Source organism: Mercenaria mercenaria, chromosome 16 (assembly GCF_021730395.1).
Source record: "Mercenaria mercenaria strain notata chromosome 16, MADL_Memer_1, whole genome shotgun sequence".
Taxonomy (NCBI): Eukaryota; Metazoa; Mollusca; class Bivalvia; order Venerida; family Veneridae; genus Mercenaria; species Mercenaria mercenaria.
Genome location: NC_069376.1, coordinates 37,546,569 through 37,618,657, shown reverse-complemented (window position 1 = coordinate 37,618,657; position 72,089 = coordinate 37,546,569). Strand labels below are relative to the sequence as shown.

The following is a 72,089-nucleotide window of genomic DNA, read 5'->3' as shown; positions in this document are numbered from 1 at the left end:
AAATGAAATGTAATTGCCCCTCTCTGAACCCTTTCATTACGTAGACGTGCACTTAATATAAGTATTAACCAGGCTAGAATGAGTAAAATTAATAGCATATGATACCTATTTTCTTTTTATATGCGTAAAATAGAACGAACAGAATAATGACAATACTTAGTTCGAAGGCCAGTATCAAGATGTAAATACAATCGTATCATTTGTTGATGCAACATATGCTTTCAGAGACCGTATTTAAACTCAGTTAATATTAAAACTATGTCCTGTTGACATGTTTTTAGCTCACCTGAGCCAAAGGCTCAGGGTGAGCTATCGTGATCGCTCACCGTCCGGCGTCCCTCCGTCCGTCCACACTTTCCCTTAAACAACATCTCCTCCTAAACCACCAGTTCAATTTTGATGAAACTTCACAGGAATGATCCTTAGATGGCCCCCTTTCAAAATTGTTCAAAGAATTGAATTCCACACGGAACTCTGGTTGCCATGGCAACCGAAAAGAAAAACTTTACAAATCTTCTTGTCCAAAACCACAGGTCATAAGGCTTTGATATTTGGTATGTAACATCATCTAGTAGTCCTCTACCAAGGTTGTTCAAATTATCTTACTAGGGTCAAATTTGGCCCCGCCCCGGGGGTCACATGGTTTACATAGACTTATATAGGGAAAAGCTTAAAAATATCATTGTCCAAAACCACAGGTTCTGGGGCTTTGATATTTGGTATGTAGCATCATCTAGTGGTCTTCTATCAAGATTGTTCAAATTCTCCCTCTAAGGTCAAATATGGCCCCGCCCCGGGGGTCTCATGGTTTATATAGACTTATATAGGGAAACAAATTTGAAAATCTTCTTGTCCAAAACCAAAGGGCCTAGTGCTTTGATATTTGGTATGTAGCATCAGCTAGTGGTCTTCTACCAAGATTGTTCAAATTATCCCCCTGGGGTCAAATATGGCCCTGCCCCTGGGGTCACATGGTTTATATAGACTTACATAGGGAAAAACTTTGAAAATCTTCTTGTCCAAAACCACAGGACCTAGGGCTTTGAAATTTAGTATGTAGCATCATGTAATGGTCCTCTACCAAGTTTGTTCAAATTATCTCATAGGGTTAGATCTGGCCCGCCCTGGGGGTCACATAGTTTATATAGACAAAACTCTGAAAATCTTCTTGTCCAAAATCACAGGGCCTAGGGCTTTGATATTTTTTACATAGCATCATCTAGTGGTCCTCTACCAAGAATGTTCAAATTATCCCCCTGGGGTCAAATATGACCCCGCCCTGGGGGCACATGTTTTAAATAGAATTGTACAGGGAAAAACCTTTAAAAATTCGTGTATTAAACCATAAAGCCCAGAGCTTAGATATTTAGTATGTGTTATGCTTTAGTGGTTCTCTACCTACCAAGATTGTTCAAATCATGACTCGAGGGGGGTGGGGGGTCAGAATAGGCCACGCCCGGGTGGTCCCTTGTTTTACATAGTCTTTTTTGTTTTTGAAGCAGTGGCAAAGAAATTTGGATCACAAGCATAATGTTTGATACAGATTTCAATATTCATCTTGAATTGTCCTAGTCATGACCTACTGACCTACTTTCTTACTTTTGAAGGTACAGCATAAAAATTTGGACCACGTTTATAATTTTTGATACTAATTTCAACAATACTCATCTTTAATATTTTTGACCCTGAACTACTGACCTTCTTTCTTGTTTCTGAAGCTACGCAAAGAAATTTGGACCACCAGTTTAAGTTTTTAAACAGATTTCAGTAGTTATCTTGAATTCTTGAATAATCTTTACTATGACCTACTCACCTAGTTTTTGTTAGTGAAGCTTAAGCAAAGAAATTTGTTTAAGCAAGCAACTAAATTCAGATGAGCGATATAGGGCCATCATGGCCCTCTTGTTAAAGTTTTTAACCTGTGAAATTTCGCTACTGACAAATGGTTCCTTCACAAGAAGTCCCTGTATTATATGTACAGTCGAAATACAAAATGAGATAACTTGTATATTACACAAAGATCAATTCTCTGTTACGACACTAATAGTGTCTTTTAATATGCGATTTTCTTTTTTTATGTTCTTATTCATTACTATTCTGATTATTTCTGAGTTCCTTTTTTTCAAGATTTATTACTAGTTCCTTACAAAAATGTTTTTATTTCATTCTTAAACGATTTTGTAGAATATTTAAAAATTTAAAAGTACAACTAGATGTGCAACCTATTAAACAGGACAGTGTCGGTTCGAGGGTTCCAGAGGTCTGGGGGCTACGTTTATTATTCGTGGATTATTTGTATAATTCTCCATTTCCGTTATTTGTGTTGTAATAAGTTAAACACATATATCCCAAGTCATTCTAAAAGCATGTAAAATGGTGTTGTAACATAGAAATGTTGCTAATATATTAATTCAGGTAATCAAAACAGTAATAATTGACTTTTCAAAATTGTATTTCTGTTCAAACATCTGCTTCCTTCTATGGAACTATCCAAGTTTTACAGAATCCTGTTAAATCTATATACTAGACAGTACTATCAGCTGAGCAATGTATACATTCGATCTAGCAGAAAGCTGCTAACTGGACCATGCATATTGATGATTCCTAATCAGAATCATGTGTCTATTGCGCGCTCAACGTATTTGTACACCAGTTGTGATCGTACATCTTTGATCATTTCAGTGCGAAGTTATCTTAAAATTAATTATTTCTGACTTCTAAAGATTAAATTGCTCAAACAGTAAAGGCCATCTCTGTATTTCCAATAACATTAGATGCCTGAATGCAAATTATGTGGAATTCAGACTATTCTTTGCCCACGTGCCATTGCATTTAATTTATCACTGATTGTCTATTACTTTTTTACAGAATAATATAAACATTTATTCTTGAAAATGGCAAATTGCTTCTGTTTACTCAAAAACAGACGAATATTTAAAATATTTTAGTCTTTTAATTAATGCATGTTTTACTTCAATAATATTTACTGCAATAACACAAATAAAGGTACTCAGTATAATTATTAATTCTATGTTTACAAGAACTATTATGTAGTATTTATTCATGTTTTCAAATATGAAGTTTGGGTATAGTACCTTTAAAATGGTGTTCGATAAAAAAAATTTACTCCTAAGTTCCAACTTTGTCGCTAGTATGTGCCCCTGATCTCTTGCAGTACAAACACATTTTGAATGGGAAAATAACACTTGTCTGAAAGGTTATTTTGAGACAAGGAATACTATGAATAAACAATTCTCATCTGACTGGTCGTATGTTATAAATAAGCACTACTCACAAAACCGTAAAGGGCCCTTAAAAAATTCGCAGATTCCTTCAAGTAATTAGCATAATCGACAATTTAGTGGTAGTATAGGGAAAGATTTTGGTGAATACGTATTGTTATATTATTTCCCTATCACAATGTAACATCATTCAGTAAACTTAAGGTAAAAAATAAAAAGGCGTGAGTGAGTTTGTTGAATTTTACTGCGTCATATTTCACTGAGAAAAAAAGAAAAACGTACATGCTAAATATCATTCATGTAAAAGCCTTTTATAATTTTAAGATATCAGTTGTGCATTAAGCAATATCGCAATTATTGTATCATATTAGTAACAAGAGCTGTCACTATTGGTGACAAATGTCCCCGAAGCAGGCACAAGAATGCCACAGTTGTATGTGCAAAAAATCACATATCATTGTATGACCTTGACCTTGACTAAAAGGCCTGGGTCATAAGTGTGACGCATCAAAATGGTTAACATTTATGTCAAATTATTTTAAAATCCCTTGATAAATGGCAGAGTTATGGACCAGACAAGAAACACCGTTGACTTCTTAGTGTGACCTCGACCTTGGGGCTAGGGGTCTGGTTCTTGCGAATGACACCTCATCTTATTATAGGGAACATTTAGGCCAAGTAATTTCAAAATCCTTCATCAATGGTAGAGTTATGAACCGGACAAGAAACAGACCATGTTAACATTTGACCTGTAAGTGCAAGGGCGTAGCGCCCATTACGCAGTTTACGCAACTGCGTAATACTTTTTTGGCTGACTTGACTTTTTGAAATATGAAATATTGAAGAGCATGTTTTTTTTTTTTTTAAAAATCAAGTTCATATCCAATGTATTTCATTTACTACACGTATAATTTATAAACATGATATGGTGTAAACGGGTTTGAACTTAGTGCAAGAGTACTGGGTACCGAAAGTAACCTAAATCAATAATCTGGGTCAGTTTTGACACCTGCCAAAATGTCACATTTAACTCCGTCTATACCGATGACGTCACTCCTACGTAGCACTAACTTATCGTTTACATGTATGTGTAGCAATTCGGTTCTGGTCACTATTTAGAGTACAGCATTATATTAATATAATACACGTACGAGTACGCAAATATCTAACTGAATTTTTTTCATACTTTGTAATTTCTGTAAAAATTACAGATTATATATGTGATAAATATATATCTTTATACATGTATATATATTACAAAGGCATTTTTGAGCTCTATATAGATCTCTCTACATATATTTTTAATAGAGATGAGCTCCAGAAAACCTCCTCGACCTCTTCCTGGACAAAAGTCCATTTTTCAGTGTTTTAAAACCCCAAATTCTACTCCAGATGACAGTGAAAGTTCATCAACTGTTCCTGCTGATAATTCTCAGTCATTTTCGGATGACAACACAAAATCTTCTCCCAAAGAGTCCACATCTTCCCCAAAACAATTTCAGGCAGATCACTGCCATAATGATGGGTACTCAGCGGTTTGCTCCCTGGGTGCGCGGTTTCTAGACATTGGAACCATTGATGTCACAAGAAGACTCCGGATGTCTGATTCCATGAAAATGTCGACTTTAATATCAAGGTTTGAGCCTTCGCGGAGTTGGGTAAAGCCTAAAAGCACTCACAGCAAAAGCGGGGCAGCTATGCGTGTACCTGACCTAGTGTTTGATACTGAAAACTACCCGTATTTAAGGTATAGTCCTTCAGTCAATGGTGTTTTTTGTGCACATATTTTTCTTTGTTTTTTTGTTTTGTCTTTAATTCATCTGAAAACACTCTCGTTGCTAAGCCCCTTGTAGACTGGAGCAATGTGTCTAGGATTATAGGGATGCATAAAAAATCATCTGATCCGTGACAGTAATGCAATGACTAAAGCTGACAAATTCATGAAAATATGTCAAAATCAAGAAAAAAGTGTTGTTGAGTTTGGCTCGAACGCTTACAGTAACAAAGTCGATAAAAATAAGAAAGCCTTGACATCTATTGTTAAAACAGTAGTTTTGCTGGGAAAACAAAACATAGCCTTTCGTGGCAAAACAGAAGAAAAAAGTAACTTCAGAGCTTTGATAAATTATCGCGCTGAAGTAGACAGTGATTTGCACGACCATCTAGCAAATTCTCCCAAACATGCACAGTATTTAAGCCCCTCTATTCAAAACGAATTCATACATATATGCTAATCAGATTTCGGACTCTATCGTGCACCGTTGCCAAGATGCGAGGTACTTTTCTATTCTTGCAGATGAATCTGCTGATGTCAGCAATACAGAACAGTTAGCTTTTTGTCTGCGTTATATTGAACGTCAGAGTTCCGGGAAGCATGTGCTCCACGAGGATTTTCTTTCATTGTTCAGACAACAGAAACAACAGGTGAAACACTACACCAGTTGCTACTAGATGAAATACACAAACACAACCTGAACCCAAACTTTATCGTTGGACAAGGTTACGACGGTGCTGGGAACATGTCCGGTTGTCACCGTTGAGTGCAGGCAAGATTTTCTGCAGAATTTCCAAACGCAAAGTATATTCACTGTCGCAACCACCGTCTAAACTTAGCAATATGTCATGCTTGCAGGGTAGCGTTTGTGCAGTCGATGTTTACCGTTGTTGGGGATGTATTGTTTTTTATCACAAGTTCTCCGAAACGTCTCGGAGTTTATAGCTCTCATAACGATGACGGAGAAGCCTTAAAGAAGTTCTGCCCAACACGGTGGTCTCAGCACTCGGAAAGCATCACTGCTTTCTATACCCACTTCAAGTCAATTCTAGAAACACTTACTGACCTTCAAGTTGGCATGGACACCAAAACTATGTCCACAGCGTCAAGCCTTCAAAAGGCTGTCCTGTCTTTTGACTTTGTTGTCGCTTTGTGTTGCGTCAGCGGTCCCTTAGATACATTGAATCCTTTGACGGATTCAATGCAAGACCCTCAATGTGACTTGGTCAAAGCAGCACAGCATGCTTAAGTTCTTCATGGGCTGCTATATGCGTTTCTTAAAATGCACTAGAATGCGTCTTTTCATGTTCTTTATTTTTTTTTAATTTTCCAGGGGGAGGTCCCCCGGACCCCCACCGGTGGGAGGGGGAGACCCCCTCCCACACTCTCCCCCCTCGGCACTTCGTGCCTCGTACTGCGTACATTTTTCAAAATCCTGGCTACGCCCCTGAAGTGTGACCTTGGCCTTGGAGCTAGGGATCTGGTTCTTCCTCATAACACATCGTCTGATTAGAGGAACATTTGTGCCATGTAATTTCAAAATCCCTTAATGAATGGCAGAGTTATGGACCAGACACGAAACATACCCAATTAACCTTTAACTTCTAAGTGTGACCTTAACCTTTGAGCTAGGGCTCTGGGTCTTGCGCATGACACGTCGCCTCATTATGGTGAACATTTATGCCAAGTTATTTCAAAATACCTTCATGAATGGCAGAGTTATGCACCGGACACGAAACAGACCATGTTAACTTTTGACCTCTGTGACCTTGACCTTGGATCAAGGGGTCTGGGTTTTGCTCATGACACGTCGTCTGATTATGGTAACCTTTGACCTGTAAGTGTGACCTTGACCTTAGAGCTGGGGGTATTGGTCTTGCGCATGACACGTCGTCTTATTATGTTGAATATTTATGCCATGTTATTTCAAAATCCATTTATGAATGGAAGCCCGGACAAGAATTAACCGGACGCACACACACACACGCACGGACGGACGCACGCAAGGACGGACAGGTTTTAAAACGCCTACCTTCAGGGACATAAATTTTTTCCAGTTGAAATTTTATAATAGATTCCTGTGCCTTTCAAAGAAGATAAATACTGTTAACAAAAAATATGTTTCAGACTATTCTTTTAAAAATTGCGCTACATAATATGCACTATGTCGGGGAGGAAGTTCAGTCAAACTTTTTTAAATATGCATAACTGCAAGTGGTGCTTGGCACGATACACAAGGAAGTAATACATGCATCATACATACGTTTTAAAAAATAGGCAATGAGATGTTTTTTAGATTGTTTTGTTCGCATTCAATATCGTGTTTCACTCTATGAATAGATTACATGCATAACATATTGGACATAAAATGGTAAGATAAATTAATCAAAAGTAACATATTTAAGCTTAATTTAGTTTGTTTTTTTAGGATATTATTGATGGAAAGGAACTGTTTTCGTAAACGTAAGTACTTGTTTCATCAAAACAATATTGTATCATTGTATGTTTATTCATTTTTTCCAATGAGAAGCTTTTCTGTTAAAGAAAAGCAACATTCTTGCATAAAAACTACTTTTTTCACTGGATCCGTCTATGTATAAACTGGAGAAAAATCGTGTGCAAACAAGGCAGTTCACGTGCTGTTAATACATGATTTTTATTTCTGAAATGCTTTGCCAGGGACATATGTATGTATTTTTGTGCACACTGATATTTGGCATCTGCGTCTTGTTTCTTCCATAACAACCTCTTCTTGTAGTATTATAGATACAATGTAATCCACAGTATGTTTAGCTGATACAGTTGTATCAGTTTCCAACCCCAAACGTACTCCCCCCCCCCCCCCCCCCCCCCCCCACTCCATCAATGTACGCACTAGCTTCTCTTAGAGTTCACTCCCTTTACAAAGCGTCTGTTCAGTTATTGTAAATAACTGTGAATAAATAAGTATCGCGTGTAACTTGTGCTATTGTTCATTTTTAGGTAATATATTTATGATTTTTGTTAGTATCTTGAAAGCTAGTCACTACCCTCGTACTCATCCGTACTCTAAATATGTTCGTACTCAAAATAATTCGAATATAAATTTATTATTCTTAAAATTGTGTTCCTGTTAATCAAACTTTTAAGTTATATGCAAAATTATGGGTAAAATAACGTTTGTAATAACTAAAATAAAAATAAGATGCTCAAAAACCTTCAAATCACGCTTTTGGTAGTGTTGTTGATATGTTTGCCCTGGTTATGGATATCTAAAACATGTTTATCGTTTCCAAGAACAACCGAATGGTAACAAAAAATGTACCGGAATATTATCCCTACATTGACATTGATTCCTTTGTACATATGATTGTATGTTTATTCATTTTTTTCAAATGAGAAGTTTTTCTGTTGAAGAAATGCAACATTGAAATTAATTACTTTGTACATGTGATTGTATGTTTATTCCTTTTTTTCAAATGAGAAGTTTTTCTGTTGAAGAAATGCAACATTAATATTAATTACTTTCTGAATTTGACCACACATTATGCAGGTAAAGTAATTTTGTTTAATAATGTACATATATAGATTGTTACTAGAGAACAATATATGTTTCTTGTTTTCTAGATAAAACACAACATGCCAAACGACAGCGAAATGTTAAGCGATCAGTCTTTGACGTCACTGTCAGATCAAGACAAGCTGTTTCAAGAAGCCCATCGGAAGAAAATAATAGAAAACATTCCCCCTGATAGTTTTTTTCTTTGTTACAGCTGTGATTGGGATCATCGGAAATATTCTGACAATTGCATTTTATGGCTTCAGATTGAAAAGAACGCCAACCTTCTTCTTGATAACATTATTAGCCGTCGTTGACCTAATTGTCTGCTTTCTTTGTTTTACAACACTTGCAGACCTTTATGTAAACATCAAATTTACAAATGCAATTATTTGCAAACTGATGTATTTTCTGGATCATTGGTTAATGCAGTCGTCCATGGCGATTCTCTGGATAATATCGATTCACAGATACAGGAGAATATGTAGACTTTTTGAAAAGCAACTGACAATAAAAACTGCGAGAATTGTGGTAATAATCGCATCAGGATTTTCCATGATATATTGTGCAAACATTTTCGTAACTTACAATCCCGTGAAAGTAAACATTTCTACTACCGATGTGTCTCTACCTACAGTGGTTGGTCATTACTGCACGAGCACTGACGATGCTAGCCTCAAGGATGTTCTTCTTACCTTCTATGGCATTGACGCATTGATAGTAACGGCCAGCTTAATCACGTTTGTATATACGTACGGCAATATCTGGCGAACGGTTAGAAATCACAAGAGGAGACATGCAAACATTCAAACATTGTATCCCCTGAGGCAAATGACATTACCTTCCATTCATGATACGATGAAGAAACGTAGTGCAAGCTCCAAAGAAAAGTATTCCCTGGATCAATTTACATCTCAATTCGATTACACCACAGACAGTTTTTCAAATCAGAATACAGATTTCGATCGGTCTTTGGCTACAATTGAAAGGAAAACTGTTGCAAGAAGTGCTCGAAAAATCCAAAAGTCATCAAAATCCCCAATGACTAGTACGCGCCAACGTAATATTACGCGGATGATGTTTGCCGTTACCGTTGGACTTGTGATATGTTTCACCCCATATTTTGCTTCAGTCGGAATCAGAGCAATGTCTGCTAAATCAGAAGATGAACTAAACACTGGAATGGAGCTGGCTCTTAGGTTTCCATTCTTAAACAGTGTTATCAACCCGATCATCTTTTCCGTGTTCAATTCTGAATATAGAAGATTCGTGAAAGAGAAATTCATAAAATGTTCAAAGTAAATAGTCGCAAAAATATTTAAGACAAAACTGAATAAGAAAAAACAACAGAAATTTATGTGTATCCGGATTATGATTTTATTTCAATTAGATACGCGGAATATACACGAACGTTTGTATTGCTAGGCGATGTGCCGTTATTTCTCTTGTGTATTATGGCTGGTATTTGTTCGTATAAATTGTTCTTATCTAGTGACCTGACCTTGTATCCTCTCGTATCTCACGTATGATAAAGCGACTTGTTATGAATTGAAAAAAAATGTTACCTTAATACATACTATCAATACAAATTCCTTATACCCTTCGTGACCCAGTCAACTTTCAGAGAGACACAGAGAGTAAAAATGTTTCTCTGGTCCCAATCAGTAAAAAAGACTAAACAGTCAAAGCCGATTAATGAGATATGATAACAAAGATTTGAGTATATGTGCATATTTGTGGTCCATTCCTAATGCGAAGTGCAACAGTGGTATGTTTTTAAAGCAGGACAGAAACCAATGTATTGAGTTAGTAGATTCGATTTGGAATATGCACGCTCGTCTGTATTGCTAGGCTCTTTGTCCTTATATATTGATCTAGTATTTGCTCGTGTGATCTTGTGTATTGTTGCACTCATTTGTTCGTATAAATTCTCTATCTATATACATTTGTGTATCTTCAAGATTCAAACATAAAAATATGTGAAATATTTTAAATGCATTGCTAGTGGGTCTGCTCGGTGAATGCAGTAAACCCCGTTTGAAGACGTGTAATAATAACTTTTAGGTAATTACGATAGTAATACAAAGCAATGACGCTCCTTTGCTTATGTTTCGACTACAAAGTAAGAAACAATACCTTACTTACAGTCAAAACTAACATCATACAATTGTTCATATTTAAAAGGCATTTGTGCACAATTCCTTCTTAGATAGTTACAGGAAAAGGCGAATTGTTTATTTACTATGGAAAATTATCTGTCTATGCATTTAGGCAACAGTGTCGTGAAATGAAATGTTAGGTTTTAATATAATTATTAAACTGAATTCGATTTCGAATGACATAGGATCGGTCAATATCCTCAGAAATATGTTTGTCGGAAGGTACCAATAAAACACATTTACAACCGGAATTTATAGCATCTAAGCAGTGTACTATTATATTAGAACCGATATGGATTTATATCCGCCATTTTAAAAACCATTCGAAATAAAACTGGGCCTGGTTCTGCTATTTTACAACTGCTGATGTCAAAAGGAAGTTAAAAGATTGTCTCAACGCCATCTGGGTCAATAGTTTGTCTAATTTGAAATTACGTTTTTTGAAATCACGATTTCGTTACGCTGATAGTCTGGAAATGGTAGAAAGAAAGGTAAACAGACACATACATTTGGTACCAAGTATCTAGAAGGTATGTTAAATATGAATATTTATTGTTAAATTTTCAGAACTGAATAATTTATGCAATACACAACTGGTTTAACAATAAATAAACAAAGGTATCACTTTGAATACATACACAGAATTTTTGTATACATGTTATAGCTAAAAATAGGTCAATACCAGGAAACATTCTGTTTTGAAACAAAATATATGTCTATGTACGTGGGGTAATACCTTTCTTCTAATATCTTAATTTAGTGATTTACAGCTTTGAAAATTGAATATCTTTTATGTATTATCTATCTGCTGATTACCGTTGCTGTCCAACTGCTATACCTTTTTGATCGTTATAACAAAGCGGGGCAGGTACGAGTTTGAGAAATTGCAACGTCATAACAACATTGTCCTTGGTTTCTGATCCAAAACTATTTCAGATGTTTACATAACTTCAAAAAGTGCACATAAAAAGGTAAATATCATCAATTTTTTATATTTTAAAACTGAAATAATATGTTTCATTCATGAGTAATAATACAATTCTGGATCACCCCTTTCTATTAAGATGTGTTGTTAATTAAAATTAAACTGCATTTTTGGCAGTCTTACTACCCCCTCATACATGACCATCGATGAATTCTATATAATTGTTATTGTACAGTTGTTTAAATCATCAAGGTAGCTGTTTTAAAGGTTCTATTGGATTGGTATTGTAGAGTCTTAATGAAAGTATGTAAAAATAATTGTTTTAAAGAACATGATACGTTTCGTTAATCACTTTTCGCTCTTTTTTTATTCTGTGAAATACTAATGTCTATGTTTCATTGGTACCGTGCGTTAAACCCTTTTTAAGATATCACATTTTCACTTCCCGTCGCTTGCTTTTTCAACTGGTTTACCTATTTCATACAAGACTAAGAAGTGGAGGAAGAACGGTCAATAATATAAAGTGAAACAGAACGAGGAAGCGAAAAAAATCCACTTTAATTGCTAGATTCTACGTATCATATCTACTTAGTGATTTTGTATGTAAAGAGATTCACAAGGACAAAAATATGGCATGACATACAAACAACAAGGCCTCTATGTCAATATTTGCGCGTGACATATCCCTCTAGGCCATGCCAAATTAATTTAGTTCTTCGGAACGACATAAAAATCTATAGTTAAATAGTTGAGAAAAAATAAAATTTACCCGCAGACAAGTACTAGTCCACGGCCATTCGTAATCCCGCTCGAAAGTAGTTGAGAAATATAGCCACATATACCAAATTATTCCTTGGTCCAAGACAAAAATAATATGTATGTATCTCTTTTGGGGACCGCGACTGGATCCGGAAATGACGTCATCAGTATGGCGACCGTTTAAGAAAATAATAATGCTGAATAATGATTAAAAATATTAGTAAAATTGCTTATAATATCGGATATGATATTATTAAACAAGCCAATTGGACATATTAAATATATTATATTTGCACTTTCTCGGTAGAAAGTATATATAAGTTATTTTAATTGTTTTTTGTACCCCACCCACCTAATTTACAATGCATTTTTACATGTCGCTTCTACCTCTTGAAATAAAATATTTTCGACTAATCTTATGGCGTTGAATCTGAAATAAGATTATTTCCAAACGTTACAAGAAATAAAACATACAATAAGGGAAAATACGTTATTAATATCTGGTTTTAATCAGTACCAAGAAGGAAAGGATTTTGTCGAAAATGCAATACAAATAAATGTCGACACAAGTTGTCTATGCTGTTATTATTAGAACATGAACAGCATTAGAACATGTGCATATTACATGCATTGTTTGCAATTTTATTTAAACAAGATTTAAGTACGATCAAGACGACTATACCGGTGGAAATTTAACAGATATTTTCTTAAAGTTAGATTCATAATAGTCCACTCAATTACTCAGAATAACTGGTTAATCATATGCATTCAAACTTGTCATCAACACTGAAAGCGTTTTACTTAATTCGTCTTCAGCTCCGCGATAACAAAAGTATCTATAAACAATATTATTTATTCATTTAAACGTTTATTATGGGCTTTCCGTAATTATGTTTAGCTAATTGCAGGAGTGGGGGGGGGGGGGGCATCAGGGGCGGGGGATAATCATTTTATTTTCTTTCTTTCATCATTCTTTCTCTGAAACTGAAAATATTTCTCAAGAAATCCGATTTGTGATAAACTCTGATTCATGTTAATGCAACGCAAAACTCTGCAGCAATGCATGTATAGGTTAGAACATGATAAATACCTGAACGAAGTAAAGCCAATAGACAGAAAGCTTAAAACGTAAAATAAAGAAACAAAGTGCGGCAAAGCCTTGGAACGGTCTGTTGCGAAACAATGCTGGTGTGCTTAAACAGTAGTTTGACAATAATGCTTACACTCTATATCTCCACCATATTCCAATGTTATAGAACATTATACGTAAACTTAATCCCCCGACTGCTGAGTGTCTTATTCACGCAAGGGAAACTGAGGGCACGCTATTAATTGAAACACAAAAATGATCGAGTAAAATCTACATTAAATATTTAAATAGCATCTGGTCTTTTAGTATTATGAAGTTCGTTAAAAGAATTATAATATAATTCAGCTTAAGCTGGTGCTAAAGGGCATGAGATTTTTTTCACCTTCCTAAACCTCTCAAGAACAAATTAGTCAAACCAAGTCTTCTATTATCTTGATTATTTGCGTTCTATACTTTCAAGGGATCTTCTTAAAGCTTTTTACAAATCATTTGCGCATGCTCCCCATGCCGCTACAGAAAGCAGAACACCAGCAGAACATTATCAAGGATCCGACAAATCAGGAAAGTAGATATATATCAAAGCAGCTCAGTCCCAAATGGCCTTTAAGAACCACCAGTCATGGCGTGGTGGTCCACCTCTTTCGTTGGTCACGATCAAAAAGGAAAGTGTAGCATCCAGCTGACAAAAGAATGAACACCGAATATGCAGCATATCTCCAAATAAGAGGGTCAGAACCGCATATGATAAAACATTTCATCATTAGTGAAATGTTTCATTGAAATTGATAAATAACTACTGTTTTGATACACTTAGCAATAGAAGTGTTTTTAAATTGCTATTAAACTTTAAAAAAATAATAGCACACACAAGTCTGAATTACAATCGTAAAATTGAGTAGAATATTCCTGCACTTGATAACAGCAGTTTATCTGCAAAAGGACATATTGATAACGTTCACTGAATTCTTGAAAGTCGCTCTTGCAAGTATATGAAGATTATATAAAAGTTAAGGAAAGTGTATTTATTAAACGTCGCATATAACCGACAAACAACATGACCTACAGCTGATTGTGACAAACTACGTATCTAGTAACAGATAGTTATCTAAGCTGATATATTGCAGAAGATTGTATGGGGAAATCCCGTTCTGAATAGAGAAAAACTCCAGTAAATAAACTTGAAAGTGTAAATCAGTTTAAGATATGGAGATATATCAATCCCAAGCGATGCAGTATTGTAGTCTTTGAATTGTTAGTTTCATTTAATAACTACACCTTCCTGACAATAAAAAATGTCAGCTATTCGAGCAACAACTGATTGTTTGTATTTGAAAACTTCATCAAGAATGCGTAAATTGTTTTTCAAATTGTAGCCACACATAACTGTGTTCTAAATCATACGACAAGCTAGGCAGAAGTAGTTCTCATGGATTACTTATTATCTCTCGAAAAACTGCATTCCCTTACCGGACATCGTTTAATAAGGAGATGACAAACTGCCTCACAAGTTCTCATGGAAATTATTTTTAGCAATGTTACAGGCAGGAAAAGGCTTAACTGAAATTAAATACACAAGAAAAGGCGTTTAATTAAAGCAGATCCTTTGTAATTCATTGGATTATTTGGTAAATAGGTATAAAGAGTAAAAGAATCATATGAAACGACGGAACAGCACACCCTGTAATTGCTGTATTTTAATTTTTCTGGGAATGCTTTTTCTTTCAGAATCTGCATATACTTTGTCGCAATATATTTTTTTCACATGAGGTAAATATCAGTTCGACATGAGGTTAAACGATTTAATAAATTAGAAGTGGTACATGTATTAGAGGTTAAATTATTAATGAAACGAACATAATCTAATTGTATATCCAATCAAGGAATCGAAAATAGCCACACATAACTGTGTTCTAAATCATACGACAAGCTAGGCAGAAGTAGTTCTCATGGATTACTTATTATCTCTCGAAAAACTGCATTCCCTTACCGGACATCGTTTAATAAGGAGATGACAAACTGCCTCACAGGTTCTCATGGAAATTATTTTTAGCAATGTTACAGGCAGGAAAAGGCTTAACTGAAATTAAATACACAAGAAAAGGCGTTTAATTAAAGCAGATCCTTTGTAATTCATTGGATTATTTGGTAAATAGATATAAAGAGTAAAAGAATCATATGAAACGACGGAACAGCACACCCTGTAATGGCTGTATTTTAATTTTTCTGGGAATGCTTTTTCTTTCAGAATCTGCATATACTTTGTCGCAATATATTTTTTGAGGTAAATATCAGTTCGACATAAAGTTATACGATTTAATAAATTAGAAGTGGTACATGTATTAGAGGTTAAATTATTAATGAAACGAACATAATCTAATTGTATATCCAATCAAGGAATCGAAAATAGTATTGCTGATCATATATGCGAGCTTTGCTTGAAAATACAAATGAAGGGCTGTGATTAGTGACCAAATCTTATTCATTGAAAGGACTCAATGTGTAGTTTTTAGTATTATAAATTTTCTTCTGTAAAACGTATACTGTAGCGCTAAACGATGATGACATCACAGACCACTAGTATGCTGGACGAAAACATTCTTAGAGAAATCTTCTGATGATTCCTTTCATAGATGTCTTTAACTTAGTTTTAATTGATTGGATTTATCAATTTCAATAGAAGACTCTGCATTACAGAATAGTTTACAACAAGCTGTAAATGCATTAGAAAAAGCATTTTTAAAATTGTATCAGATATGTTTTCTATACATATAATTATGCTAATCGAATATTGTAGTGATAGATTATCAGACTATTTCTATTTTAAATCGAACAAACTGCGCCATTAAATAGACATTTGTTCACTTAATATCGTTATTCAGTCGTTTTCGTCATTTTTTGATATATATGGATATTTTTTTTCATTTTAAGCATAATGAATTCTATTCCTTTCCATAAAAGTGTTTTATCTGCTAGAGTAAACATTACCTTCACTAAATATATCAATTTTGCAATCATAACATAATTTTCAAAGACGTTGTCACCTGTATTTATTCAACAGCCTACGATTTTTTATTTTCTCTTAAAGCCGCCATATTTATGACGTCATAACTTTTTCCAGTCGCGTGTCTGGAAAGAGATACATAGGAAATTACAATAACTTACTTCAATCTACAATGTGGTATAGGTCTCTATATTTCTCAATATTTTTCTCACGGCGGCCCATATTCCCACAATTTGACATGCACTAAGACTTATAACTTAAAATTAACTAAACTGTTTAATATTCGGCTGTCTATTGAGGTTGGTGTTACTTCTAATCTCTCAAAAATAAAAATATCATATTTTGAAACCGTTCCATTGAAAAATCATAATATCCTCCTTTCACATTCTTTCAGAGCAAACTGTTCGGTAGATTTATCATAATTTTACAGAAATTATGTTGATAAGCATGTCACCCATGAAGTATAAAACCATATACAGTCTGAAGAAATGACTACACCCTTTGCCAATGGTTAGAGTGGCTGATTTGGAATCATATGCCCATCACATGTTGATCTGAAAAGAAATTTTCAAATTTTTGACTAACTACAATTCAGACCCTTTTTAACATATCAAAAAGTAACAAATATTTGTTGGGAAAGAATAGGTACACTATATATTCACTCTAAGATTCAATCAACGGACCTTGACATTGACCTAGGGCTGTTGGAACTCTGTGTTGTATGTATCCTAGAGACAGTATACAAATAAAGACTTGAGGCTAGAGTGCCACTGCAGATTTGACAATGGATTCTATCGGTAAGAACAGAAACATTGGTCTTGCATTTGACAAAGAAAATATTTTTTGTAATAAAATAGCTTCCATAATTTAACGGTAACAAAATACTGGAGTCTGTAAGTAAGACATGTGAGTTCTAGTCATTTGACTTTGATAAAACCTGCAAATTTAATAAATGCAAAAAAAAATCAGAGTAAACAAAATGGTTGAAACCTACCAATGATTTCAATTTATTAATTTTAACCTACGATTTTGATTTTAAGGACAAAATAATTTAAGCAGATTCCATAAATTCAGTCTTTAAATTTATACATCGAAAAATATGGATTATTAAGTTTTTACAGACTGTCTGAAAATACACCACTTTCATAGACCTGTTTCCTCTGCGTAGTGTTTTATTTAGAAACGTGTCATTAAAATAGTTAATAATAAACAAGAAATATCTTTAAAAAAGATGGTCGGAGTGATGTAATTGAAGCACAAGTTATATATCGGCAGAAACCTGTATTTTAAATTTTTTGGCAATGTTGAAAGGGGCCTATGTGAAGTTTTGTATAAATGAGGACAGTAGTTCTGAAGAAGACTGTGTTTAGAAATTGTGGAGGGACACACGACGGACACCAAACAATCACAAAAGCTCACTTTGAGCCTTTGGTGCTTAAAAGATGGTAACAGTAAGCAAACAATATTGAAATACGTTCTATACTTTATTTCTGGAATTGTTACAAGCAACATGAACCCTTACCCTACTTCAGCTTATTATCAAATTTGTCTATCATTCAGAATATGTACAGTACTGTTTTCACCGGAAAGGTTAATTTAAAATTTAGAGTCTAAAATTTAACAGTATCGGACATGTTGTTGCAGGTTAGTAATGATTTGCACTGGTTAGAAATTGTTGCTGTAATGCAGGGTAAGAGGTAATGACTGTATAAAACAAATAACCTTTTTGTAAAAACAAAACTTAAGGAAAGGAAACTTAACAAAACAGAAATAACTTAACAAGAAAACTTAACAAAACAGAAATATGTCCGGATGAGCAGATGAATATTTGGTTACGCACACCTGTTCAAGTGGTACGCATACAACCCGATGGTGCTGTACTTATAGAGGTTATAGATGACGAACGCGTTGTCATTTCACTCAGTGTCACACATGACTCAGAGTGAAGCATATTCAGCCTTTCCTCCAGTCAGCGCCACTCTTACTAAATCTCTCATTATGGCTGAAAATCCCGAGAATACCTTACCAAGCAATCCGATTGGTACTTTATTCAGGCGGCATACGGTCATACGAGGTCATAAAATTGTGCTTAATACGGCACGCCGAAAAAAAATATGAACAAAATATCCCGCTCGCTATATGTTAAATTTAAACACATCTGTAAAAATCAAAATTGAGAAAAAAATAAAATGAAAACTATTAACTAATCTACCATCTTCCCTCAAATTTTGACAAGCAACAAATTGGTAAATTATTAGCTGATAATGAGGCAAGTGAATGAAAGTATCTTTTTCTTGATCATTGGTGTCACTAGTTCTAACAGCTCATCAAAGTTATCTTTATCCATTCTTACAAAAAAATGGTATGACGTTGGGTCTTCCTGGCTCAGTTCCTGCATTAGTGCATGGTAAGCACCGTATTGTCCCCTACGTGCAATCCAAGGACGAACCCATTGTCTACCTCATAAATGATTTCTCCGTTGCAGGTTAATTGCAGACATAATCACAATTACACAAACAATTGCAATAATTCCATCTATATCCTGCATGGGATCCATTTTGGAGGAAATCTTTTTGGAGGTACACTGTAATTTATATGAGAGTAGAATACTGTCTGGATGTGAAAATTGTACAATTTTAGAATTGTACATCTTTGAGATAATTGGTGTTGTACAACTAGAACCTTCCGCCCGTTGATACCTTTACAGTGGTTGATAATATAACATAATTAGTTTATAGTATTTTTAATATTTTTCAATACGAAATATCAACGCAACTATAATATGTTACTTTAATTTAGATGATTCCTTTATCCCTCATGACAATAGGAAATAATATTTGAAGAACTTACTTTGGAAAGTCCGCTAAAACTGGTTTCGAATAAGGATAGCGATAATTTTTGTGTGTGTTTCCGAGCATATTTTTGGATGAAACTTTTTATTTGTATAAGCGAACGTTATAATACGGTACATTCATTTAGTACAGGAATAACAACCGTGCAAAGGAATTTAATCAAATATTTTATCACGTTTTCTCCCTTTAATCGTGCATTTACGTTACAGATTACAAGAACTTTCTATGAAAATGTTATAATATATATATATATATGAAAATTGTTTAGAAATTCCATTCGTTCATAGAATAAGTATTTTTGAAATGAAAAATCGGCACAGAAAATGAAGGTCATATACCACCGATAAGTATATATATGAGGGTGACTCAATAAATGTTGTCATTGGTCTTCGTATGCCTAAATTATTACTCCGATCAACACAATTGTCCCTGCGCATAAACACATGCATGGAGTTGAGTCTTGCTATCAATGAACTAAATGCTGCAAAATATTTTATATGTATATATATGGTATATTGACGAGACACAAAAATTGCAGTATCAAGGGCTGTACTTGTGGCACAGCGTTTACTTATTTAGCAAATGAAATAGGGAAAAGTCACAGGGATTAAGGTCAGGAGAGAAATTGTGTGCTCAACCTGAATAGCCTGTCCTTGTTCAAAGAAAAACTGTGAAAATATGACATTTGTTGGCGGATACATTATCATGAATAAGCTGTATGCCATTCAACCCTTAATTTGGGCGTTTCTTTTGATAGAATGTTTTGACAACTGTTAGTACTTTATTTCTGTAGAAGTTGCCTGTAGTGGTTTTACCATCATTGCTAGAACATTTGTACAACGGTCTCACTACAATCAAGAAAACGGCATATAATACCTTCTTGGCAGTTTTTGTCCTTTTGCAATGACCGACCTTGCCTGACTTTCATTCAGCCACTGTTTGTTATTTATACGTGGCTGGACCTCAAAATAATACAACAAAGTTTTATCCCCAGTGGTCAATTTCGAAATGTTCTTGAGGATTACAACAATGTTATGGTTTTCAGTAGGGATTTTTGGCGCAATTTAAACGCTTGGACTTATGGTTTGATGTCCAAATATGTTGGGAGTATCTAGCTAAAACCTTCTTTAATTTCAAACGACAGTCAGAATGTGATGGACGGTCTCTTCTGAAGAGCCTGTAGTGTGAGCTATTTAGGAAATAGTGTATCTACCGGCTTCTTCTACCATGTACCTAACGGCAGAAATGTTTTCTTTGTTACTGCAACAAAAAGCTTTTCTGGACGGTTACTGTCTTTTAGACTATTTTAAGCCCCTTCAAATGTTTAACCAACCGAAAAACTGCCCTTTGCGTCGTTACCATGCATACTACACAATGCAGGAAATATCTGGCATAAATATATGTTTTCTTCACGGTTTTTTTTTTTTTGTTGTTGTTGTTGTTGTTTTGTTGTTGTTTTTTGTTGTTGTTGTTTTGTTTTTTTTGTTGTTGTTTTTTTGACGCTTCATTATAGCATAGAAATATTGCTGTGTAGAATTCAACAATCATTATGGATAACTTGGTCAATTGTAACTAGTTTAAATCGATATGCAAAAGGCATGTTCAGTAAACATCTGCTAACAAGTACTTGGAAACCATGTGCTGAAATCTGCAATGGTTTCTATGGAGGACCATTAGTGACATAATTTATTTAATCACTCTCGGACAAGAGTTCATAACTATAAGAAGACATTTAATCAAATTTCATTTAGTTTTCTCCCTTTAAAGACATAAGACTGCGCATAGCATATACATTCATGTCGGGTTACAGATTATATACATGCACATCAAAAAAGTTCATGTGTGCATTTTTAGAACTTAAAGTGGTTTAGTTTAAGCTATTTGATAAGAAACTAACTTTTATATTCGGATACCTTGTGCATAGATACTCTTTCAAGAACATGGATTGTTATCTAGCAGAAACAGCATTGAACAGCATCTTCGCTATGGTTGCACTCAAGAAAATCTAAATGCTCGAGATCTTGACTGCATAAATATCTATCTTATGAAGAAGAAATGTATTTATAATATTTTTATCGTTAAATGCATTGCTGTTTCTGAAAATATTTGAGACAATATTACAAGACAATGACTCAGAAACAATTAAAACTTGATTATGTCGTTTACTATGAGTAAGCTCATGATGTTTGAAAATAACATATAAACAAAGATGTTAAAAAATATTTGTGCACTAATAGTATACAAGCTTCCAATAGTTATTGCATGAATAAACAATAACGAAAAACCTTATTACCTTCAACTACGCAGAATATTCCTTCAAAAAGTAGTGCGCAAACAACGATGAAGATTATTTCAAAACTGTATTCCCCATTGCTGAACGGTAAAGGCTATCCAAACAGACTTTAATATCTTTTACAGCAAATGTGTAAATAACAAGATCACAGCGATTTTATAGAAAATGTTTTACTTGCAATTAGCAATCATATGTAATGATCTAAGTTTATGATAGCCCTAAACAGCAATGTCCAAAAACATACCAGATTCACTGGGTTGTTCATCAATATCTTAAACAAATTTGAATAAATGAATAAATAAATACCAAGAAACACGAACAGTGTTGTGCTTTATATTCAAACAACGTCACCTGACAGTAGGGCTGTCATTGATTGGGTCTTTGGCATATCGACGATACCGATATATCGGAAGACAAATATCGACGATACATCGATATATCGATTATTAAGTTAGATTAACAACCTATTTGTTCATGGGCATGCTATATACCTTCTTGTTAATGTTATGTTTAGTTTCATTGCCTACTTTTTATATTACTGTTTCATTGTGTTGTATTTGTATCTATGAAATAAATAATGAAAATTAATGAAATCTTTTATAGATCTTCAATGTGCCTTCATTCCTCTTTTGCATTTATCCTACCTACTTTACAACCTAGTAAACTATAATACCAAGCACTGGAGTTGGGTTTCAAACAGCTAAAATTCTGCATTTCTCTTCCACAGATATCTATTCATTTATTAAATTAATTAATTTATTTATTTACAATGTTTTTATTTATTTTTAGCCTGTCTAATTTTCACCTTGCACTTACATTCGGTACTGGCACCGCGTGTTTTTTTTTTTTTTTTTGTTGTTTTTTTTTTCTTTTTTAACTTCTGCCCAAGTTTTCGATGGGCCTCAAATTTGTAGTGTTTGACTGTTTGTTTGTTGTACTGAAAGGCATGTTTAAGCAACACCCTGTGTTTCTACGAACCCAAACAAAGCTTTTCTTTCCGTCTTTTGACTCTTTTCCACTATTTAAGCCGGCGACGGCTTCCTTCTCGGCCATCTTTGATTGTTATTGTTACGGGCACTAGCTAAATTCTGTACCTTTTACTGAGTGATCAGTATACGCGAACAAGTAAAAAGCCGAGATTGACGTAGAAACAGTATATATACACTATGTTTTTACATGCACAAACAACGAAGCGACCTTTCAAGACAGGACAACGTAACTTTTTGCAAATAGATTCTTAAGTTGAGCCCTTTTTACTTCTACCCATATTGGTAGTGCCGGCTAGTGGGAAAAGACTGCTACGGTATAAGTTTAGACATGACCTTTTTTGACAACTTCCGTTACTTACGGCACATTTTTGCAGGCAGAAAAAGTTGTTTTAAAGGGGCTGAGTGTTTATCTAGACAGATGTTTTTTCTCTCTGTAAAATATCGATTTTTGAAAAAGGGAATCGATAATCGATCGACCAAAAAATATCGTTGATACATCGATATCGTTTCTATCGATGACAGCCCTACCTGACAGGATAACACTTATTAAATACAGAGACAACGTTTAAGTTACGTAACAAACCGAGGTTACCAAAATACGTAAATGAAAACAGAAAACAATTTAAATATAATGCGCAAAAGCACAATATACAAACAGATGTCATAGAAAAAGAACTGTTGATATGTATACGGAAACTAAATATAATTCAGTATTTTACTTATAACTCTGGATTACAACATGTTTTAAGCGTATTTTAGTAGACAAAATGTCTCTGGTATATAGCTATTTGAAAGAATTTGTCAGCTTGTTGCTTCAAAGACAGCATCAATGTCAGTGCTGATTGCTTTGTCATCTGTTTGCTTTGCTGAACGCGTTCAAAGACTAAACTCTTACTTTTTACGTGAAATTCAGTACGTTTCTTAACGTTTTGTGAAATTTGTTTTTGACAATATCAGTCCCAGATAACAGCAGTCTTTAAGTGCTACATGGCGGCTGTAAAAAGGTATCCATGTACTTTCACTAAGTTTTGTTATACATCTTTTTTTTTGATTTTCTGATTATGTGGGATCATGGAGTCAATTCAATACTATTGAGTAATGTAGATAAGGTAAGGCCAGTTGCACGGAGGCACGAGGGGTGTTGCATATTTCTTTACCTCTCACAACAGATTATGTCAACACTTGTCTGCTATCATTTTGCTTTGTGGTATTCTGGGCTTCGATGTGATCTTCCTGCAGATGTTTTTAATACAATCTCTTCATCAGAATGAGTGGCGGTGTGAAAGAATGGCAACAATAGTTGATGCTTGAACACATGCTTTGTTGAACTGATACGTAATTCATAGAATTGAAACAAATTGATAACTAATTTTATTTCATTCAGAATTTAAACAAGACATTATTATATTTAGCAAAAGAATACATGTTCTCATTTTCTGATCGACCAAAGAAACTCGCCTTTTTATAAAGTATATTTAAAATTTATTTGTAATAGAGATGCACTTTAGATTGTGCTTGGCGAATTGAGGGGTGTTGCACTTTTCATCAACTCTCCATCAAAAGAATTAATAATTTAGTTACGTTCGTTATATGTTCCAGTATCTTTTTTCGTTCGTTCCCATTTGCATAAACTGGAAATTTCGCAATAGTTGGCTCTTTTTTATCAGTTAAAAATGATCGCTAACGATATGTACAGCCAAACACACTTGCACGTTTTAATGGCTGTTCGGTGTATGTGCGTTCGTGCGTCCGTGTGTGCGTCCGTCCGGATTTATTTGTTCGGACCATAACTTTGACATGCATGGAGCAATCTTGTTTATATGGCATGAATGTTAACCTCAGTGAGACGGAGTGTCATGCACGAACCTCATGTTCCTATCTGAAAGGTTAAGGTCACAGTTGGAGGTCAACGGTCATGTCAGACCTTGATAGCTGGCGGGCTCGACATGTTGCCCGTGGGCATCTAGTTTTATAGTAGAGAACTCTTTATGACATTCAGCAATTGACGTACTCTCCGTATGTGACTTCGGCAGTCTCCGTGTTTTTTTTCGGAAAGCCGTGCTTGCGTTCAGCTTCATTTGCGTCCGAAGAATGCCGAAAGGCATAAATAGAGAACGTAATCATACGGGAATGGCCGAGTGTCATAACGGGTCCAATATCTTAATCGCCAACTTGTCTACATGGATTACTGTGGCATTTTGGTCGAAAAAGTATGAACGTTTGCAGGTACGGACACGGAATGTATAAATTTCAAAAGAGGATTTGAGGGTCGAGTTTATAACCTCAATTCAACAGATTAATCAAAGCGAGAGTATTTCTGATATATTGCTTGTGTTTTACCATATCAGAAAATGTTCTTACATTTTATAATTAATCGTCTTTTAATTCTTTGTGCAATAATAGTCTGTCATTTAATTAAGAATTAATTGAGTTATACAGGTTTGCAACATAGCGATTCAGCCTTTTATTGACTTATCAAGATGTGTTACATAGCATTTCGGGTATGAACAAGCTAGATTAAAAGTAGTGTGTAATAAAGATGATTCAGGTTTTAAGCTAGCTAAAGTTTTGTTTTTGTTTTTGTTATGTTTAACGTAACACCGACACAATTATAGGTCAGATGGCGACTTTCCAGCTTTTGGTGGTGCGGAAAGACCCGAGATGCCCCTCCGTCCATTATTTCATCACGAGCGCGCACCTGGGTAGAACTACAGTGTCCTTGTGTAGTTAAATAAGTACCGTAAGGCCGTCTTAAAGGGTATTCCAGTACTTGAGCACAGTGTTGTTATATTTTCTGGTCATTTCGGATCATGTAGAACATTTAATTTTCCTGTAAACGAATTCCGCTTAGGCCGGTGCTAGGAGGCGTAGGGGGTGAGGGGGAGGGGTGTGCAAGTCAAAACTAATCTGCTTTGTTTTGTTCGGTTGTGGTTTATGCTTCCGAAGGAATTTTTTACAGATTTTATTTATCACTTAGCCTGCCCAATTTCTAAAAGGGACTGGTCCATCATTCAATTAGGGCAATCCCATTTATTATTCAAGGGCGTGTTCATTGAAAATTTACTTAATGCATAGCGTACAGTGCAGACCATGATCAGCAGATCTTGGTCTGCATTGGTCGCAAAGGCAGTATCACTTGCCGCCAGAAGGCTAAAGGTTAAATACATTTGTACTATAAATGTGTCCGATTTTCCTTTTAGATATAATTTTGTATTATCCTTTCTGTAGCAAACACTGGGCATGATGGCGTTGCAAATCGTGTTGAGACAAGTTTACTGTCTTGTCTCCTTTGAACTTTTATGATGTCACAGAAAGATGCAACGCTTTTTAACCGAACTAGAGTGGCAACTTATGTTCTTTCATATGTGCTATCTATCGGCTTTTCTTTACAAAGCGGGTATGTTTTACATGTATTATGGACCTGTTCTGTCACTCCATGCAATACCGGTCTCATGCATGGAATGTTTACAGATTGTTTAAAGTATATGATTAATATTAGAGAGGATATTTTACTTATAAACCTGCCTAATACATTACATATTGAAATATGCATTTATCTAGGTAAGGTATGGATGATTTTAACTGGACTTTTGGGCACACTGTTTAGGGATAAAAGCAATTTATAGGAGACAAAAAGCAGAACTATTTCGTGCAACACTGTCATTTTATTTCAGTATAGTACTGTGCAAATTAATACATTTTAAGATCTTTTTTGAAGCATTGATATAAATAAACATTTGTATACTAACTTTTTGGATCATTTTTAAAAAGGATATGAACTTTTCGAAGTCAACATTCCAGATCGTTGAAAAGAATATAAACTAAATTGGTCCAATCATTGATACATAAAATAACAAGTAGGTGAATTCTGATGTGATGTTACTCAGTGCTGCTTTCTGGGGAGCTCGCGTCCCTTTTTCCTATCCTTGTGCTGCTGCCTGGGGAGCTTGCCTCTCGCTCTTCCTTATCATAGTGTCTTTCAACTCGGCAACTAAATAATACATAAAGATATTAACATTACCTTCCGTTGTAATTAAATGAAATATGCAAGTATGTCAGTCTTGATCAATCGCTTAAGAGAGAACTTATCTGTAGAATAAGTAGTAATAATATTTTGAATAATATTCTTTGAAACATAGCATAGAAAGTTCACACAGTAAAAGCTATTTGTGTTTTTATATAGAGTCTGGTCCTTCGCGATCACCACTCTGCTTGACAGAGCTTCGCTAAATTCTGTGCTATGTTGCCCATCCCGTTACCTCTCACTAACAGAAAGAATCGAAACGACATTATTTTTAGTTGTGTTGCGTTGCAGCAGGCTACATGTTAATGCACAGGTCAATTACCTGGATAACTAAAAACCATCCACGGTAGTACATACAAAAAAGTTAATACTTCAAAGAACTAAAGGCAAAATTTATGAAAACTGATAAACCAGGTACGAAGGTTAAAGAAGGTCTGCTGGCAACCCATTGGTTATCATTTTTACCGGTTCATAAGGAAATTAGTTTCTTGTTACATTTGTTATATTCAATGTTCTTTCTTCGTAGAGGTCCGTTTCGTTAAAAAGGATGGCTTATTTTGGCGGGAAAATATGAAAGAATTAGAATGACAAGTTAGTTATTTTAGTAATTATATAGTACAAAATAGTTTGCATGCGAAAGAATTCCAGTCATATATAAGGTACATTTGTGTTTTATAGTAAGTGTTCAAATTTCACTGTTATAACAAGGACAATTCAAAACAGTCATACATTTATAGAAATGTCTAAGTATGGCGTATTTAAGCAACTTTGTCCGATAAATAACACCCTTAATTTTTCTAGAAACGGACTTCAATATGACTTAATGTATAAAATTGTTTTTGTTTTGTTAAGCATCGTATAAGCAAAACAAAAATTACTTGCACGTTTATTCAGTCGCGGCACCCCTCCGCCGCCTCCAGATGAGGAAGAATAAGAATAAGAATAAGAAGAGCCTGGAATTTAAAAAAAAAAGAAACACAATAGAAACACGCTTTGACTGTTTCAAACATTTGCGACTGAAAAAAAATGTGAAAAGGTGTCCAAACCTCAACATGAACAGGAACAGAACAGAATTTATTCATATTTGAGCATTACAGTTATCATCTATATGAATCATAAATAAATAGGTTTGTTATACAATAAATGTACTTAATTATCTACAGACTGTCCATCTTTAAAGTCTCATTTTTGTTTTAGAATGGACTGTTTCGGCCTGAAAATGTAAATATATACTAATAGTGACATTATATTAAAGACCAATATCGGTACAATAATATATACGTTTCAATAACTATTAAACATCGATTTAATTATGAAAATTTTACTATTACATTTTCAAAAGGCCAGCTGAGTTATTCCATAATTTTCTAGAAATCAATACAAGGCCATTGACAGCAGCTTATAATATTCCACGACTTGTTTATTCTTTAAAGTATTCGTTTGGACAAAAATCGGTACATTTTACACAATGTCAATATCTTTTTTGTGTAAAACGCAGTCAAAATAATATTGTTTTAAATGAAAGATTTAACACATATGTATAATAAATAAGAAGTAAAAATGATTTGCATTTATTTAATACGAACTAAATCGGTAGACATTGGTCACCTGTAGATAATATTTAAAACAGTAATTACAAAGTAGAAAATATATGCTTATGATAAACAAGAAAATCAGCATTTTAAAAAAAAAAATAAATGAATATTGTGCAAACTTATTCAATTACATTATTTTCATTTTTGTTTTTATTTAAATAATTGAATAAGTATATACAATAAATACCAAGTAATAGTGGTTTTGCAATTTTTCAAAACGGACCAAATCGAGAGGTACGTGGTGGTCAATAATGAAATAAAAGGAGAATATTTGCATAAAAGAAACAGAAAAAAGAAACCGAAAACTCAAACTCTACCAATCAGATTGTTTTTGCTTTTGATTGAAGATGAATAATTTACAGTATTTTTTCTGCTTTTAAAATTCGAGAGGCGATGTACAGCGGCAGCAATTATGAAATAAAAACAGAATATTTTGCATTAAAAGAAAAGGGTAAATCTGGCATATTTTACACAGTATCCGTATATTTTGCCTCAGACTCAGTCAATCACATTGTTGTTTTTTTTTACTTTTGATTAAATACCAAGTGTAAGTGATCTTATTTCAAACGGCCTAAATCGGGAGACTACGGTCAGTCGTAGAGAAGAATGAAATACAAAAGTAATGTAATAGTTAGAAAATATTTGCAAAAATAAAACTGGAATGGAAAAGTAACAGAATAAATGACATATAAAATAAATAAACAGTTATGTAAATATTAAAGTAATAGAACATAAATCGAAAACAGACTATGATAAATAAGAATAAACAATGTAACTAACCTCCACCACTCACACTTGCAACTAGCAGAGCGCAAATCGCTACCAACATCCAAACTTGTTTTCCCATGACTGAACGACAATACAGCTGTGTTGTTTAGCAGAAATTATAATCCGTTCAAACGAAGTGTATCACTAACAAGACTCTAGAGGTTATATAGCAAATGTTTGACAAAAATCATGCGATCACGTGGTGATTTTACAGTCTGATACGCAAAAAAATGCCAAAAAAAAACGTAACGATTTCCCGAGAATGTCATCACAGTGATGAAGGCGTTGATAAAAAATCAATTGAAAGTTTAAAACTTTCCGAAATAAACTTTTTTAACTACGGTTTGTTGTATTTTGTCTGGGTAAAAAAAATAAGGGTAAAAAAGCCAGCTTATTCATTTCGTTAAATTTTAATTGGGAAAGGTAAACATATAATAAATAATATGAAAAATATGAAGCAAATATTGTTGTTGTTTTGTTTTTATTAACTTCTGAAGAAAATATCGTCATATATACAAATTAGGAAAGGTTAATGGATGTCCGTTCAAAATACTATTCCCTTCGTTCTAGTAAATCAGTCATTAAATTATAGTGAATGAGATATGGTCCGTCAAATTTTTACAACTTCATCTCCTTTATCTGGCATACATCCTGGCATAGCTGTAAGAGAAATAATAAGCAATAGAATCTGTAAAAAGATCCTTTTGAAACAAAGAATGCAACCAAGAAGAATAATAGCAGACTCGGTTTGATCGAGTCTGTTCATGAGAGGTAATGAAATGTAATCTGGTTTACGTATTTTCAAATATATTTTGGATCCCTTTAATTTAATTGATATCTAATGAACGAGTGATTTTCTATTATTTTGAACGTATATTCTGGACCAAATAGAAAGGCAATGTTTTTCACATAAACAACAATATACGTTCGCCTTAAATGATTAGTTTTAGATGTCTTGGATAACGAAGATATATACCTTGGGGCACAGAAGTCTCACAAGATATTTGCATTTTGTCGATCTATTTAGCAAGACATTGAAATGTAAATATCTTGCGAAATAATCCAATGTATTAAATAAAATTGCTGCATTTTCACACGACCCAATATGCTGTTTAAGGTTGTATTTTTTGGGCGTGTAAAATTACAAGCCTTGATTTTTTCAATCTTTATAAAAGTTCCAATATCCTAGTAACCTTCTTTTTCCTCCAGCATGAACTGCCTGAAAATCATTTCGAATTATTTAATACAGCTATTCTACAAGATGACCGATCGACAATTTAGGCCCTTTATCTGCAAACTTAATCAGTCAGTGACTTTTAAATAAAGTTTTAAAACAAAGATAAATAACTATATAACCCTGTAGAAACAAAGTGTGATCTAAACCCAGCTTTATACATCAAACACTGTGCATACTGCTACATTAAAATGTTAAGACATGAAATACATTGTCTTGGCCTAGAATATGTCACCGTCAGTTTTTAACTATATACCTTATTTCCCATTTTTTCAACCATATCGTGTATAATTACAAGCCTGGAAATACAAAATAATAAGAGCCGTGCCATGAGAAAACCAAAATAGTGGTTTTGCGACCAGCATGGATCCAGACCAGCCTGCGCATCTGCGCAGTCTGGTCAGGATCCATGCTGTTCGCTAACAGTTTCTCCAATTCCAATAGGCTTTAAAAGCGAACAGCATGGAGCCTGACCAGACTGCGCGGATGCGCAGGCTGGTCTGGATCCATGCTGGTCGCACACCCACTATGTTGGTTTTCCCATGGCACGGCTCAAAGTTCTTTTGTGCTGCGTCTTTAAGGACAATGACGAGATAGTTACTTGCGATATTGTTTTCTCAATAAAAGCAGATTTCATAATGATATTGCACTCTGTGCAGGTTATATATTGATTCATCTCAGATTCTATTGTTTTTTGTAAGGATACAGGCATGTATAGGTTGACTATGCGTAAAACTATTAAAGATTTCTCATGCTAAATGATTTTAAAGTTTTGTTTTTCAGTGCAATTGCCTGTTAAGGCCTACGAAATGAGATTGTTATTCAAATTCAGGTGTAACTGAAAATAAAATATTTAAGATAAGCTTTCATTGTTTCATTTACTGAATTGCTGTCACAAATTCATCAATCGACCTCACTTAAGATATTCAAATTCACACTGAAACCCCAGATGCGCAATCAAACGCATAAAAGCAACCTGTCCTTTTATGTTAATTTTGATCGACAAAAATCCATCTCAAGAGGACAACAAATATTACCTCAATCGTAGCTTGACAGTCTGATTAAAACAACAGTAGTTGTCAAAAGATTTTGTTTCATAAAAAAATCAAGTACTGTGAGTGATATTACATTTCATTTTCATGACCATTTCCCTCCCCTCCCTTTTCACGCACGCACGCACGCACACACACTAACATGATTTAAATCATCTACCCAATGTCGCTTTCTTTTTATATGGAACTGAGGATATATGAAATACTTGAAGTTGAATTTATCACATTAGAAATATTTCGTTTAACATTTACTGCATTTACGATAATCAAACTGCAAATCGTTTGAAAAACTCGATCTTTAGAATTAGAAAATCATAGACCTTGATTTTATTTTCTTAATCTACCAGAAATTAGTTTAAGTAGTTGCATATTCTGATTCAAGACGTTTTATTACTGTACGCTTCTGATACATTTTAAAATCACTATTATTCGTTTGGTAAAGTCAAAAAGTTACTACTTAGTTTAATCATATTTTATTGCAATTATCACACAAGACATGATAGTAAATGTATAATTAGACAGGAATATACAGTACAGATAATTACAACAGCAACAGTACATCAAGACATATAATACTATAGCACATTAAAATACAATACAAAAGGGTTGGACCACATGTTTTACCAACCGTACTTGTCAAAGTATATGTAATATATCAGCCCGATCATTTGTCTCATACCTCACATCTGATTCAATGATGACCGGGTAACGAGCGACCTTTTTCAGGTAATCTGATTCAATGATGACCGGGTAACGAGCGACCTTTTTCAGGTAATCTGATTCAATGATGACCGGGTAACGAGCGACCTTTTTCAGGTAATCTGATTCAATGATGACCGGGTAACGAGCGACCTTTTTCAGGTAATCTGATTCAATGATGACCGGGTAACGAGCGACCTTTTTCAGGTAATAATATGAGACTTGTGCTTTTTGTAGCTAAAACATCTAGACGTTATTTTACATTTATTTTATGTAAATAATGCAAAACGAAGTTGATGTTAAAGTTTGCCTACAGATACAAAATGTTTTAGTGAAGACTAGCTCAGTGTACATCTCACATTATGTACATATCATCAATTCTTTGCTATATTACATTAACGGTTGAAAGAAAAAAAAATATGCATTTCAGCAACTATTCTTTCCCGTGTTTATCAAGCTTGACAAAATAAATGTTTAACAGATTTTTTAAAAAAAATTCTTAGATTGTATTTGCGATAAACTGCTCTTGCTTGATTTTAACGAGTGTCGCTTTAAGTGTATTTGTATGGAGTCACTAGATTTATATATCATGTTGAGAAAGTGAATAATTAGGAGTTTTAAGATCCATTTAAATAGGTTGTTCGTTTAGAAAACATTTAAAAATGTCAGAGTTTAGATTTGTAACTTCAAAAAATCTTGAAAGTGTCAGCAGTTCCTTTTAGCCAGCTACACGCTATGTTTCCTATTCTCTGTACACATGGATTCATGAGTAAAAAGTACACTGAGACTGTTGTTTTACCACTGTTTGTACGTGTTTGTGTTTCCTAATAAAAGGCATTATTTATGTCTGTATGTTGACATTCACGAGAAGTATGCGGAGGTGAGCTCGTGGAGAGCAATGACTAAAATTAATTTTTAACTCAACATAATTTGTTTCCATGTAATAAAATTATTTAAAAATACGCATACTATACATCATTTTAGATCACTCTTCTGAAGGATCTTTTTTAAATACTTAACCATTATCATGCTGGACGCGATTGATTCTGCCTTTGCGACCAGTGTAGATCCTGATAACCTGCACATCAATGCAGTCTAGTCATAATTTGCCTTGTTTGCCATTCAGTCAGTATCTTTTAGGTAAGCACCCCTTTTAACAGTTAATGGTACTGTCTGAATTAGAAAATGGCCAAGTTCATTATAGAAATTTAGCGGGATAAGGGTTCAGGCTTATGAATCAGTATGCGTTTCAACATTTACCAATTTGAATGATGAGCTTCGGGCTTATAGATTCTCAACGTGATTTAACTTCAATAATGACATTTAATTTCACACCTAGTGATTGTAATGAACTAGATTCAAATTTGTGTTCATCCTACAGACGTCTGATTAGACACAGACTGACAAAGACCGTCTTTATACATGATAGTGACGCTTCAGGCAAAAATACGAATTTACAAAATGCAGTTTTCAACCTTTTTTACTCTACACTTAAATTAATAAATTATTATTGACCTGTTATGTTGAACATACTAATTACACTGCAACAGAATCAATATTCACACCGAATCCTCATTTTAAATGGGTAGGAATTCTAGGTTAGGAAATGTTACGTTGGTATCAAAAATGTTACACTGAATTCGTTGTTTGGTAATCATTGTAAAGGGGTTCTGAAATTTTTAGGTTTTCAAATGAGATATATTTATCAATTCATGTCAGCTATGTGATCGAGATATGTTGATATACGTACGTAATCCTTTTTATTTTAATGCAGCAGAATGGAAATTTGGTAAGTTAGCTGATGGCTGATGTTTTTACTTCATCACGAAAGTAGTTGTATAATGACTATATACAATACATAACTGCCTAAACTACAGCAAATATAGTTTGAAATTTATACGCAACCTAACAATTTTATAAACAAAGTGCATGTATGCCATACACTGTCCTGTTTATTTGGTAGAAATGGGGATAAGCAATACTCTCTAGTTCACGGTTATATTAGAAATGCAATTGATATGTTTACTATTTATAATTATATTTTACATTGAACCTTTCCTGATCAAGTGACGCAAATTCTACATAAAATTCTTTTTTCAACTAAATAATATTTCAAATTTCTTCACTCTTACTTCGATGATTTTTCTTCTTTTTATTTTCAATGTCTGATGACTTACTGAAAAAAATAAACGGGTTATATTTTTCATTATTCAAATGAAATTTACATGACTACACTGGGACGTGGGTTTTTCTGGTGTATATTTATACTCATTTTCTATTAGTCTGTTTTGTTACATAACCTAACTTTAGTCTTATGGTCCGGTAACAGTCCTTCAATTTTCTTACAGCTTGGCTTAAAACAGTTCTATCGCGTTATTATGCAGACAACTGCGATTTGCGGAAGTTTTCAAATCAGAAATAGCTACCGTGATCTATGTTATACTGTAACTGTACATTTAGTTTAAGAATTTCTGGCGGGATCAATGTTTAAAAGCTTTTTTACTTGCATTCTACTTAATATCCCAGGTAGAAAAGTTAAATATTCAGGTATGCTTCGCAAGATTATTTTCTTAAGGATAGTTAGAGAAGATTTCTTTTGTTGATTTAAAAAGTTTGGTGAAATGAGAAAACTGTAAGCGCAAAAAGCTCACTTACGACTAGAACATAAAGCTCACTAACGGCTACGTTATGGGATTGTTATGCAAAACTATGTAAATTTGGCGTACCGAAGCTGATTTTCAAAATATATTGTCAGGTTATCTCACGTTTACTGTTACTGCAAGCCATCTGTACCCAAAAAAGCATTTACTTTAACAACAGGTTTATGTAAGGTGTGCCTCAAGACAGGAATCGTCATTGTTTTTAACTCATTTGCGTATTTCAAAGATTTAGATATCACCATTTTGTACTTACTTTAAACACATAGGTTCACACACTTATTGCGATTTCTTTGGGCATAAGTAGGTCAGAACAATGCATTCGTTTACCAAGTTTTCTTTTTTCTGTATTTTATCAACAAAAACAAGGTTTAAAAGCAAAATAGTTTTAACGCTACCTTTGTTTACATTTCGTTCTGATCAGATATTATAGATATATATTTTATACATTTAACTATGTCTGAAAGTATTGTCAATGTTTTTTATGCAATATTTTCACGGTTATTGTATGATCATGCTATAAGTAGTACGTGAGAGATAAGCAATTTATACAAAATGTAATAGATAAGTAAACACGCACTGTAAAAGATGAATAAAGTGAAAGTGAGGCATTTGAACATTGTATATCTTGATATCTGTTTTGAGCATTCTTTAATATATGTGAAATTTGTTTCAATATAGCATTCGACTTCTTTAATTTTCTCAAACAATGCATTCTCCAATAACTTATCTACAGCTGTAAAATAATACGTTTGAATACACATATGTATATTTGGAAGTCTCTTCGTTATCTTAAATTCTTAGTCAATCCCCCTTTTCTTTCTTGGACGTTTACTTTATGATACATATACATCTTAGCTCATATTTTTCTGTTTTGTCTACATCACAATTTCAGAGGGTATACGGCATACAGATCGCATGTGACCAGATGCTAATCTTCAACAGATTAATTCCTTTTTCAATTTTCAGACTTAGGCTTATCGTACTGTTTTGTTATAAAGAAACTAGATGCTAGCCTAATCAGATTTTTTAAACACATTTAATAAATTTGCTAGTTTGAACCATTTATACAGTTTCTGGATAACTTAAATGGGGAAGAAATAGATTGATATGGATAAAAACAAGACGAAAAGCTCCCACTTTATGATACTACAATCAATTCCGATATAAGCCTAAGCTGAACCTGAATATCGGGTTTTACAGTTCTTGATTGTTTTTTGCAATCAGGTAGAGTTTCGTATTGTAGACACTTAATGACTATTGCATATCTAAACCGAAAAATTAATGATATACCAAGAGCTTGGTAATACAGTTGACTATTTAGCTTTCGCATCTAAATGTTCACATGGTAAGTAGCACAGTTGATTTTACTTTCGCATCTAAATGTCAATGAGAATACAATTACTATGGGCCTAATGACAATTAATAGCGCATCACATAGGAACTGGTGCTTTGAATTCGGTTTAATAGATGTCTCGTTTTCCGAATTAGGTGGGCGATCATCTAGTAGAAACGCCTTGATTCGGTTTAATTAGATGTCTGTTTCGAAATTATGGTGCACACTTAGATCAGACGCTTGAATTCGTTTCAATAGATGCTGTTTCCGAAATAATGGGCATCACTCAAAAAGACACACTTGAAACTTCGGTTAATAAGATGTCTGTTCCGAAATTATTGGTGCATCACTTATATCAACCCTTGAATTCGGTTTAATTAGATGTCTTTTCGAAATTATGGTATCACTTAGTATCAGGACGCTTGAATTCGGTTTAATTAGATGTCTGTTTCCGAAATTATGGTGCATCACTTAGTATCAGACGCCTTGAATTCGGTTTAATTAGATGTCTGTTTCCGAAATTATGGTGCATCACTTAGTATCAGACGCCTTGAATTCGGTTTAATTAGATGTCTGTTTCCGAAATTATGGTGCATCACTTAGTATCAGACGCCTTGAATTCGGTTTAATTACATGTCTGTTTCCGAAATTATGGTGCATCACTTAGTATCAGACGCCTTGAATTCGGTTTAATTAGATGTCTGTTTCCGAAATTATGGTGCATCACTTAGTAGAAGACGCCTTGAATTCGGTTTAATCAGATCTGTTTTCGTTCAAATTTGCATTTTAGTTATTTAACCTTAATGCACAATACATAAAACTCAGGACGTAAATTAACTGATTGACACTGAGAGCTATACAATAGGCACAGGGCTAGGGCGCTTATACGCTTTAATACTGTGAAATTTATGTATCAAGTTGTTTATCTCCCGTATTTCATGTATTTCATGTAAATGAGCCACACCATGAGAAAACCAACATAGTGGCTTTGCGACCAGCATGTATCCAAACCAGCCTGCGCATCCGCACAGTCTGGTCAGGATCCATGCTGGTCGCTTTCAAAGCCTATTGCAATTAGAGAAACTGTTAGCGAACAGCATGGATCCTGACCAGGCTGCGCGGATGCGCAGGCTGGTCTGGATCCATGCTGGTCGCAAACGCACTATGTTGGTTTTCTCATGGTGCGGCTCAAATGACTTTTTATAGTTAAAATTATTTTCACATAAGCAAATGAAAAACAAAGACAGATATCCAACAAGAAAGCCATGCTTCCACAGCACCCCGCAGCAGTACATGCAAGGACATACACGCAAAAATACTTAAACCAACTGAAACATATGGACAAAGAGTACGACCGAAGGAACATATTTGGGCACCGTCTTGAAAACACCACTAAGGAGTTATATTAATGTGGGGAAGTTGGCAGTTACTTGCATAAAACAGGTTAGTACTGGTACTGGTACAGAAGTCTGGTTAGATTATCTGCTAGCCGTTATATAACTGAAATACTCAAAGCAGACAAAGAAACAAAAGGAGTTTAAACCGGTCTACCTCATATTTTCAGAAGTAACCGGACAGTATAAAGTCATCACCGCCAGGTGATGTACAGTTAAACTTTACCCCCATTATGCTAAGACATTGAATATTTTGTGTTCTTAAGTCAAAGTCTCAATTTCAGGCAAATTGTCTTGCTCAATCGTTTGAATATTTACTTTTTCAGTTTAGATGTTCAAAATTTTGTCGTTTGAGTGTCAAATAATTAATCTGAGAATACAGTAAACCTCGCTTATAAGGAACAGCTTGGGACCTCTAAAAATTGTTCCTTATAACCGAGGTTCCTTATATCCGTATAGCGAACTAGTTCCTTGTAACCGAGGTATGTATAAAGAACACAATTTGTATAGCGAACACTATTTGATTGACGCTATGTGTTCACACTCTGGGCCGACCATGAATCTTTATGTGAGAAAGTTGCGTCTAGTACCGGTCCTTTCCTGGAGAGATGGTAAGGTAGACTGCCTGCATGTGTATGACTGAAATAGTGTTGAAACACGGCGTTAAACCTTAACTAAGCCAATATGTACGTCTGTAAGAATGACCGTAATTTTGTTTATTTTTTTGTCGGTTATTTCTTTCTTCTTTTTTAAAGAGCGCTACATTATGACTATAAGAAACGTTGCAGTTACTCCCCTTACCTTCCTTGACTGCATATTATGTGAAGAGGCATCAATACGAATATAAAATAAATGTTCAATTTTTTATTTTGCACATACTGGACAGTGGCGCCATACATCAAAGTGTAAATTATACCTATAGTTTTGTTATTGTCCGTTTTAACACCTACTATATTTTGTACAATTAGAAATTTGGTAAACTAGACTGTTTGCCATTGTTAATCACGCGTAATTAGCACATTTATTTAGGAGAATACCATCCTGACAAAACTAGACTAATAATGACCAGTATTAAAATCCAAGGTTTGATGAATGTGACCGTAACCGTGACTGATTTTCGTTTACTACTGTTAACATGAAATACCTCATCTATGTAGCTCCTAGTACTTGGTAAATGTTAATGTTTCCTTTTTATCGTATCCATGAATTAACAAACTAAAGATCATAGAAATGAAATAATTGTATTTGTGCATGTACATGAAAGCACGTGAAAATGCCGACGTTACTCTGACGTCATCAGCGATTCTCCTGTTTATTTCCGGTTTTCAATCATTTTCATTCTTTATATTAGTCTGTTCGCTATAACCGAGGGATTTTCCATTGAATTTCGTACTTTGGGACTGGAAAAAGTGTTCCTTATAACCAAGTTCCCTATAACCGAGGATTTTTACATTGAATAAAGAAGGAATTAGATCGGGAAATTGAAAACTGTTCCTTATAACCGAGTGTTCCTTATATCCGAGTTCCTTATAAGTGAGGTTTACTGTATCTTGTTTTGTTAAGTGTGTCTAAATTTCAACTTATTAAATGATTTGATGTAGAACATCTTATGCAGAATGCCTTTCAACTATTGAATGAAATTTGAGCCGCACCATAAGAAAACCAATATAGTGCATTTGCGACCAGCATGGACCCAGACCAGCCTGCGCATCCGCGCTGTTCGCCTTCAATGCCTATTGCATGCTGTTCGCCTATTCATGCTGTTCGCCTTCAAAGCTTATTGCAATTAGAGAAACCGTTAACGAACAGCATGGATTCTGACCAGACTACGCGGATGCGCAGGCTGGTCTCGATCCATGCTGGTCGCAAATGCACTATGTTGGTGTTCCCATGGCGCGGCTCATTTGTATTCAGATATACAATGATTATTCACAACATGTACCATACAGCATGCCTAAGGACAGGTAATGTTTCGATAAGCTGTTGCTATGTGCGTTTGAAGTGCAGCTGTAAAACATTTGTTACACGTGTACTGTTATATACTTTACTAATGACTGTCAGATGTGTGTTAACCCTTATCATGCTAGACAGAATTGATTATGCCTTTGCGACCAGTACAGATCAAAATCAGCCTGTACATCCAAATTGATAATGATATGCTCTGTTCGCAATTCAGTCAGTATCTTTATGGTATGCGCCCCTCTTAACAGGTGATGGTACTGTCCAAATTGAAAGATGGACAATTTCATTATAGCAATTTAGCAAATTAAGGGTTAATATAAACCTATTTACTTTACAACATTTAAAATAAAACGTCTGATTACTTTTGTTAACTATAGTCATTGGCTTCTGCTGAGTTTCATATCAGAACTCAGCTTAGGAAAAGATTTTGGAGACGCCGATCAAATTCCACTCTCACTAGGATACGAGCCCGTAACCTTCCGATCAAGAGCCCGACGCTATACTCATGCACCACTGTTCGTCAAAAGCATGTAAATGTGTAAAGCATGTTCTTCATTGTATTTTTATTATGTCATTAATTTAAGAATGTTTCTCATTGCAGAGTTGGTGCAGCCGTTCTGCGCATGCGCGGAATTATTATCAAATGGAACGCACGGCAAAAATACTCATTTTTTTGCATGTCCGCACGCATTTAGTGTATAATGTGCATAATATACTGACTAAAGGTTAGGGTTAGAATCACCATGGTTACAAAATATATACATTTTAGGTATTTTTATTCAAATTTAGTTAATCCGTGATATACCGGAGTCTGTAATATATCACGGGCGCACCAACTCTGTATTTAGTCACAGCCTTAATTTAATGTAGTTCTGCACGTTTGATAAACCGGAAGCGATGGCGTAACGTCATTTATCCGGAAAACGTAGAATAAAGCCTGGATTCGGCGTATGGAAATGAAAATGATTTTATGATTTAATCGAAACCTGTGAGTAAATTTATTAAAATGACACTGTTGCTATATTTCTAAAGCCAAATTATGATATTAAAACATGACTACTTTTCTTTTCTTTGTTGTTTGTTTATTTACTGGGTTTAGAGTAACACCAACAAAATCTTAGGTCGTATGGTGACGTTTCCAGTTGTTGATAGGAGAGGAAGACCCCAGGTGATTAGCCATAAACACACCGAAACATTAATATAGTGTAAAGAATCGATGTAAATACGAAATAAACAAATACACTGGATTGTGTGTTAGGTAAAATAGGAATTTATACTACCATTGGAAACTTACTGTTTTTGTATTTTTAAATGATTGTTAAAAAAGTGACATTTGATTACAAATATATGAGCAGCTCTGTAAAAACGGTTAGTTTATACATTTCGTACAGTCAAATTGCATTTGATGAGGATTTTCTTATCAAATGATTCTCTATTTGTAAACAAAATATTTTATCAAATATTTTCTATTTGTGATATATACAGACCAGTTAGCATTTTAAGTGTAGTTTCAAAATTTGTTGTATGAACATCAGTCAGGTTTCAAAAGATTATACTCTTCCGATAGTTGTCTTGTACATTTTCAGAATTTGATAAGAAATAACACAAGTAAAGAATTATTTTCTGGTAGTGCTTGACCTGCAAAAAGCATTTGGCACTGTGGACCATGACATTTTATGTGGAAAACTGTAACTTATGGGTGTCAAATTTGTGACATGGTTTTGATCTTATATATCATATCTTACAAAAGTTGTTAATATTGGTAAAAACCTACTCAAAACCCAACAATGTAACGTGCGGAGTCCCGCAAGGAAGTATCTTATGGCATTACTTTTGCTTTGAATCTAAATTACAGGTGTTAAGTATGGATGCAGCTTGTAAATTAGCAGACGGTAGAACTATTTTATTTACTCATAAAATAGATCCAAATTTTATTTCTGCAAAACTTGGAACAGTGTTAGAAATTGCTCAGCATGGCTAGTAAATAATAGGTTGTCAGTCAATATGAAAGACTGAATGTATACTTTTTGGACCGAAACGGATACTGCAGAGGCATGAACATTTTTCTGTTACCTGCAATGGGCAAAATATCAAAGCTTTATATTAATAATTATTTACTAGGTGAAAAAATTGTCAACAATATTATTACTAAAGTAATGCCAAATTGAAATTCTTGTACAGTCAAAGTAGACACTTAGATATTAAAACAAGGCAACTTTCATGTCTCTCTCATACGGTGTCATTATGATAAATCTAGCTCATCGTGGTATTCTATGAAGGCTTGACCAAACAATTGAAGCGATAATTACAAATTACAAAACAAAATAGTGTTGTAAGGTTTATTCAGAATTTAATTCCAAGATCTTCGGTGACAGCCTACCAGTTTCAGCAGTTAAATGTATTGAATGTAGAAAATAGAGTCAAACAATTAAGACTAAATCAGATGTACAAAATATTTTTTTTAATGTCTATCATATCTTAGTGCCAATTTTGTATGGAGTAACGAAGTTACAACACACAACGCTAGATCTATTGCTTTAAGTTTTTTCCTCCTGAACATAGTTCTGTCATTAAACAGTCATTCATTTATAATTGTATCAAGGACTGGAATGCTTAACTAGATAGTAATAAATCTGTTAAAAACATTGTTCAATATAAAGAGCAATTAGAAAATATCTAATAGATAACTTTATCAAGGAAACTGAAAACAATTATATGTAATACTGAAGGAGTTATTTGGGCTAGCATTAAGTTTGTGATAGTAGTTTCTGTGCATTGTCTTTTAGTGAAGAGCATACTTTTACATAATTCCTTTTTCAACATAAGTCTTGACCAAAATTTTATTGTCTATGCTTTCACTGTTTTCTTATTTAAGTTCTGTGGACACCATTGGAAACAAGTTTTCAGCTTAATGGGCTATCCATATGCGCATAGCATCTTTAATATAATATTATGTCCATGTAGAAGTGCGCTCTTCTACAGTTTTATGGGTAGTCATACTCGTAATAAGTATATTTATTTTTACATGTTTATGTAATATTATTTTATTATATTTAATAATGTCTATATCCTAGAAGAATAAATAAATAGATAAATATTTTGTGTAAAAGAAATAAATAAACATTCTGGTTAAAAAAAGTACATATACTAAATATAATTTTACCAAATTACTGATAAGAAGGTCTTACGTAAGGTGCTTAACGTACTATTCCGTTTCTATTTGAAAACAAAAACCGTGATCTTTAAGTAACCTAGCATCCGCATATTTTCAAAATAAATAAAAACTACAATTTTTCCGAATATATTTAACCACAACTAAGGGCTCGACAAAGATAAGACGGCAAGTAGTGGCTGTTTGAAGTCAAGTCGTTTGAATAAAAGAAGTTCTCAAAATCGCCTAGTTTGAAGACACCAGGGTTGATTTAACAAGGGTACTGTGACGTAATGTCATGAGTTTCTGCTGTAATAATTCATCATATTAGCACTATTTAACAATTAAGTATCAAACCAGAGACAGGTTGGCCATAATTGTGTATAAACAAACACATTTAGTTGTTGTTAACGATGTTAAACACCACGTTCCGTTTTTAATTAAAGCCTTATTACATATTACACACTTAACTCGATCGCAACTTACTACTGAAACCAGGAAACGATCATCCCTTATTCCTTTTAATATATTTTCTCATTAATAAAAGTTAGACCTCCCAAGTGACATAGCTTTTGTTTTCTTTTTTATTCTCTTCTCCTTCCTTTTTTCTTACCTTCCCAAAATCTTTGCAATATGCGTATTGAAATTGGATTTTATTTTCCAATCGGAAATTCCTCTTGGCGGATCATATTCTATTAAAATTGTTAGGAAAAAATCATATTGGATTTTTTTTTAAATTTCTCAGGAAACTGCTATTTGATACAAATAACGTTCTTATATACATAATATACAATAACTAAATTCTTATTACATACTACACACTTAACTCGCTCGCACGATACCACAAGATGTAATATCTTCTTATTATCGTCGTCTAAACTAATTTGAACGATGAATTAGGAATAATGTTCATGATTATATTCAAATATGATAATAAAAAGACATAAAAAATATATGAAGACGATATTCGCCAAATACGACGACTTTTTTTATACGAACAAAATAAAATAAGTTTTAAAAAGTTTTTAATAAAAAATTCAATTGGAATATTTTCCAATTACTCCAGTTGGAAAAAAAAAACAATCGGAATTTTTTCCAATCGGAAATTCTTCAGGGCGGATATTTTTCCTTTAAAAAATGTTGGTAAAAATCCCATTGGAAAATTTAAAACTTCTCAGGAGACTGCTATTTGATACAAAATACGTTCTTATAATATACAATAACTAATTTTTTACACACTTTGAAAAAAATAATGTTTTCCGCCCGGAAAAATATCCAGCACGCAAAAATATGGGAAAAAAGTCCGTTTGGACTTTAAAAAATTCCAATCGGACGCCATATATCCGATTGGATTTTGGAGAAATCCAGTTGGACAATTTTTTTTATTTTCTTTTTAGTACGTAAGGAAATTAAAAACAATGTAAAACATATCAATTATTGCTCCTTGGCCCTTAAACTACCGTCCAAGCTAAAACAGATCTTTCTAAGTCACTTAGAAATGGTAGTGAAGTTTGCCAAAATCCTGGTTTTGCAAAGATATCCTGGTGGCTTTTCTACAATGAAACAGGACAGAACGTAAGGGATCTTGAAGGAAGTTGCTTATTTCGTTACCTCTCATGAACAAACTCAATTAAATATAATATCCTATTATGTTGCTTGCTTGCGTTCTGTGCTTCCAACGATATTTTCACGGATTCTATTATTTTAATTTTTCTTTTGACCATTTTCGAGAGTATATATTAGTTTATATTGTTTTCTCGCACAGATTTGAAACCTGAAATACTTTAAGGTAGTCCTGCACGTTCGGATCATTTTTTTCTGCAAAGTAGAATTTGACTGACTCCTGATGTACTATGATAATTAGGTTTCATAATGGGGGTCTATGTGAAAACCAAAGTCTGATGACATTTTCACAAATTCAATTTTTTTCTACAACTAATGAAATTTTTCACATTATAAACTAGCGCATGGTCTATAAAATGGTGAAATAAAATGTATAGGTCTGTGTGCTTATTTTAAAGATATTTTGCCTATGTTTAATAAGATTCGCACATTTCCAGCTTATTATAAGACCCGTCGTTTATGTGACTGAAAAATTGTTGAAAAAGACATTATAGCGCGCTGATTCTTTGATCTTTGAATTAGTAATTTGTGGTAAATTCCTTGCCGACATATCATATTGTTAAATTGTTTTATTTCCTTTCATTACAACGAAACATAATATTATTCAACGAACAGGAAGTAAAATATGCATCATGTAGGTTCAGAAAACAAATAACAAATTTGTTTGAAAAGAGTTCCATAAAATCGTGATTTTTCTGTAATGCTGACATGTATATATACATCATGTTGTACCACGGAATAGAAAAGCATTGACATGTTTACGAGTAGAAATCGACTTTCATACAGCTTTCGCCTTGTACAATTTCGATATATTCCGTGTTGACTGTCCTATGTCGCACAAAACTGATAAAGGTAAGTATTCGTTTAGTTATTAGTTATAATGCATTATTAAAATCACCTATAATAGAACTAGTTATCCGGAACGGACATATATAAAGCTAAAACCTGAAAAGAGATGCAATAATGTAGACGTCTGATCTCTTACTTAGATGTGATCGGAGATCCAGAAAGCAGTCATCGAGTGTAAGTGATATACAGAGTAAAGGATAATTGGTTTTTACAAACCGCAAGCAATTGTAGGCATAAAGATTTTTTACACTAAATTCGCTTTGTTTTCCAGTTTGAAAAGAAGATGCAAGACGTCAGCAAAGAGTTGATCAGTACGCCTTTTACGTCATTGTCAGATCAAGAAACACTTTTGCAAGAAGCCCATCGGCGAAAAATAATAGAACATGTTCCCTTGATAGTTGCTTTGTTTATTATAGCAGTAACTGGAATAATCGGAAACATTTTAACAATTTCATTTTACGGCTATAGGGTGAAAAGGACGCCCACTTTTGTAATGATAAAGTTATTGGCAATCATAGATCTTATTGTCTGTTTTCTAATCTTTACAACAATTGCAGACCTTTGCATCAACATCAAGTTTACGAGCACAATTCTTTGCAAATGGATGTACTTTCTGGATCATTGGTTTATGCATACTTCTGTGATGATACTTTGGATAATATCGATTCATAGATACAGAAGAATCTGTAGGCCTGTTGGGAGACAATTTACAGTAAAGTCTGCTACAGTTGCAGTGATACTTTCTACAGTATTCTCAATAATATACTGTTCACATATCTTCATTATTTATGATCCCGTGAAAGTTAACATCTCTACTTCAGACGTTGCTATTTCCGAAGTGATTGGTCATTACTGCACAAATACTGACGATCCAAACCTCAAGGATGTTCTCGTTACCTTTCATGCCATTGATGTTGTGTCTGTAAGCTTTTGCTTTATCACCTTTCTATTTACGTATGGCAATATCTGGCGAACGGTAAGGAGGCACAACAGGAAAGCTGAAACAATACAGACAGCCCCATCCAGTCTTCCTCCCAGGCAACGTACGCTACCTTTCAAACATATAGCGATACAAATTAGCAATGCCAGCACTAAAGAACATTTTTCCACGGACCAGTTTACATCTCAGCTGCAGTCTGATTACACCACAGATAGTTTTTCAAAACCGGATACAGGTTCTGTTGAAACACCGGCTACAATTGAACGTGGGACTCTACATACAAGTACTCGAAAGATCAAGAAATCATCGCAATCCTCAACGAGAGTTACACGTGAACGTAAAATTACGCTCATGATGTTTGCCGTTACCGTGGCACTAGTGATATGTTTCACTCCATATTTCATTGCTTCTGTCGGAATACGAGCGGTGTCTGCCACAACAGAAGACGAACTTAACACTGGTATGGAGCTGGCACTTAGTTTTCCATTTTTAAACAGTGTCATCAACCCCATCATATTTTGCGTTTTTAATTCTAAATATAGAGGGTTTGTAAAAAAGAAGATTATAAGATGTTAGATAAGAAATTGCACAAGAAATTTAGTTTTAAATCATTTAAACTTGTAATACTGGTTGGGTTTCCATAGTGAATAATGCATATCGGATATCTGTCATTTGATTTAAACAGCAAATGCATTTCTTAATATATGGTACTAAATAATGTCGTCAGAATAAAACTTTTTAAATGTAGAATGAACATTTACAACTTGCAGGTGTCGTTACAGTTCTCTATAATCCTACGGGATTTTTTTCTCATGATTAGAGGTAGATTTTCACGAGAATTTCAAGGTTTGAAACTATGTCACTTCTTAGGACCACTACACATATTTAAGCAGTGAAACGTTACACTGATAAATTTCCTAGAATATTTCTCATTTAGTACATCCTTCCTTTTTGGACTTTTTGTTGGGTAATTAACTTCAGTATTTTCTTTTATCTTTATTTTGTTTTGAGGGAGGGTTATGTTATGAATTTTTGCACATTCTTATGCTAACTGACACTGGTATTTTGTAGACCGGCTCTCGTATAAGAAAAATCCGCCAGATATGTATGTATTCCTGTGTCATGTTTAGTGTTTCTATCACATATATTTGTATATTTTCCAACTGCTCTGGTTAAGAGTTCCTCTATGTTTATTTGCGTCATACAAGGTGTCAATAGGTCTAAGAAACTAGTAGAGAATTGAACACGAAAACTTCAAGTTGATTGCAAACGTCTGACAATGCCCGACGTGTTTATTTTTAAACATGCGTTCAAATTATAAACATGAATATATCAAATTCTATATTAGGCAAAAAGTATGAATACTTAGTCATAATACCGAAAAAGATGACACAAAGTTGCACAACAATACAACCGCCTAGTCATTGAGGAACATGACATCTAAAAGGAAATTAACAAATATATAAAGACATATAAAAGGAAATTAAAAGAATAAAAAATATATAAGGAAATTAACAAAGATAAAATGACTTATAAAAGGAAACTTACATAGATATAAAGTAAGACTATCATGTTCCAACATAAAGCCCTCTATTTTACAATGAATGTACATTAGAAACAAATCTGAAGGTACAGGTAGCCATGCGGGTAGAGGGGTGGTAAAAAGCAGAAAAAGATACAGATCGACCCATTAGTGCATCAAGGTACTATCTGCATTCATTATTTAATTGTAAATAGCACCTTGATGCACTAATGGGTCGAAATACAAGCCTCAATCCAGATCAAACTGGAAATATCCGTTTTATGAGTTCACAAGTGCTTCCTCACCTGAAATGACTACCCACGCTAACCGAGCGGTTCCGTGACGACATATTTCATTGGTTGTTGTAGCGTGGTGCATGCTTGATTACAGGCAGAAACAAAGGAAGAAAGAAACGATGTCTGCACATCTTACTCCAATATACAATGCAAGAAAGAAGAACTTAGACTGGCAAACTACATGTATACCCTGATTGTAAGAAAGAGAAAATGTTATAGTAAAACATAAATCAATTTATATACAATATAAATTATGATTTTATATTTTCCTTAAGCTTTCCCACTTTTAATAGTGAATCAACCATGAAAACTTCAAATTGATTGAAAATTCATAAACATGAAAATACCAAATTCTAGATTAGACAGAAAACATAAGTACTTTGTCATAATATCGAAAAAGATGACACAAAGTTGCACAACAGTACAACCACACTGTCTAACCAAAGAAAGAACGAGAAAACCAGGGTATTTAGTAGGTGCACATAAAGTAATGAAAAAAAATTGCATTCATTATATACATGTAATTGTAAAACCCGTAATTTGTATCTCACTTGAAAAGACAATTTTTCTTCCCAACACAAAGTGCACAATTAGTGAAACTTGTCATCTGTATTTATGATAAATAAAGCACAGAAGGTATGAAGTATGTTTCTATATATACAAAAATTATACGTCTCACTTACCAAAGCAAAAGAATAATACTACCTGAAAATATAAATGACTATACAATGGCCTAAAAAAACTAGGTTTTGCATGAAATAAGTAATACAAGAATATTTCATCTATAACATAAACCCTATTTTGTTATTGATACATGTGTACATGTGACTAGAAAAAAGATTACAGCTATGACATAATTTTGTCCTTGCTAAATTGGCAATATATTTTTTAGTGTGTATGTATATAAAATATAATACATTTATTGATACAGTACAACAATAAATCTGTAAACACAAATGCAAATTTTTTTCAGTGCAAGAAACGCACACAAACAATTCAAAAGTGTCACTTGGTCACCCATATAAAAAAACAAGACATAAAGCCTGAATCAACAAAACAAGGTAATAATTAGTATCAAATTCTATTAAGTATATGTACATCTATGATAAGTGTTTCAACAACATGAAAAGCTGAAATTCTAGATATTTATATTAGAAAGACAAGTCAAATTGTCTGAAGAAATTCAAAAATTTCCAAGCTGTACCCAGACGATTTACTGCAAAACTATGTTGGTATTTTGTATCTGGACATTGCGGACATATACCATGATACTTGCATCAACAATATGTCAAGCTGCAGTTTTAACTGTATATTAGGATATCATACATTCCTTTACTGTGTTTGGATTGTGTCGTAACATAATGGTTTATTAACATACTCCCTCGATATGTTAAGCTGTTGCTATAGCGCAAAAACTTAAGGACCCACCACGACCTAGTGACCAACTTTTTTCACCCACAAAAACTTCATGAAAATCATTCTTATAATACAGGTAGGTAATATATAGCTATACTTCAAGTTTTCCGGTGGACAATTTAGGCCCTTTCTGAATAAATATCTTTTCAAAACTTCATCAGCAAACTTATTCAGTCAATCTCTTTTCAGTATAGTTTTAAGAATATAGAGGAATAGCTATTTTACACTGTAGAAATAAAATGTGATTGAAATTTTAACTAAATACAAAAAATTATGTACATATTGCTACATAAATTCAATAACATGGTAAGACATTAAACACATTGTCTTGGCCTTATATATGTCACTGTCAATTTGTAACTAGATACCTGTTATTTCTCATTTTCTTTATGCAAAGCATGTATAATTACCATCATGGAAATACAAAAGAATACAGTTATTTTGTGGTACCTCTTTAACACACACCCAGATATATCAAGCCGTTATCATAACTGTAAAATCTTTACGTACGCCCCGATATGTTAAGCTGGTGTCCTTATTGTAAAATCTTAACATACACCCCGATATGTTAAGCTGAGTGTGCAAACACTTTAAAATTAATAATAAATATTAAAATTGTTTTGTGATGTGAATGTCGACTTGTAATACCAGAAATTTTTTTTAGATATCTTGCGACAACCAGGAAATGTTAGGTGTACGTATATATTTTCGAAATGCTTTTAATTTCCATCGACCTAACTGCATGACTACATTCTCTGGGACCCCAGACATGATTGCTTGTGTACATGCACTGCCTGGAGGATGCATATAGCCAAAAGCTTGTCTAAAATATTTGCGAAATGTAGACAAAAGTAATGGCCGACACAGACAGTCAAGGAATAATGGGCCTAGATGTGATTCCTTATTTTCAAGATATGACAAATACTTTTTAGATCAGACGTTATCGCTGCCAAATGGAGTAAGGACTTTGGTACCTTTGTCGTCTTTTGGGGTTTTATGATGATGGATCTGTATTTCTATAAACTTCTCTACAGTATAAACTTGAACAGTGGAATTTTATTATACAAATTTACCGAATGAACTTCATGATCCAAACGGTCAAGAAAATATAATCACTGAACTCAAATAGGGGTGATTTTCTGCCGATGAACTCAAGCGTTATTTTTTCTCGTCCTTTGAGATCATGGAATCCATTCTATGTTTCGATATTCCGCTTTAGCCTTACAAGGGTTCCTTGTGTGTTACACCTTTAATTATCACTCATGAACAGAATCGATCAGCTATTGCTTTCTATACTTCCAAAGGATCTTCATATAGACTACCACAGCAGTGACCTTAAAGTGCTGTGTGGCGGTCTTTGAAATGTCTGTCTGTACTTGGACTCCGTGGAGCTCCATTTTCTGATCGTTTAAGATTATAGAGTCAAATATATCTGCGTAACAGAATTCGGCTTAAGAGAGTGATATTGGTGTGAGGTTGTTGCCAATCTGACTAAAGTACTTGATCTTCTAAACGAAGATCTGAGAACGACCCATTCACATACGTCTTCTGTATATTTTGGATTTCCATTATTGCTATTTTTATGTTATCCAATCAGACGACTTGTTCGATTGTCAAAGAGTAAGAAAAATATGCCGTTATTCTAGGACTCGAACCCGGGACCCCTCGCTTACAAAGCAAGTGGCCTACCGACTGAGCTAACCGGCTATCTGATACATTACGACATAAGAATTGTAAATATCAAAAGTCAATGCTACAGGTAGATTTGCAAGATTTTGTAAGCTAGGCTCTGATTGGCTAGTGAAAGGGCCGTCAGAACGAGGCAATGAATAGGTCGTTTTCAGATCCTATGCGTAGCGTAATAGGAGATGTACTTTAGTCAGATTGAGGTTGTTGCTCATTTCATTACTTATATTGTAACGATTCAGTCAAACCGGGTCTTATATTAATTCAATTGGATCCGTTTTATGCTTCCAAAGACCTTCTCACAGATTCTTTATCAGGAATAGGGGGTGCAAGTTACACTGAAATACATATTTTATATGAAATATGTATGTATATGCATGCTTCCGTAATATAGATCTTGTAAACTAATGTCAGAAATTAATAATTTACTAATTCATAAAGTTCTGATTGCATTTAAGTACCATACAGCTGCAGCCTGTTTCTGCTAAATGTTTGCTAAAATATTACGAAATAAAACATGTAACATATGGATATAATTTGTTTTGTACCAGCAATTTATACATGTATTTTAGAGTATGATGATTGCCTTTTTACCTATTTATATTACATGGATAGTCAGGAAAGTGCTCACTTTGACATGTAATCACTGTATAGATCAAGATAACGAAATGACCTTATTCCTAAGTTGCCCTTTGTGTTCTCCTTTAGGGCTAGAACAGGACCAAACGCCGCTTTTCATGGAATTGCACTCTAGTGTTTTATTGAAGATTTCATGTACACCGCCATATGCACACATCTGCGGATGTTTTAGGTACTTGAAACATCTGCAAATGTTGAGATCTGCCCGACCCGGGGCTAAAAGGCGTGGGCGGTAGCATTCATTTCCACTTCTGTCCAAGAACCGGGCCTGCAACATTTTCATTTTTGTCGTGTTGGGTGACCTGTGGAGTTTCCATCTGAAACTTAGATGTGTCCTATTACAAATTTCTAGTGGTGATTTGTAAGTCCATAGATTTTATACTGTTATCAGAATTAGTTGTGTTATTTCAACGAAAGGTAAGAAGCTCCAGATATCTTTTCATTTTCATTTAAAAGCCGGCAGTCCACAAAATATTAAAACCATTTTCTTTGACACGCATGTATTCATATGGCTTGAAACAAATGTTTTCTCTTAATCTTCTCTTTTAAAACATTTAGTTTCAAACGGGAATACACTTACACAAGCAAAGATATGCATTAACAAGCAAAATACATGCTACATCAGGCAAGGAAATACTGAAGGAGTAACACGCAACTCGACCATTTCCGGACGTAAATTCAAGCGCTATTTAGTCATTCCTCAGCAGTTCGGGGGCACATTGCTTTCCATTCCAGCCAAGAAAAACCCAGATCTCATACATAGTACCAAATCGGACGGAATCACCAATCCATTACCTTAAAGTAGAAGAAATGTACTGATGGACCAGAATAATTAAATAAGACATAAAGCATAAGCTTATGTCTGGAAACTACAAGCAAACATTTTTATATAGAAAGTGTTCATTTCGCTCGTAGAGAAAACATACAGTTGAAATTTTGCGAATGAGTCTATAAATCTTTTATTTAGAATGGTTTGATGGGGAAAAGAAACGAATTGAACTTTTCAGCCATATAAGACACTGGTCAGTCTGTGTACATAGGGTATGTGATTCACTTGTTAGCGAATTCCTAGTCACACCTGGTATATTTACCTGTAACCTGACGTTCTTACGTAGGAAATTATTTCATAGAAATATATATATATTGACAGAACAAAGAATGTTGCTTTTGCTCTTGATAAAATCATGTTGATAGTTGATTTATTTCAGATTTCTTTGATTTATGAGGTACAAAATATACATCAGGAGCCTGCCTTGTCGTCAATTCAGAACCAGTTATACAAATCTTTCTCACTGTTAAAGCTTTAATTGCCGGCTAAGTTCTGTATTAAAATATATATATATTATGTATGTCATATATGACGTCTCAGCAGTCTGACTTGATCTTTTCAGAAGTTGATTCATATATAATAAAACTTAATTCGAACACTAATTTTATGATACAGCTCATGACTGATTGTTTTTAAGTGCAATTTGAATCAAATGCCTATATGGATAAAATTAATGTTTCAATCGCAATTAGATTGCACAACAATAGAAACAGAAAATTCTTCAAACCAGCAATAAGGTTCTGGTCAGATTTGATCAACAATCGGAGAGATAGCTGTGTTCGGAAAGTCAAGGCATCATCCAGAGCTTTAACGACACTTACACATAAACATAATATACCCTGAAATCCCGAAAATAAGCCGCGGCTTATTTTAAATTTTCGTAAGGATTTGGTGGCTTATTATTGAGACCGGCTTATTTTTGAGTCCGGCTAACTTTTGAGTACATACATTCAGTAACCGGCGTATTTTCGAGTACCGAAATACTGAGGATATGGATGTCATATAGTTTGCTTTTTAGTCAAAACATCGACGTCGGTAAATACTTATACTTCTGACATACCAGTTTGTTAAAATTTATTACAATTTCTTAATTAAAATAATCCGATGCTTACAGATTATTACCCTTTAAATAGTTTTGTCTGTCCTAACAAACAGACAGACAGACAGACAGACAGACAGACAAATTCTTTATTTCATCTCAGGTACATATGTACAACATGAGGAAATACAAATATTCTGCAAAGAACAGTTATGCTTCCAATAGTGAAAATATTATAGCCAACAATGTACATTAAAGGTTGAAGCAAGATAACAGCATTTCTTTTTGTCATCTATGGGGGAACTCAAGTATGTTCAAACGATTTGCAATTGATGTCAAGATAATTTAGATATGTGCATTTCAACTTATGGTATAATTTATATAAATAACGGGAATTCGCAGTGAGACATGCAGAGAAAAGATCACGTCTCCCTCGATCAAACATGGTTCTAGATCCAACGAGCTGTGACCCACTTTACACATAACATTGCCTCACACACGTGATTTAGTGATGACTAAGCGCTAGTAGGTTATTCCAAAAACCGGTTACTATAATTAGTGCATATATTTATAGGACACTATTTTTGGCTATTCGACACGCGCATATAATTATAAGATAGGATTTTGTAAATTTGATTTTAATCACATTTGTGAAACAAATCTATTTTAACTAATTAAAAGAGTAGAGTTTTATTCCAGATAATTTATAAAGAAAAAGTAGTTCCATTTGCGGATATATTTATTGTATTTAATGTAATTAGGCTCTGCACGTTTTGACCCAGTAATTCAAGTGTGCTTTACTTTTTTTTAAGTAAAAGTTGTAATATTTCTTGGAATAACCTGCTTAGTAATCAAAAAAGTGCATATATAATATACATGGATTAGTTGCTGCATAAAACATGTAAGTTGCAATAAATTATAGTACATAATGAACGCTGTTGAGAGATTTTCTATGTAAGCTAATCAAAACTTACTTAAGATTATTCTTATGAAATTGCATATTCTAATTAAACTATTCTCGTTCGAGCTAGACATGAGCCGAGCAAAACAGTGCTCATTATCAACAATGTTTGCATCCTGAAGAAATGATTGTCGTTCATGGTTAAAATATGTACATTTAAGCAAATAATGCTGTTCCGAGCCTATAAGGCCGGAGTCACAGAGCCTGCAAATATTATCAAGGAAGGCTGTCCCACCCCAGCGGGCTGTTTCAATTGGAAGGCGGTGGTTACATGTTCTATACTTAAACATTCTAATAAAGTTCTTTTGGAAGAATTTTAAGGTACGGCTCCAATTCAATTTGCTTTTTAAAAGATGAGTAGATCTTGCCTTCATTGGATAATTGAAGTTGTGCTTGCCATTGTTGTTTATATTGATCTTGAAGTATTTGCTTTACTAATTTACATGTTTTTTTATTGACAATTTGGTTTTACTGATGCTTAATATCTGGTCTACCTATGCTCTGGAGAATTTCTCTTATCTTATTAATCCATTTGAAATTTAAATCGGGACGATTCAGCATGTAGGTATAAATTGTGTGTGATAACTTGTCTTCCTTGCCCAAAACTAAGCGAGACCAGAATGAAATCATTTCAGTATATACATCAATATATGTGGGATATCTCCCGAATTCTCCATAAAGCATATATTTAGGGGTACTTTTACGAGAGAATGATATTCTCCTAAGAAAGCTATTTTGAACTCTTTCTAACAAATCAAGGTTTTCATAACCAAATATTTCAGATCCATATGTCAAAATTGGTGCAACTGTATGGTCGAAAAGTTTAATGGTTAAGTCTGGTGGCAAATCAGCATTATTTGTTTTAGTAAACAGGAGATAAAGGGCCTTTTCAGCCTGTTGGCTTACATGTTGTCGAGCTTTTAGAAACGATCCTGATGCAGAGAAAGTTAGTCCAAGGTAATGATACTTATCGGTTTTCTCGATAACGTTATTTCCTAATGAAAATTGAAAGCGTGCAACATTTCTGGCACCAAAAATGATAATTTTTGTTTTGTTTGGATTCACAACAAGTTTCCACTGATTACAATAATTATTAAAACAATTAAGACAATTTTGAAAATCTACAGCGTTATTTGAAACTAAAATGGTGTCGTCTGCGTAGAGTAAGATAAGCAGTCTGAGCCAATTTTGATCATTGAAAAAATCATCTAGCTCTATACCTACGGCACCGTTTTCCACCAGATATGTCTGGAGATCATTCAAATAAAGAGAAAAAAGGATTGGACTAAGATTTTCACCTTGTCTTACACCAATTTCGGATGTGGAGAATTCGGATGTACCACTGAGCTTAACACAAGACTTGATGTTTCAAATACACCTATGATTTGATCGGCCAACGGGTATGAATAACTTACACAATAGGTGATAAACACTGCATTGTGTTATAAAGACCGGTCACATTAATTAGCAGAATTACTGACGTGACAAGTGTTTGAGACAATAATTTTGTTTTGCTTTTAAAGTTTTAGTTTGTCCATAGTTTTAAATATCAGCACAACTTGCATTGTTTTAGGTGTTTTTTTTTTTTCAAAGTATGTTTTATTTCTATTACGTGTGGAAATAAGTCTGCTATGTACACGTTGCTAACTTTTGCTATCTCATATGGTGTCCTAACAAAGTCATTGATACTATTACAGATACAAAAAACTGGACGGCTTATTTTTGAGTGCGGCTTATTTATGAACCCTTTTAGCCTGTAGTGAAATGGAGGCTTATTTTCGAGACCGGCTTATTTTCAAAACCGGCTTATTTTCGGGAGTTCAGGGTATCCGTTTTTATGTTTGCCATTACCATGGGACAAGTGTTATGTTTCCGTATTTTGTTATTATGTAGAATGCCTTTCTCCAACAACTGAATGAAATTTGAGCCGCACCATGAGAAAACCAACATAGTGCAATTGCGACCGCGCAGTCTGGTCAGAATCCATGCTGTTCGCTTTCAAAGCCTATTGCAATTAGAGAAACCGTTAGCAAACAGCATGGATCCTGACCAGACTGCGCGGATGTTGGTTTTCTCATGGCGCGGCTCATTTGTATTCCGATTTATGAAAATTATTCAAAACATGTAACATACAGAATGCCTAAAGACAGGTAATGTTTCGATTAGCTTTTGCTATGTGCGTTTGAAGTGCAGCTATCTGTAAAACATTTGCTATACTGTTTTATACTACAATAATGATTGACAAATGTGTGTTGACCCTTATCATGCTGGACATGATTAATTCTGCCTTTGCGACTGGTGCAGATCAAGATCAGCCTGAACATCCGCACCATTCGCCATTCAGTCATTATCTTTATGGTATGCACCCCTTTTAATAGTGAATGGTACTGTCCAAACTGAAAGACGGACAAGTTCATTATAGAAATTTAGCAGAGTAAGGGTTAATACGTTATTATTTATTTTACAATAGTTGAAGAAAAACGTCTAATTACTTTTGTTAACTATGGTCAATGGCTGCTTCCGAGTTTCATATCAGTACTCACAGCTAGGGAAGAGATTGTGGAGATGCCGATCAAATTCCACTCTCACCGGGATACGAGCCAATAACGTTCCTATAGCCCGACGCTATACTCATGAACCACCGTTCGTCAAAAGCATGTAAATGTGCAAAGCATGTTTTTTCATTGTAGTCTTATTATGTCATTAATTTAATGTTTACAATTTCAAAGTATAACTTGTTCTCGGTTAGTTTTTAATTTTTTGCGTTTTTCTTTGTATTCATCAGTTGATTAAGAGATTACTGCATTTATAACTGTATGTTAATTATTTCTATGATTCTGCTTTCATTTTCTTTTTGTTGCTTTTTATTTTCTTCCATTGTTTTTATGTATTGGGTTTAGAGTTACACCATCAAAATGTGAAAGAAGACCCCAGGTGTTCGCTCCAAGCATTGTTTTATCACGGACGAGCACCTAGGTAAAACCAACCACCTGGATGGCTACATTTATATGACTGAAATGTCTGAAAAAATGTTGGAAAAGACATTAAACCCGAACACACACACACAATGTACATAGATAGGGGAAATACTCTTGACAGTTCAAATCGCCATAAACATTTTCAAACTCATTATTTCCCCTGATTCAACTACGATAAAGCCACTAATAGAAATTAACAAGTATAAGATTTTTAACCATTAACAAATATGAGCAGCTCTAAATGAACGGTTATTTTGTACATTTGGCCAAGTCAAAATGCATTTGATGACAATTCATCAAGAGTGATTACCAAATGATAAACTATTTGAAAACCAAACATTTTTTTTAAAAAAAGGTTTCAGAGCAGAATGTTAGAGTGCATGAAGGATGTTTTTTGTTTTATTCCCTCTCATGACTAGACTCAGTTAACCTTTAGCCAGCTCTGCCTTTGCGACCAGTGCAGACCAAGATCAGCCTGCACATCCGGGCAGTCTGATCATGGTCTGCACTGTTCGCTATTCAGTCGGTATCTTTTAAGTAAATATCCCTTTTAACAGTTAATGGTACTGTCCAAATTGAAAAGACGGACAAGTTCATTATATAAATTTAGCAGGGTAAAGGTTAAACTTAGTTTGCTTTTATATTGATTGCTGGCGTTCTGTGCTTCCATAGATTATTTTTTATTTGGAAGATTTACGAGATAATTTAAATACATGAGTTTAACCCATAGCCTGCTTAATTTCTAAAATGGAAGGGACCATCATTTAATTTTGACAGTTCCATTTATCATTCGAATGTGTGTTCAAAAAAAATTGACTGACTGAATAGCGAACAGTGCAGACCATAATCAGCCTGCACGGCTGATCATGGTCTGCACTGGTCGCAAAAGCAGAATCACTGGCAGCTAGCAGGCTAAAGGTTAAACTTTTAGTTATGCAGATCTGGAACCTGAAATGCTTGAAATCGGCGAAATAATCTTTACGGAAGTACCTCATGCAAAACGTTTTACGGCAGTTGGTGTTGATATCAGGAATTTGCTTAAAACAAAACCAAGAATAGTTTGTAGGGCCTTTCATAATAGCGCGACGATCATTTGAATTAGTAAGTAAAGCGACTTTTTGTTGGTCAGACGTGGAAAATCCCTTGCCGACTGATCATATTGTTAAATTGTGATATTTCCTTATATTACTATGCAAAATAATATTATTCAACGAACAGGAAGTAAAATATGCCTTAAGTAGGTTCAGAAAACACATAACCAAATCGTTTGAAAACGTTTGTGATTTCTACAATGCTGGCATGCATATATACAGCATGTTGTATAACGGAATATAAAAAAGCACGTGGTATGTTTCAGGAGTTGTAATTGACTTTCATACAGATTTTGTCTTGTTACATTTCCAAATGACAATGGATATATCTCGTGTTGACTGTCCTATGTAGTATATAACTGATAAACGTAAGTATTCGTTTGGTTATTATATGTTAGGTTAACCCTTAGCCTGCTAAATTTCTAAAATGGACTGGTCCATCATTCAATTTGGGCAATACCATTTATTATTCAAAGGCTTGTTCACTGAAAATTTACTGACTGAATAGCGAAGAGTGTAGACCATGATCAGCCTGCACAGTTGATCTTTGTCTGTACTGGCCGCAAAGGCAGAATAAATTGCCGTAAGCAGGCTAAAGATTAAACAAATAATTAATATTACATATGATAGAATTAGTTACCCCGAGTTGACTGATGTAAAGTTAAAAAATGAAAAGGGGTAGAATAATGTAGATGTAAAACGTTTGGCTCGATAATGCCTTACTTAGGTGTGGTCGAAACTCCAGCAGTCATCGAGCGTATGTGATATAAACTGTAAAGGATCAATGGTTTTTACAAACCACATAAAGATTTTTTACACTAAATTCGCTTCTAAAGATGTGTTTATATTGCATTTTAACATTTCCCAATACTTGAGGTGGCAGGGGAGCAGTTTCGAATTATGGCCCAGGTCGTTTTTTTAAATATTTAGAGTAGCTTTGTTCAAAGTGTATTAATATTAATGTTTTAGTTATTGAAAGTTTATTCTAAAAGAAATCAATGTGTACATGCAGGAAGATATAAATAACAGATGCAAATATTTTGCTACACTTAGATCCATAAATTTTGTGAGTTATTATTTATGGAGGCAGATTTGAACGGATCAGGTATTTTCTAAAGCAAAATGGACAGGAAGTGTCCTTGACCTGCTTTTTCTCCTTAAACTTGGTGGTTGACATACACTTTGCTTAGCAGGGCTTTGCAACCTAAGGGTTGATTTATATGAAAACCTGGTGTAATTGTATAAAAGTTTACAAACTGGTGTATGGCACGTGTTGAAAGTAAGGAAATAATGCTCAAATTTTCTTGATTTTAAGAGGGGTTAGGGATAGGCTGTAATGTCTACTCCTTTTAAAGTTGACCACATGGATTAAAATTAATCTTAGTGCCATATCACAATGTAAAGCAGAAGTACTGCTTTTTTGTACTGATAACCTATAAAGAAAAATAGTTGCAAATCGTGGACTTGCTTAAAATTTAGCAAAAGACTGCTCCCCTGCCACCTTAAATGCTAATAATTGCCAACTGATGGAGGAGTGTTTTTGTTTTCCAGATTGAACAGAAGATGCAAAACTTCAGCAAACAGTTGATAAGTACGCCTATTACGTCAATGTCAGATCAAGAAAAACTTTTGCAAGAAGCCCATCGGCGAAAAATAATAGAACATGTTCCTTTGATAGTTGCTATGTTTATCTTAGCAGTAATTGGAATAATCGGAAATATTTTAACAATTTCATTTTACGGCTATAGGGTGAAAAGGACGCCCACTTTTGCAATGATAAAGTTATTGGCAATCATTGATCTTATTGTCTGTTTTCTAATCTTTACAACAATTGCAGACCTTTGCATCAACATCACGTTTACAAGCACAATTCTTTGCAAATGGATGTACTTTCTGGATCATTGGTTTATGCTTACTTCCGTGCTGATACTTTGGATAATATCGATTCACAGATACAGAAGAATCTGCAAGCCTGTTGGGAGACAATTCACAGTGAAGTCTGCAACAGTTGCAGTGATACTTTTAACTGTATTCTCAATGATATACTGTACACATGTCTTCGTTACTTATGATCCAGTGAAAGTTAACATCTCTACTTCAGACGTTGCTTTCCCCGCTGTGATTGGTCATTACTGCACGAATACTGACGACCCAAGCCTCAATGATGTTCTTGTTACTTTTCATGCCATTGATGTTGTGTCTGTAACATTTTGCTTTATCACATTTGTATTTACGTATGGTAATATCTGGCGAACGGTAAGGAGGCACAACAGGAAAGCTAGAACAATACAGACAGTCCCATCCAGTCCTCCTCCCAGGCAACGTACGCTACCTTTCAAACACGTAACGATACAAATGAGCAGTGCCAGCACTAAAGAACATTCTTCCACGGACCAGTTTACATCCCAGCTGCAGTCTGACTACACCACAGATAGTTTTTCAAAACCGGATTCAGATTCTGTTGAAACACCGGCTACAATCGAAGGGGGGGGCTCTATCTACAAGTGCTCGAAAGACCAAGGAATCATCCAAACCCCAAATGACAGTTACACGTGAACGTAACATTACGCTCATGATGTTTGCCGTTACCGTGGGACTAATGGTATGTTTCACTCCATATTTCATTGGTTCTGTCGGAATACGAGCAATGTCTACCACAACAGAAGACGAACTTAACACTGGCATGGAGCTGGCACTTAGGTTTCCATTTTTTAACAGTGTCATCAACCCCATCATTTTTTGCGTTTTTAATTCTCAGTATAGAAGGTTCGTAAAAGAGAAGTTTATAAGATGTAACAATAAGTAATTACACAAGAAATTCAGTTTTAAATGAATTTATACTACTGGTTGGGTTTCCATACTGAATAATATATATTTCGGATGCCTGTGTTTCTGATTTAAACAGCAAAAGCATTCCTGAACATGTTATACTAAATAACGTCGTTAGAATACAACTTTGTACATGAAGAAAGAACATTTACATCTTGCAGGTATCGTTACAGCAGTCCTTTATAATCCTATGAGTTATTTTCTCATGGTTAGAGGTAAAATGCATCAATTACATGAGAATTTCAAGGTTTGAAACTATGTTACTCCTTAGGCCCACTACTAAAATTTATGCAGTGAAACAATACACTGATAAATCATGGCATTATTTTGGTTTTATTCACATTGGGAAGGTTCAATCATGGCTTCGTTTATTTACCTGAATTGAAAGTATGCATGGCTTTAAACACGCGTATTTTGCATGATTTTCACTGACAAATATATACTGATGTCTTAAACTACAATGTGCACGCACATATTTCAAATTCTAAAGAATTCGAGAGCTGTTGGCTGACATTCAGGTTTTGTACATGACAATACGTAGGCTGTTTATTAGAACTTCCTTCAAATTTTGTTCGGACTTTTTGTGTTGTGTAATTACCTTCAGTATTTTGGGGGTTTTAATGTTACAAAATATTGCCTACTCTCATCTTAACTGGCACTGGTATTAATTAAGTTGACCGGCTTTTGAATATGGAAAGTCCGTGTCATGTTATAGTGTTTTTACCACATTTATCTTTTAATGACCTGTTTCATTCACATATACTTGTGGTCATCTTGTACTGGATTTACCATTTTAACAAAATATATGTTTTATCATCCCGACCTATGTTCAGTTCGTTTTAAAAGATATTGAAGATATTGGCTGGCAGTTGGCAGGTGAATCTACGATTTCCTTTCCATGTTTCTTCTGATAAGGTTAGCACTAAATAATCATATTGAATACCTTGCTAGTTGATAATTTTACAGTAATGACTTATGTCCGATGCAAGTGTTTCACACCGTATTCCTCTGACATCGGCTTCAGCGGAATTTTATTATACAGATAAATGAATTTCATGATCCAAACGGACGAGAAAAATATAATTACTGAATTCAAATAAGGGGAGAGTTTCTGCTGATGAACTCAAGTGTTATTTTTTTCTTGTCCTTTGACATCATGGAACCCATTCTATATGTCGGTATTCCGCTTCTAAAGGCCTTACAAGGGTTCTTGGGTGTTACACATATCATTATCTCTCATGAACGGAATCGATCCGGTCGGACCTGCTATCGCTTTCTATATTTCCAAAGGATTTTCATATAGATTGAATATACATTTGTATTAAACTATCAAAACAATGATCTTTAAGTGCCGTGTGGCGGTCTTTGAAATGTCTATCTGTACTAGGACTCTAGGGTCCTTTGAGATTATGGAGACTATCAAATATATCTGTGTAATAGAATTCGGCTTAAGAGAGTGCTAGTGGTGTGAGGTTGTTGCTCATTTCAGTACGTATCATGTAACGATTCAGTCAAACATGTCTAATAATTCTAAATCTATTAATTCACTTGGATGCTTTCAAAGACCTTCTCACAGATTTTATATCAGGAAAAGGGGGTGAAAGTTATACTGAAACACATATTTTATATGAAATATGTATGTATATGCATGCTTCTGTAATATAGATCTTGTGAGCTTAAGTTTAATTTGAAATTAATATTTTACAATTTAATAAAGTTCTGATTGCATTTAAGTATTATACAGTTGCAGCCTGTTTCTGCTAAATGTTTACTAAAGTATTGCGAAATAAAACCTGTAACATATGCATATTTTTTATTTTTTGTACCAGCAAAAAAATCACTCTTATTCGACAATGTATATATATACATGCATTTTAAAGTATGATGGTTGCCCTTTTACCTATTTATTGTACATGGATATTCAGGATTTTATTTTTTGTACCAGCAATTTGTACATGTATTTTCGAGTATGATGATACCTTTTTTATCTATTTATTTTACATGGATAGTCAGGAAAGTGCTCACTTTGACATGTAATCACTGCATAGATCAAGATAACAAAATGACCTTATTCCTAAGTTGTCCTTAGTTTTCTCCTCTAGGGCTAGAACAGGACCAAACGCCGCTTTTCATGGAATTGCACTCTAGTGTATTATAGAAGATTTCATGTACACCGCCATATGAACACATCGGTGTTTTTTGTACTTGAAACATCTGCAAATGTTAAGTTCTGTTCAACCCGGGGCTAGAGGGCGTGGGCGGTAGTATGCATTTCCATTCTGTCCATAAACAGGCTCAGTCAAACCGAGCCTGCAACATCTTCAATTTGTCGTGTTGGGTGACCTGTGTAGTTTCCATCTAAAACTTTGCTGGGTCCTATTTCAAATTTCTAGTGGTGATTTGCAAGTCAAAAAGTTTTATTTTGTTATCACAATTAGTTGTGTTATTTAAGCGAAAGGTAAGAAGTTCCCAGATACCTTTTCACTTTCATTTAAAAGCCGGTGTAATGAAATATTTCGACCCCCATAGAATAATGACCCCCCGGTCATTATTCTATGGAAAAAGTGACCCCCGGTCATAGTATTATGACCTCCAGATCATAGTACTATGACTCCCCCACGTGAAGTAAACTGAACCTCACGAAGAATATTGACTCCCATAAAAAAAAACGACCCCCGGTCATTTGGTCAAATTTAGTGATAACTCATGTATCTAAGGCCTAATTGCTGCATTTTATGCCTCCACTCGGGGGAGGGGGGCATATAGATTTGCCCTTGTCCGTCCGTCCTTCCGTTTGACCATTAGCCCCAGATACCATCACTTGACACAGAAATCAGAGCATTCCGCAACGGGAAAAGGGATTCTATTTCTAGACGCTGTATCTTGGTGTTTACATTTTTTCAGGAAAATAACAATACACAATACGTTCTCAAAACACACCAGTGTCAATAACCCCTGCAAACTTCGGTATGAAGTAATTCTTCAGAAGAAAACTGCACAAGAAACTGCTAGCATAGAACAACTTAGTATTAATAGAAGTTGCAATACTTAGCAGTGGCAGTAAAGTACGGTAGCGGCAACAATAGAAAGTAGTAGTAGTAGTAGTAGTAGTAGTAGTGGCAGTGGTAGTGGCAGTTGCAGCAGCAGCAGCAGAGGAATAAGTGACAGCAACAACAACAGCAGGAGAAGAAGAGGTAGATGTACAAGACGTATTAGTGGAAGCAGGTATAGTAGTATCAGTAGTAGCAGTTGTAGTAGTAGTAGTAGTAGTAGTAGTAGAAGAAGTACATGTAGTTATAGCAATAGAAGTAGCGGCACCAGTAGTAGTAGTACAATCAAAATGTTAACTATTGGCAATGGAGGGTATTAGAGTTGTAGATCTAGTAAAATTGTCCGTTAGGTTTGGTGGGGATCACTTTTTAATAGATATTATCGTCGAAAGTCTTTTTAGGAGCCGGTGTTTTACACGGAAAGAGTAACTTTTTTAAATAGAATAATGTCCGGGAATCGATATTGTATGAGAGTTCGAATGTAGTAATTTCGACAGTGAGTATTTTACATGGAAGGAGTCACTTTTTCTATAGAATAATAACCGGGGTCGTTATTCTATGAGATTCGAAGGGAGTCATCTTTAGGGAGTCAGTATTTTACTTGGTGGGATCAGTTTTTCTATAGAATAATGACCGGGGGTCGTTATTCTATAGAGTTTTCAAAGGGAGTCAGTTTTTTATAAGGGGAGTCAATATTTTACAGGAAAGGAGTCACATTTTCTATAGAATAATGACCGGGGGGTCGTTATTCTATGGGGGTCGAAATACTTCATTACCGGCAGTCCACAAAATGTTGAAACCATTTTCTTTGACACGAATGTATTCATATGGCTTGAAACAAAGTTTTCTCTAAATCTTCCCTTTTAAAAACATTGAGTTTCAAACGGGAATACACTTACACAAGTAAAGAAGTAAAGATACATATACTGCATAAGGCATAAAAATGCAAAATACATGCTACATCAGGCGAGGGAATACTGAAGGAGTAACAAGCAGCTCGACCATTTCCGGACGTAATTTTAAGCGCTATTTAGTCATTCCTCCGCAGTTCGGGGGCACATTGCTTTCCGTTCCAGCTAAGGAAAGTCCAGATATCATGTAGTACCAAATCGGACGGAATAACGAGACCATTACGTTAATATATAAAGTAGACGAAACGGACTGATGGACCAAAATAATTAAATAAGACATAAAGCAAACGTTTATGTCTGAAAACTACAGGCAAACAATTTTTTTATATAGAAAGTGTCCGTTTCGCTCGTAGAAAAAAAAAACATACATTCGAAATTCTGCGAATGAGTCTTCTATAAATCTTTTTATTTAGAATTGTTTGATGGAAAAAACGAAATGACCTTTTCAACCATATAAGACACTGGTTAGTCTGTGTACATAGGGTATGTGATTCACTTTTAGACGAATGGTATACTGTAAAATCATTAAATCCACGAAAATTAATGATTTCGCAGTATTTACCTGTAACCTGAAGCTCTTACATGTGAAATTATTTCATATACATGTATATAACTATAACCATGTTAACAGAACAAAGAATGTTGCTTTTGCTCTTGATAAAATTATGTTGCTAGTTAATTTAATCAGATATCTTTGATTTATGAGGTACAAAATATATATTAGGAGCCTGCCTACTCGTCAATTGAGAACCAGTTATACAACAACATATCTGAATTTGCTATTATACTGTCCTTCTCACTGTTAAAGCTTTAATTCCGGCTATGTTCTGCATTAAAAGGGAAGATTGATATATATGTTTTGTACGTCATATATGACGTCACAGCAGTCTGACTGTAGTTGGTCCATATATCATGAGACTTAATTCGAACACTAGTTTCATGACACAGCTTATGAATGATTGTTTTAGGTGCTATCCTAATATAGTCATTTAAATCAAATATCTATATAAATAAAATCAGTATTTCAATCGTATTTAGATTGCACAACAGTAGGAACAGACAGTTTTTCAAACTGATCAGACTTCATCTACAATCGGAGGGGTAGCTGTGGCCAAAATTTAGTGTTCGGAATGTCGAGACATCATCCAGATCATTAACGACACTTACACATGAACATAACATACCCTCTGTTATGTTTGCCATAACCATGGGACAAGCGATATGTTTCTTTCCATATTTTGCTGCTTCCGTCGCAATACGTGCAACCCGTGCCGTGTGTGCTATAACAGAGATCTGAAGACGAACCTAACACTGGAATGGAGCCGTTTCGTTAAGATTAACAATGTCACCAACCCCATCTTTTTGCGCTTTTACTTATCAGTACAGAAGGTTTGTATAGAAGAAGTTCAGGTGTGACTAATAATGAAACCCAATATTCTCGTTTAGACCTTTAACCTCGGATTCCTACACACGATAGTTGTTTAGACCTCTTTGTTTAGACATTTAACCTCAGATTCTACAAGTGACAGCTATTTAGACATTTAATCTCAGATTCTACAATGGATAGCTGGCTGTTTAGACATTTAACCTCAGATTCTACAAGTGACAGCTGTTTAGAAATTTAACCTCAAATTCTACAAATGACAGCTGTTTAGACATTTAACCTCAAATTCTACAAGTGACAGCTGTTTAGACATTTAACCTCAAATTCTACAAATGACAGCTGTTTAGACATTTAAGCTCAAATTCTACAAGTGACAGCTGTTTAGACATTTAACCTCAAATTCTACAAGTGATAGCTGTTTAGACTTTTTATCTCAAATTCTACAAGTGACAGCTGTTTAGATATTCTTCATCCTCATATTTCTAAACAAGATGGTTGTTTAGAACCATATTTCAAATCGCAATGTACATGCACATGTTTACTCTATACTCGCAAATCAGTTATTATCACTAGTCAATAAAGGGATGGAAAAAATCGCTCGCACAGATGGTAAACAACAGAACCATCTAGCGCTGCAGTTTGCAAACACTGTTTTACTACGTGGACGAAAATGTGGGAAATTGTTTTACTTTTGATGATCTCTTTACAGAGGTATGCGTTTTGCAGTATTAAATTCATCAGGGTTTGTTTTTGTTTCTTTGTTTTTAATAAAAATATATAATTTAGATAATTTAAATTCTCACTCAGAAGTGAAGATGATTTCAACAAAGCAGTTATTGGCATGTGAAAGTAATAGAAACTAGAAATAACGTTGTCAAAAAAACGTGTAGTGGAAAAAACCAATGTGGCGTTGAATTAAATCTGGTTGGTGGAAATGATTCATTTAAAAGTAGTTTGAAAAACTATATATATTATAATCGAACAATTGAACAATTTTATGCATGCTGCAATATTAAAATCATAATCGAACAAATGAACGATTTTATGCAAGCTTCAATATTAAAATCATAATCGAACAACTGGCCGATTTTATGCATGCTGCAACATTTAGAAAATCATAATTGAACAAATGGACGATTTTATGCATGCTGCAATATTTAAAAATCAGAACTGAAAAAAATGAGCGATCTTATGCATGCTGCAATATTAAAAATGTCATAATTGAATAACTGAAAGATTTTATGCTAGCTGCAATATTAAAATCATAATTGAACAATTGAGTGATTTTAAGCATGCTGCAATATGTTAAAGACCTGCTCCAGTCCTACCTTTTAACCTTAAATTGTCACTGAAAAAGCACGAAAATCCTGACTATGAACAGTGACGCCTGTCAAAATAGAGTCTTTTTTTATATAAAATGCTATATAAAATACCTGTGGTTTTGCGTGCTAAAGTGTGGCGAATTTGTCACGTGACGTAAAGCGGCAAGACATGTCTAGTTTCTCTCCTGGATTTTTTCTAAATTTCTTGGATTTTTGTTTGTGTTTTTGGACTAACATATCAGAAAAGTGTTCTATAAGGATTTACATCCATGTCAGAAGGTGAGAAATTGTCTAAAAGTCAGTTAAAAAAACGCAGGAGAGCTGAAAAGAGAAAAGCTAGTGGGTCGCCAGAGCTGACAAATAGCGGCCATTACACACCTGATACCTTGAAATCACCAGGCGGAACAGTGTCGAACTTTTTTATGAGCATTCAGGATTATGTACATTCAGTAATGCAGTCGCCAGTGAATATGAATATGAATGGACAATATGCACCGGTCATGCAAGGAATGCATAGTATTCAGTCACCCCAGAATGTTTTCCCTATGCAAAGCGCTTCGGCACCTCCAGGATGGGCACTATCGCTCATAGAAGACGTTAAGCAAATAAAAAGTGCGTTACCAAAAATCGACGAAATTGAGCAAACTGTAAAATCAATAAAACGCAAGATGTCTGAGCTAGAGCTGAAGGTTACGAATCTAGAGACAAAAAGTCACTCACATTCATAAATGACGAATACGAGAAACAGAAAGTTGCTCTAAACAATTCGAAGAAAAAAGTTGATAAACTAGAAACAATGTGCTTGAAACTGAGCACAAGCGTTCGTGATCACGACAAAGTAGAGGATAAGATGCAGGAGAAGTTGCTTGACCTTGAGTCAAGGTCAATGAGAGAAAACCTCATTTTCTACGGCCTCGGTGAACCAGACAAACCTCAAACAGGCGAAACACCCGAACCGGACAATTGCGAGGCTCTAGTCAGAGATCTGATTAAAGAAACGCTAGATATTGACCATACAGAAATGATATTTGATAGAGTGCACAGACTGGGAGGCGCGCGCGCGCGCTAAGAAGCCAAGACCAATCGTGGTCAAATTTCAAAATTACACCGATCGCGAAAAGGTGAGGCTTAAATCGTATGATGACGACAAAAAGCAGAAACTAAAGTATAAAAAGCAGGGTGTTGGCATCCAATATCCACAAATATACAGAGATGCAAGAAAAGCTTTCACTGACTATATCAGGAGTGAAAATATAGATGGGAGTACTACACGTATAGTAGGAACTAAATTATACGTTAATCATACAATCAGCAAAAAGTTTACCAGCGGGCAAATAGTGGATTATTATACCGAAAGTTAGGAAAGTCGAGAGAAGGATATTAATATACTTTCTTGGAATATTCATGGTCTAGCGCGGAAAGTAAGTGATGCAGACTTCATTAACATTATCCAGAACTATGATCTTATATTCCTCACGGAAACTTGGTTATCACAAAATGTGAATTTAAATCTTGATATTATTGGTTACGACTGTGTTCATATTTTTGGAAATAAAACCCGCAATACTCGTAAAGGCAGATACAGCGGGGGTATTACTGTATATTACAAACACTTTCTCCATAAATACATAAATGTGATTGAAAAACAGCAAAACGGTATAGTTTGGTTAGAACTTTCAAAAATCTGTTTCACTTCAATGAAAATGTTTATCTATGTTGTACTTATATACCTCCATGTAATTCCACAGTTATTGATACTCATAACTTCGATTTCTTTGAAGAAATAGAGTCCGGCATTGAACGATATAAAACAAAAGGAAAATGTTTCATTTTTGGCGACTTAAACAGTCGTACATCGAATTTAACTGAAATATTGGAATTTGATGAATTTATTGATCATGACCCATATCTGTCAAATCTGTCAAACTATGTAAACATACCTACTCGGGTTTCCCGAGATAATGTTATTGATAATCCAGGTAAACGCCTGATTGAATTTTGTCGGTCTACCTCGTACATTATCGGCAACTCACGCTTACACAATGATCAAGGTATTGGTGAATACACATTTCATTCACCACTAGGTTCTTCGGTTGTTGACTATCTTTTGTTACATGTTGATGATTTTGACTGTATTTCTGAATTTAATATACTTCCCCCAAACGAGTTTTCTGATCATAGCGGAATTCATTTTAGCATTCCGGTCAGGAAACAAAATCATTTATGTAATGAGGTAATTGAGGAAACTTTCTTAAAATTTGATGAAACAAAAGTGTTACAGTTTCATGAAAATATAGCCTTAAAGAGAGATGACATAACTAATCTTACTCAAAAAGTTAATCAAAATGAAGATATAAATGTTATTGTACAATCCTTTATCGATATTCTTAGCGGATGCTGGCATGCTGTGTTTGGTAAAACGCGAGTCACGGGCAATAACTGTACCAATAAACGTTTAAGTCAGAAACCATGGTTTAATACCGAATGTTACGTAGCCAGGGCCCAATTCAAAAAAGCTATTTGTTAAAAAATAAAAATAATGACCAGTTACGTAAGGAATATATAAATGCGAAAAATAATTATAATAAAATAAAACGAATTCAAAAGAAAAAAATATAATTTTCAAGAAAAAAACAACCTTAATAAGATGAGTAAAACCCAACCTCGTAAATTCTGGAATAAGATCAGACAACAATATGTAAAAAACAGTAAAAGTGCGGAAACGTTAACAACAAATGACTTATACGAACATTTTAGAACTTTGTATAGTACAGATACGATAAATGATAATGCAACGTACGACCAAAATATTATAGATGAAGATCTAGATAGAGAAATAAGCATGTCAGAAATTGAGAAGGCAGTCTTTTCACAAAATAATAATAAAAGCAGTGGAGAAGATACAGTAATAGCAGAAATTTATAAATGTTCATTTCATGAAACTTCCCAGTTTATTCTTACTCTTTTTAACCGAATATTTCTCACAGGTGAATACCCTAAGACGTGGGGGTCCGGAATTATTGTACCAATACATAAAGGTAGTGACGTGGAAAATGCTAAAAATTATCGTGGCATAACTTTAATAAATGTAATTGCAAAAATTTACTCTCAAGTACTACTAAATCGTCTAACAACATGGTCAATAAAAAATAAAAAAATTATAGACAACCAATACGGATTCCAAGAAGGAAAATCAACGATAGACTGCATCTTTATATTACACTCTTTTATAGCAAAAACATTATCCAATAAGATGAGGTTGTACGTAGCCTATGTGGATTTTGAAAAGTGTTTTGATAAATTAGAACGGTCTTTCATTTTTCATAAACTTATTCAGCAAAATGTTAGTTCAGAATTTGTAAAAGCAATCCAAGGTATGTATAGCTGTGTAAAAGCAGCTGTAAAATACAATAAACAATTGTCGCCAAGCTTTGAATCTAATATAGGTGCCAAACAGGGCGACCCAAGTTCAAGTCTTTTGTTTTTATTTTTTGTAAATGACCTAATTAATAGCATTAATAGAAATATTGAGGGATTTTTTAATTTAGATGATTTACAATTATTCATGCTACTTTTTGCAGACGACACTGCGTTATTTGCACATACCCCAGAGGCGAAACAGTCAATGTTAAATGATTTACAGATATATTGTCAAACTTGGAACTTAAAAGTTAATATAGCTAAAACTAAAATAATGATATTCGAACAAGGAAGACATCCTTCTCATATTTTCACATTTAATAATCAAATTTTAGAAGTTGTTAAAACCTTCAAGTGTCTAGGTATTTATCTATTTAAAAACGGGAACTGGTATCGAACCCAGCAGCATCTCGCTCAGCATTCCCTGCATGCATTACATAATTTATTCACAGTATTCAATCAATTAGATCTAAAGACACATGATAAATGTAAATTATTCGATACCTTGGTAGGATCTATTTTACATTATGGTGCTGAAGTTTTTGGCTACAACGAATGTAGAAGTATTGAATTAGTACACGGTAAATTTCTTAGAAGAATACTTTGCGTTAGAAAATCAACTAACTTAGATGCATTATATGGAGAGCTAGGACGATATCCAATGGCAATACACCGTAAAATAATAATGATCAGATATTGGTTTAAAATACTAAAATTAAACAATAACTGCATACTTAAAAATACATATAACATGCTTAAAGAAGATGCAGATAATAACATGTCATATAATGGAAAAAACTGGGCTTTTCA

The 72,089-nt window shown here is 34.3% G+C and overlaps 2 protein-coding genes and 1 long non-coding RNA gene across 3 annotated transcripts; 2 read left to right on the top strand and 1 right to left on the bottom strand.

The window, feature by feature from the left end:
* Positions 1-26,281: 26,281 nt before the first annotated feature.
* Positions 26,282-29,366, bottom strand: LOC128549243 (uncharacterized). Its single transcript, XR_008367538.1, has 3 exons — positions 29,022-29,366; positions 27,525-27,599; positions 26,282-26,613 (listed from the first exon to the last, which is right to left on the bottom strand). It is a non-coding gene; the product is annotated as an uncharacterized LOC128549243 (long non-coding RNA).
* A 15,319-nt stretch (positions 29,367-44,685) lies between these two features.
* On the top strand, positions 44,686-51,353 carry LOC123541380 (5-hydroxytryptamine receptor 1F-like). Its single transcript, XM_053526751.1, has 3 exons — positions 44,686-44,969; positions 45,238-50,615; positions 51,030-51,353. Exon 2 carries the CDS (start codon positions 45,250-45,252, stop codon positions 46,480-46,482), a length of 1,233 nt encoding a protein of 410 aa, XP_053382726.1. The 5' UTR covers positions 44,686-44,969; positions 45,238-45,249; the 3' UTR covers positions 46,483-50,615; positions 51,030-51,353.
* A 7,107-nt stretch (positions 51,354-58,460) lies between these two features.
* LOC123540381 (olfactory receptor 2B11-like) lies at positions 58,461-62,997 on the top strand. The gene is made up of 2 exons (XM_045325366.2): positions 58,461-58,731; positions 59,915-62,997. The coding sequence occupies exon 2, from the start codon at positions 59,927-59,929 to the stop codon at positions 60,917-60,919; it is 993 nt and encodes a 330-aa protein (XP_045181301.2). The 5' UTR covers positions 58,461-58,731; positions 59,915-59,926; the 3' UTR covers positions 60,920-62,997.
* The last annotated feature ends 9,092 nt before the right edge of the window (positions 62,998-72,089 follow it).

Coding starts and splice junctions, on each gene's coding strand:
- LOC123540381 (XM_045325366.2), top strand. CDS start 59,927: ATGCAAAACTTCAGCAAACAGTTGATAAGTACGCCTATTACGTCAATG.
- LOC123541380 (XM_053526751.1), top strand. CDS start 45,250: ATGCAAGACGTCAGCAAAGAGTTGATCAGTACGCCTTTTACGTCATTG.